The sequence below is a fragment of the Balaenoptera ricei genome, chromosome 5 (assembly GCF_028023285.1).
Source record: "Balaenoptera ricei isolate mBalRic1 chromosome 5, mBalRic1.hap2, whole genome shotgun sequence".
Classification (NCBI taxonomy): domain Eukaryota; kingdom Metazoa; phylum Chordata; class Mammalia; order Artiodactyla; family Balaenopteridae; genus Balaenoptera; species Balaenoptera ricei.
The window spans coordinates 84,938,891-85,010,979 of NC_082643.1; positions in this window are offsets into that span (position 1 = coordinate 84,938,891).

A 72,089-nucleotide genomic window follows, 5' to 3' on the forward strand; every position below is an offset into this window, starting at 1 on the left:
CACAGCAAGAGAAGCCACCACAATGAGAAGACTGTGCACCGCAACGAAGAGTGGACCCCGCTCACTGCAACTAGAGAAAGCCTGAACGCAGCAAAGAAGACCCAATACAGCCAAAAATAAATAGATTTATTTAAAAAATTAAAAAATAAAAAAACTATTAAATCATTCTTTTACCATAGTGATTTGACATACAACATTATCTATTTAAAATATATGCAAATAAACTCTTCCTTAACAGTAGGCAATTTTACATAATTTTTTTCTTTTTAAGCATATATTTCCATTTCACTTATGTCACAGAATTTTTCTAGTTTAATATATTTTTGTATAAGAAGAATTTTATTGATGATAGTCATAGTTTTTTGCAATGAAAATAGGCATATATATTGATATTTTCAACAATCTTATGATTATAGATAAATGAAATAAAGCCATAAATAGTAAAAACAAAAAATCATTTATATTGAATTATTAATATTGTAACTAATGTAATGAAACAAAAAGTGCACTATTGATAATTATTAGACAATAAATTCAACTTATTGAAACTCAATCTCTTAATGAGATTAATAAGGAATTTTTAAAAATCCATGGATTATTACCATTTTGTTAAAATGTGATGGGGTTTGTAATCAATTCCATTGCTGATTTTCGTTTTTATAAAGAGGTGGGGCTTGTTAAAGAAAAGTTGCTGAATTCTTTATACTCCTCCCAGATTATAATTCAGACAAAATAATGACATATTAAAATGATATAAAAACTGAAACCTCTATTAATTTTTCCTTCTTTATTAAAGACAGAAAATTAAAAATCAGTTGATCTAGAAAAGGATTTGTTTCTACTCAGTTCAGAACTATGAACTTGGTTAATTTTATATCATAAAGTCTTTAGCAAGAGTAATAGTTATGCCTGTAACTTTTGTTTTTGTTAAATTGAGCAAATTCCTTGCCCAATTTTATCAGAAAGAATTGTAGATATACTTTTTAAAAGTTAACTTCTTTTTTAAAAAAAAATTTTATTGGAGTATAGCTGATTTACAATGTTGTGTTAGTTTCTATTATATAGCAAAGTGAATCAGCTATAGGTATACATATATCCTCTCTTTTTGGATTTCCTTCCCATTTTGTCACCACAGAGCATTGAGTAGAGTTCCCTGTGCTATACAATAGGTTCTCATTAGTTCTCTGTTTTATACATATTATTAATAGTATATATATGTCAACCCCAATCTCCCAATTCATCCCACCCTCCTCTTCCCCCCTTGGTATCCATACCTTTGTTCTCTACATCTGTGTCTCTATTTCTGCTCTAAATAAGATCATTTATACCATTTTTTTTCAATTCCACATATATGTGTTAATATATGGTATTTGTTTTTGTCTTTCTGACTTACTTCACTCTGTATGACAGTCTCTAATTCCATCCACGTCTCTACAAATGACCCAATTTCATTCCTTTTTATGGCTGAGTAATATTCCATTGTATATATGTATCACATCTTCTTTATCCATTCCTCTGTTGATTGGCATTTAGATTGTTTCCATACCCTGGCTATTGTAAATAGTGCTGCAATGAACATTGGGGTGCATGTGTCTTTTTAAATTATGGTTTTCTCTGGGTACATGCTCAGTAGTGAGGTTGCAATATGTCTATGTCAACACTTTATTTTTGGACAAAATATTTTTATATTCCTTGGATTTTTATGTATTTTTGTCAGAATACCATATGTATATATTTACCTCATCCAGTGTATAGAATGAATATACCCATCATATGCTTACCACCTTAGCAAAATCAATGATCAATCTTGTACCAATTGGACAAATCTGATTTACTTTCTGTCAAACAAAGAGGGACTTCATTTGTGAATTGGATGAAACTGTTTATATACAGGCAGTAAAATGTTATAAATACAATGAAAAATACATTCCACATTATGTTTTATAAGCTGTATTACTAATAGCAGTCAAATCATGGTAGACACAGGTCTAACACAGAATAAGTTTTATTAATATGAATAAATGCTGTTTCTTAATACTAAATTTTCAAAAACATTGTAATGCATGGCTAAAATTGTAAAATATTTATGAAATAATAATTAAGATATAAGAAATATTACTTCAGTAATTACTTTAGGCATGAGTGTGTGGAAGTTTGGTAGCCTGCTTTAAAAATATTTAAAAGTCATGTGTAAATATTCACTTATAACTCCATTAATTTCATTAGACATCATGATCAAATTCTTTCTATGAAGTTAGTGAAAGCTGAAGGTCTATATTATTTTAAATGGATAGCTTTAGCAACTAACATTTGATTTTATAGCTTTGTTATTTATTTAGTTTTGTTATATATCAAACATTTAGAAATAAAGTGAGAATAAATTGCAATTAAAATAAATATTACATGATTTGTGCAAATTGTTTGGAAGTACCTTTGTAAATAATGGACATAGAACACATAAGAAAGTGTATAAAATCCTTAATCTTGAGTCATGGCCAATATAACTCTAAAAAATATGATAGTTTTGAAAACATTTAGTTACTTTTAATTTGGTCAGTGCCACTAGAATTTCTTTTGCACTTTGAAGGTACTTTCTATTTTAACATTTATAACTGAGAAGAGACTAGTTAAGAAGAATTTATTTATAAATCTGTGGAAGAAATAACACATGACTTTTTAAAAATCAGTTTAAATATCAATTTTTTAAAAAATTACTTGAAAGTATTTATGAAATGGAAGATCTAAAATCTCCCATTGCCCATTTTCTGTACAAAATCAAATTTAACAGTATACCAGCAAAGCAAAATACCCTATTTTAACACCATGCTTATATAGAGAAGTCCCAGAGTGGTTTACTGTGCCTCGATTAACCATAAAGAAAAATTCCCTTTGCAAATAATATTTTTCGTTGTACTTTTGTTTGCTTCCCTGAAAATTTTTATACATGGAGTAATATACCATAATAAGATTGATGTCAAGTGAGAAGAATGTCTTTGATTTATAAAGTGGGAGTAGTCATTCTGCAAAAGAGAAGGTAGTAAAGGAATGTTAGCACACAGTAAATATGGATATGAACTATTTAGATTGTGATTTCTTTAAGATCATCAGTGCACTCTGCACTCTTAAATTTAGAAAATTTTGGTGTAGCCCGCAGGACTATGCCTACCTGTCTGAAGACCAATGTCTTAAGTAACCTTTATTTAACTTGATAGTGGTAGGGCTTCTCTGTTTGTTTTGGTTTTTATTTAATAATTCATTAACTATTTAATGAATTTACTTATATAGATTATCTGATTAATTTTACCTAGTTCTACTTATTTTCACAAAGTAGAAAACAAGCTTCATCTATATTTGAGCTTACGACAAGGTAAATTGATCTTGGCAAGAGAATGGCTGGGGCAAAGAAGATGAGATAGTACTTTCTAGCACAAGATGGATTAGTTTAGCTATTTCCCATTTGAAAATTCATCAAACCGCCATTGGTTTTCTTAAATTTGGTTAAGGCAGGATGTCTTTTCTCTATGTGTGATAGGGAAGGAATAAAAAGAACAAAATGGGTGTGAAATGCATCAAAAAAGTATGCTGGAAAAGTAATTTTTCCCATTTCCTGCAGTTTTAAAAATCTTTAATGTCTTTACAAAGTTAGTGAGGTATTAGAGTCACTTGAAGACACAATCTTCAAAAGCCCTTTTCTTCATTGAAATAAGAATATTTAAAAATTTTTTAATTCTTTATTTATTTATTTTTGCACCATCCAGGGTAAAGATTGAAGTATAGGGAATATATATTGAAGTCTACATTTAATAACAATTATCAAAGTAAAAGATTCTGTTAAGTCTTCTCTACATAATATGTAATCTAGGAAAAAATATTTTAAATAATCAGCAACTTTTAAAATTGTGAATGATGATGGCATAAAATAATTCCATAAACATTGTCATATATTAATAAATATATATGTGTAGTTTTGGTATGGCTTACATGTTATTGACATGAAACATTTAAAACAGTACCTGTGCTTAATAGTCTACAAAGCCAAGCTAATTTCTTAAAAACTTGTGCCAAAGGGGTTATATCTTTAAAAACCCTTATTTAGGATGTGTGTGTGGGGTTCTCTCTAATGTAAAATGTTTAGAAATCAAGATCTTTTACCAAAATAAATAATTATCCCAATTTGTTCATTGAATTAGGCCAGCTAAAATCCATCTTCCCTTTGGATTGACATTGTACTGATTGATTATAATTCTAATTTAAGAACAGATTATTCATACAGGAACCACATGTTTGCCTAGCCTCATACAGTATTCATAGACCTCACTCAAAACTCAGGATACTAATATCTACTTGTTGAGTCTATACTGCACCACCTTTTTGATATCATGGCTTCATGTATGTCTATGCTTTTGAAATATGTACATACAGTTTTATTGTAAAATATCCTGACTATAAGGTGTGCTATGCTATCAATATGGTAATAAAAATATACAGGTGGCCTGACATAATGAACTGGACTAGATTGTCAAATCACATTTCACACTAGAAAGATTCACTGGTGGGACTCCCCTGGTGGAGCAGTGGTTGAGAATCCGCCTGCCAATGTAGGGGACACGGGTTCAAGACCTGGTCCGGGAAGATCCCACATGCCGAGGAGCAACTAAGCCTGTGTGCCCCAACTACTGAGCCTGCGCTCTAGAGCCCGGGAGCCACAACTACTGAACCTGTGTGCCACAACTACTGAAGCCCACTCGCCTAGAACCCGTGCTCCACAACAAGAGAAGCCACCGCAATGAGAAACCCACGTACCACAACGAAGAGTAGCCCCCGCTCGCTACAATACAGAAAGCCTGTGCACAGCAATGAAGACCCAACGCAGCCAAAAATAAATAAATAAATAAATAAATTTATTAAAAAAAAAGATTCAGTAGTAATTTAAAAAATAGCCAGCCAGTCTTATACTGAATGATAACTACAATTTAAAATTTATTTCCATAAATTAGGAGTCAGTATTATAGTAAATAAATGCTTTGGTCAGGTATGAATATGTTGTCATACAAAATATTTTCTTCTTTCAGCCATTTTAAATTATAAACCTAGACAAAAATAATTCAATAAAATGGTTTGCAATTTAATTTGACCTCTGAGTGAATTTGTTATGCAGACCAAGAGAAAAAAGAAATATAATAGACATGTTCAAAATACCTACGTAATAGCAAGGCCCTAAAATGTAAGCAGTATTATTGTTTATTTGCTATCAAAAAAGTAGGGTTATATGAAATATTGGAATTTTATTTCCAAGTCTAGAATTTGACGGTAGTTAAGTACACTTATGTTGTCAGCTGCCTCCTGTTGACAGTGTGATTTTATTTGCTCCATGAAATAACAGCACAAATTTATTATTGCTCCTTTTTTTAATGACACACATAGAAAAAAAATGACACATTTACTCAAGGCCAACCAGAATTATTTCAACCTATCAAAATTGATGGGAGGGCTTCACTGACAAAGTCACTACTGGGTTTTCACAATTCATTGCAGACAATCTGCCACCCCCATTATGATAAGAGGATAAAAGAGTCATAATCAGAGAAGAAAGCCAAATTAATTCTTGTAATTATCATTGAATTATTTATCCTGCTATAGGATTATTATTATTAGTGTCATTTGACAATTCTCTCTCATTTTATTAAACACAACTGTGAGTAATTTCTCTACATAATCTCTCTCTCTACCTAATATCAATCTGACTGACTAGCTGGAAATACTCATGGAAATATTCATTAGCCATACACATAAAATGCTGTATTATGGTGCTATTGATACAGTACATGCCACTACCAGATCCTTTAGTTCTTTGAGGATTAGAGAATAAATTAATTATAATTTCCTGGATTCTCTCCAGTACAACTTGAAAATTTATTATACTCTTAGAGTCCACAAGTATTATAATTTTTACCATATAAAACCAGCAATTGCACTTTGATTTTCACCACAAAGCTAAAAATGTAAGCACACATAAATCTGAATAATTTTTCTATTAGTCTGTCCAAACTCTGGAATCCTATTCTTTAGGTTAATATACATCAAAGTTTTGGGTTAAACAATGAACTATATTATACCTAGATACTTGGTTTAGTATTCCCAGAACCAATATACAACTCATTTCTTATATCGTTACATTGCCTTACACAGATCCATGCTTTAATGATCTTAACATTTTTAAATAATTAATGTTATTAATCCTGAGTAAAAAAAAGTGTCTCTAAGAGCACTTTCAGAACTTGATATCTCTTTTGGCTCAGTTTCCCCAGACAACAAAGATTCGGACAAGAATTTGAGTAGAGATAGTTTATTTGGACAATTAACCAAGGTAGAATACGTGAGAGAATGGGGGCAATGAGACAGAAGAGGCACATTCTTCATTAAGGTACCTGCTAACGTAATTGCTATGGACAATGAAGACTTGTTTCCATTGGAGTCTCCTGAGAAACCTCTCTAAATTGTCCTCAGGAAGATCTGGAAGCTAGCACCCTTATCAGTGGTTTATATATCCTCTGTGCTGTCCTCTGAGGATAGCAAATACTCTGCACTTTTGGGCAGTGCTTAAGTTCAGTCTGAGCAAACTCATGTGGGCTGTGCTTGAGAAACTCTAAGATGAAAGATAAAACAAAAGGTACTATCAGTGTTAAGTGTAGTTTTCCATGGAACTGTCCACCACAGGTGGAGCTAAATTCAGAGGTTTGGACTTGACGTCTGAAGTATTTGTGGTGGAATCGTTTTAAGTTAATCACTGTTATAAGAGATGAAACTTCTGTATAAATCTATAAATATAACAATGAAACACATTTTATTCAAATATTTTATAACAAATGTGCAGAAAATGCATTAATTGAGTTAGTATTTAAAATTAGAAAAATGTCAAACTGCGAGAATTCTTGCCAGTCTTTTGTAGCAAAGGAAATTATATTATCACTTAACAAACTGTAAGAAGTAGATCTCAGATTGAGACTTTCTTTAATGAGTATATGCCTGAATGTTTTTAAAGATTTGCTAAAGAATCATTGACGGTTATGCAGGAATTTTAAACTTTTTCTAACTAACTATTAGGTCTGATTACATAATCTCAGTAAGGAAAACAACATATAAATCCACAAGGACATAGAGTATGAGAGAAAACAATAATGGATAAGAGGAATCAATGCATTTGAGGAAAATGGGAATTGAGCTATGCAGTGGTTATTGAATTTTTAGACAGAGAAATACAAAACCTTAGCTCATAAGAAAGAGATAAACATAAGACAAACCATGATATGATACAGAATCTCGGAAAAGCCAGAAACTTGGGATGGAGGAGAGGGGAAAGTGAATCAGGTAATCTGGGATGAAGGGAGTCAGGAAGTCAGGAAGTCAGGAAAATATAGCTTGATAAATATCATGCAGTGCAATTAAATGCACAGATTTCTCTTCTTTAACTTACACAGGGAATAGAGTATTCTTCCTCTTGCCCTTCAGGACACCAGAGGTTTATTTCAGGGTAAAAGCCTGGAAAGCTCAGGAGTCATTGCTCAATCACAGTTGAGAGTAGGTATTTCACTTGGGATTTACATTTTGCAGCATGTAATGTAGACTGACCATAGCAGTTTAACCATATTTTCTCATTTAGCAAGAAGACTGGAGGTAATGATTTCTGGTGTTGGTTCAGAGGCTTAAAGAAGTCAAATATAATGTTGGAGATTTTCATGGCTCTTTACTTGTGGTTGCAAACATGGCTGCTGGAGTTTCTACTCTTAAGCCCACATTTCTGGCAAAATACTGGAAGATTATATTTTGTATTGACTAATATGTGTCATATGACTACACTCTAACCAGAAAGGATGCAGGAAAACATTTGGTGTTTTTTTAAGCTTGCCTATTGTCAATCCCCAATGGGTTCTGAGATTAAGGAAAAAGAGTGATAGATATTGGCTTGGCTACTATCAACACGTGCCAGCCTCTCTTTGGACAGCCAACATCTAAATTAGGAGATTGGGACTGACATATACACACTACTATATATAAAATAGATAACTAATAAGGCCCTACTGTATAGCACAGGGAACTCTACACAATACTCTGTAATAAGCTATATGGGAAAAGCATCTAAAAAGAGTGGGTATATGTATATGTATAACTGATTCACCTTACTGTACACCTGAAACTAACAAACACAACATTGTAAATCAACTATACTCCAATAAAAATTTTTTAAAAAAGAACATATTCACAACATACACAGTGCCATTTCAAGTTATCATACCAGGATAAAATTACAATGAATTCTAATTCCCTCCGTATGAACAAAATGCACTTCCTTGTGATCCTGTGACTTATAAAATAGGAGATAATTTACCTGCCACTAATACACCCAGGTATGATTGTGGAAGAAACACAGGAAAAAATATTACAATATTTATTCAGAAATTCCTATCAATTGCTGGTTGATAGTAGTTTTCAAATCATACTGATTTCTTTGCTCATTAACCAGAATATACGACAACCACAGCTCTTACTGCTGAGAGATTCTTTCTGTTACACTTGAATACTACAGCTCAAGTGTGTGTTAGAGAGGATGCCCTTCCTTGGAGTGACACTATTTTTACAAACACATTACTATTGAAAGGGGTTTCGGGGCACCAGATTGCTTTAAGAATTTGCTTATTGGGTGTCAGTGTTTAATTATGTTGGAGGAAGTTTTGATTTCTACAAAAATAGTAGAATTTCATCTTATTTTCCTTGGCTAATTTCCATGTGCTAACAATCAAAGCCAGTGATCTTGTCTGGCAGAACTCTTAAAATGTAAATGATTCTCCCCCTTCCCCTCCTTGCCCTCCCACTTTAAAAAAAGACTAAAAGCCTCATGTTCTACTCACGTTGCTTTAAGGCAATTGAAAAATTAAGCTATAATGGATCTGTAACACCCTTACGACCAGCTTATTTTAATGTGCAAGTACTATTTTATTTTCTTCCATGTCTGTCAATTCCAGTTCAAGTTCACTCTTTTCTTTTTAGATAGTGGAAAAAGTGGCAAGATATACCAAACACATGCCTAATATTCTACATTTTTCCTACCATTCCCCTACCCAAAGTGTTAGCAGCAGTATGTTATCTAGGCTGGCTTCTGTGAATGAACTTGGGAATGGCTGCAACTGCTTTTTTTTGGTTATGCTAAGGTATATTTTGTTCTCCAAAAAGTTAAATGCACAATTATTATGCAAATATAAAATACTCAAGTGTCAAGGATTTTTACTCAAAAATAAATTAATAAGAGAACCAGTTAGATGTTAAAACTAGTTCACATGAGAATTTGAATTACAGACATTATATTCTCTAGTGGAAAATAACTCACTTGCATTATTATTAATAGGAATCATCTGCATTACCGTCAATTTACTACATTTTAACTTTTTCCCCTACAGAGTTGTAAATAATTTTGTCAGTGGCGAGCCAATAAACAGCACAACTTGTATAGAATCAGATTATCACCAGAGATTCTGCTAGCAATTTCTTTTGCCCAAAGATTGGATTTTTTTCTCATAGTTCTTACGCATTTTCCAAAACTAGTCCTTTAGTTTATCCTTTAAGTCTATGAGCAACCTTCTGTCCCACTGATTTGTTAATTCTGTGAATGTTTCCCAGATTAATTTGCCGGAGCTTTTCCTCTTATTGATGTCTCAGAATCTTAACTGGTTAAGACAATTTTTTTAAACATCTTCAAGCCTCTCTGTTATCATCTCTATATTGTAAATAATTCATGAAGGCAGCCTTCTGACAAAAAGACACAGTAGCTGGCTACTAGTAAAAAAGCACATTTGAATATGTCAAACATGAAAATGGTAAAGGGGACTGAGAAAATATGGCAAAATATTGGAATCAGGTGTTAAAATATTAAATTATATATATAAATATACTTAATTTCTAATCATGGTTATGCTATATAATTGAGGTGCTTCTCATGAACCACACATTTCTCTAACTTCATTACCTCTGCCAATTAAATTAATTCTCATTAAAAAACTGTAAGTATATTATCTTGTGAGACTCTGATCAGCATTTTCCAGATGAGGAATCTGAAATTTAGAAAAATACCTCTGTTTAAGTCCCACGTACAATATCTGGCGTAAACAGAAGGATATACTATCACCACTGAGGCAGATAATTAAGATTACTTACAATGATATTCCTTACTGTTCAGAGTTTTTAAAAAGTTTGTCATAAATTCAGATTCTTTTAAAATATATACTTGATTTTTTTTGTGTATAAAGATAGAATGTACTGAAAAGTAAGAAGAAAGTGACATATCGGTGCTACCAGCTAGTGACTATAACATCATCACCTTATGTATGAACAATGAAACAACATGTATCATTGAGAAAAAATTTCAATAATGCTGAAGTCTAGAGAAAATTCTAGGATTTTGATTCTTGACAGTATTAATAAAAATTTGATACTGGTATTCCTAAATTAGGTTAGAATGTATTTATAATACTGAAAACTTATGGTCTCTCTTTCTGTGCTTGCCATATGATTGGTTGTTTAACTTCCCTGCATTTTCAACAAAATACACCCTGATTTACTATGTATATATTCAGGAGTGTTGGCTTATATTTTGGCTGATGTGTTTTTTTAAGCTTTTTAAATAAATTCCTCTAAAAACAGTATGATTTGCAGGCTTACTAGCAGAAAATTGTTTACTACATGGAGAGTGTGAGCTAAAATTTCACTTTCAGGAAGATAGAGTAATAGGAATATCTGTTTTTCTTCTCATTTGGTCAAAAGGATATTTAAAGTTAGTTCTACAATAAATTTAAATACAATACAGTTTGTAGCTATGTTTAAGTATTTAGTCTCTGGTGTCAACATCTTGGCTCAAGCTCTTATGAACATTGCTGTTTATTACAAGTTAGTAAACCTTTCTAAGTCTCAACATCTTCATCACTAAAATAAGGAAGAATGATAGTTTCTAAATCAGGGGATTGTTGTGAGAGTTAAGTAAGATGATGAATTCAAAGGACTAAGTATAATGTTTATTGTAAGCTCTCAATAAATGGTTACACCACCATTTTATAAACAATATTCCTAGCAGACAACATGGCTTTAAAATATTCACTTTGTAGCAATGCTGATTTCTTTCACCTAGCCAATACTTACATTGGTCTTTATCCCTCCTCTGCTTTATCCCTTTCTAATACTAGTAAAGGTGTTAGACTCCTTATAGGTTATGAGGATGAGCTTGTAATAAATCTTGTTAGTTTTCACCAGCAATGTGACCACCTAGAGCACAGAAAAACCCACTGATGTAGGCTTTATCCCATAAGTTGTAAATACATGGATAATTTTGAATGATCTATCTTGACGTCTTGTATGATGATAATAAATGTAGGGTGATTTATTGGAATAAATGTTATTATCACGCTCTAGTTCCAAGTACTTGGAATTGTAAATTACTGTAGATTACTGAATGTGGTATTACTGAGAACTCCCCTCAGTTTGAAATCATAGTGTACTGACCTGGGAGGCAAAGTAAATTTGGGATTATGAACATAAGAATTTAAGTCCCCTTATGAGGATGTTGCAATACAACTGAATGAGCTTCCTGAACCTGCACAGGACAATGGAAGCACCACAGAATCTCTTAAAGAATAAGAAACAAAGTGGACCAACTTGGCCTTATAGTACCTCCATGAGAATGTTCCCCCCATAGGAAACTGATGCCTGGCTCCTTGTTCATGGACAGGTTTTTTAAAAATACACAAATACAAAATGTTTTCTTTCGGTCTCCTAATTTGAATCTTTTAGTGATAGATCAACACTCAAAAATGTACCTCTACTTATTTTGTGGAAGCAAAATGAAATGTGAAAATACTCACCAGAATGAGAAGCTGATAGAGATTTCTTAGGAATGAAGAATATCTGGCTCTTTGAACCTAAAGTTCTTCATTGACTAGCTTGTGTTTGAACATGGTATATTAAACATTTGCCTTTAACTCTTAAAAAACAAAACAAAACAAAAAACACTGGGAGGTACAGTGCTCAGACTACTGGATAATTCCCTTCATTAAGACAGGGAAATGCCCTGATTGAGGTTTTAGGTACTTTGATTCCTGGGAGAGATCAAGGTGAATAATGAAGTGAGGAGATTTAGGAAGCCAGAAGTGAGTAATAATTTTGAGTGCCACAGGATATACGACCACAATTTATCTTCTTGCTTTGACACTGTGATTGCTCCTGGTCCCTCAGGAGGGGAAAATGAGGAAAAAATTACCGAACACTAGAAGAAAAATAAGGTAACCATTAGAGCCTAATATCAGTGCATTACTCAGTATCCACAACTTACAGCTCCCCCTAAAAGTCAGAAGGTGCTATTATCACTCCTTAAAATATGAATACATTATGACGCATGCATCTTTAGAAAGAACAAAACACTTTGCGAGATCATCAACTTTATTTTCTTACTTCTACAAATTTCCAGCACAAGCGAGACAACTTCTCTGCATTTTAACACAGTAACAGTTACAGAGAAATGGAAGTGATTAGAGTCATTAATACGGGAGATGTTAAAAACTATGTCAGGGCAGTGGATATTACCAGGAGTCAATTCTTGGATCAGGCAGCTGTGTAGGGGAAGCAATGGAATAAATAATCCACGAGGAAAAAGAAAAGACAGGCATAGCAGTTCTATAACATATCTACAGCACCCAATGACCTGCTTGATCCAAAGACAAGGATTTACAATTAAGGTCCCACTTATGATTTGACTGGTAGGGTCTGAATCATATATTCATTATTGTTCTGACTATTACTGGAAGACTGTAGTTGTATTTGAGATATGGATATTCTGTGAGAATGTGTTATTTTTGGATTATATATTTCGCCTCTTGGCCCCCTAATTTTTTGTTTGTTACTTGCTTTTGCTTATTTGTTTTGATGTTTAATAAACTGATATATCTGAAAAACTGTAAAGCCGCTATTAAAATAAGTCATTATTACATATTGTATTTACTTGTGCATTCCTCTTTTGAATCCAGTTTAGTCTCTCCATGTTTTTATCAATTTGGAAAAAATGTGTTATCATTTTTCTTTATAAAATTTCTCCTGTCAGGCTGTTATGGTTGTCATCAGCAGTAGTTCCTCTGAAGGCTTTGTCAAAATTTGAAAAATTAGAAAGCTGTAAGTGAAGCTGTTTGCCAAATATAAATGAAAAAACATTGAAGCCCAGTTCACACTCTTACTTCCACTTCTAAGCTTTTAGATGTTTGACCTTTGAAACTTTTGCTTCTACCAGAGTTGCCTGTGTAATTCTTACCTTAAGGAATAATTTATTTTTATAATTTTCTACCTCTGTACTGCACAGATATGCAATTTCAGTTAAATTCTAATATCATTTAAAAAATGGAAATTGCAGTCAACCTTCAATTTCTGAGCAGCACCAATTTTAGAAAGTTGCATAATATATGGCTTTTCTGTAGTGTTAACCCTTTGTTTCTATTATTTTTGTCATCAGTAACATGAATGACTATGAAATATTTGGCATCAAGAATAAAGAAGGACCAGATAGTCATAAGCCTTATCTAGTAAGTTAAGAATCTAGTAAAAGAGTCAAACACGTCACTCATTTAGCAACGATGTATTGCATGCCTGGTCTGAGCTGAGAACTATTCTAGATATTTGGGATAAAATCCACGATGAGACAAACTAAATCCCAGCCCTGGTGTAGAATCATTTTAGTGGGAGCGGCAGATGAATGGGAGAAGCCAACTATAAACTTGCAGTGTGTGTTTGTCTAATAGTGATGTATATTTTGAAATAAACAAAGCAGATTAAAGGGATAGCAGTGACTGAGAAGGCATCTTTTAACTGAGTGGTCAAAAAAGACCTCTCTCAGGAAGTAAGCTTTAAAGAGATTTCTGAATGACAGCAGATAAAGAGGCCACACAAATATCTCAGGAAGGGGTTATTATTCCAAGCATAAAAAATTGTAAAGGCTCTGAAGTCACAGTACAGGCTGAAAGTTTTTATAATAAGGAAAGTTCTAATTAAGAACAAACAGAAATAAGCAACAAGGGTTCGAGAGAAAAGGGAAGGACTCCTTGTGGAATTGATGCTTAATGAAAACGCTAAAGGGTAAGTAGGACTTAGTTTATAGTCCCTGAAGTCAAGAACCTCACATTTCACAAGACAAACACATAAACAAATGCACGGGCAACAAACATTAACAAAAAATACAGTATAGAATGATTGCTATGATAATGATACACATAGGGAATGGCAGACCATAAAAAAAGTGCCATCAACTTTTAGATTGTGTGGGAGTGTTGGTAAGAAGACTAAAGAAAAGTAATACCCAAATATGTCTTAAATGAAGAAATTTTTATGATATAAAGGGTAAATAGGAGTTTGCCTCACTATTTAAGGAGAAGGATGCCTCAGCTACAGGAGGTACAAAGTCATAGAGGTGTGAAAAAAAATACTGCAAATATTTTGATGTTTATTTGCTGTTGCTTCCAAGAATGGCAAACTAAATACTTAGAACCAAATCTCCTACTAAAGACAACTAAAAATCCATACAAAATCTTTTTAATGTTAAAAACATCTGAATGACTATGAAAATAAGTGAGGAATTGCTGGGTCAAGACATAGAATGTAACGGGAACCTAGAGATATATGCATTAAAAGCCAAATTTTGCTATCGGGACATTTGTAACAGCTAAAATGCACTGTGCTGTGCTTTTAACAGACTCTTGATGCTAGAGAGGCAAATTCAAAACCCAGCAGCAATCAAATTTGAGGACTTTGATACAATCCAAATTGAAGTTGAGATTCTAAAGCAGAAGGAGAAAGAAGTAAAACAGTATAGCCAGCCTAGCTTGTCTTCTGTGTAAGCTAGGAAAGTGAAGCACTGAACTTGGAATATGATTGCCAGGTAGGGTCTCAGGTGCAAGAGAAAATACTGTCACGAGGATGATTCCATTATTATAGGTCATAATTATCCCCACCCCCAAAAAGTTGTAAGTATAATGTCTTGTACACAGCAAAAGGAAACAAAACACACGAGGAAAGATGATACCATTAGCAATATACAGCAGAAACAACAGAATGAAGATACTATAGTGATCAGACACAGATTATAAAATAGACTATGATTACTGTGCTCAAAGAAAAGAAAGGTAGAATAAATTTAATGGAAAACTGGAAATTAAAAATGGTGTCACAGGGCTTCCCTGGTGGCGCAGTGGTTGAGAATCTGCCTGCCAATGCAGGGGACACGGGTTCGAGCCCTGGTCTGGGAAGATCCCACATGCCGCGGAGCAACTAGGCCCGTGAGCCACAATTACTGAGCCTGCGCGTCTGGAGTCTGTGGTCCGCAACAAGAGAGGCCGCAATAATGAAAGGCCCGCGCACCGCGATGAAGAGTGGCCCCCACTTGCCGCAACTGGAGAAAGCCCTCGCACAGAAACGAAGACCCAACACAGCCATAAATAAATAAATAAATAAATTTTTAAAATTGGAAAAAAAAAAAATGGTGTCACAGAAAAAAAAATTGTAAATTGACCAAATGGATATTCTAGAACTTAAAGATATGACAGCTGAATTTGACAAAACAAAACCAAAACCAAAGCAAACCATAAAAATAGATGCAAAAATTTTGGAACAAAAAACAAACATAAAAATAAAATAGAGTAGACCTAACAGAACTAAAAGTACACTCATAAACTATGAGGATCTCCTACAATTAAAAAAATACATACAACACAATGTTAAAATGTCAAAAGATTTGAATATGTGCTTTACAGAAAGAGTAATCCAAATGGCCCCTTGTATACAAAAATTGCTTATCTTTATTATGAATCTGGAATACAAATGAAAACCTACAATGAGATACCACTACACATTCACCATGCTGTCCAAAAGTATTTTCTGGTAGGAATATACATAATACAAACATTTTCTGGTAGGAATTCACATAATATAAACATGTTAAATAAGGTTGTGAATATTTAGAAAGCTTGAAGATAATCATAACTTTTGGTTCACTCCTAGAAATATAGCATAAAACTAAATGCACTTTTACACCAGGAGTTACATAAAGATGATTACAGTAGCTGTGTTCATAATAGTCAACAAATTGTGGTATATTTATACGATGGTGTATTACACAGCAATGAATATTAACAAACTAAGAGTAGGGGTAGGGTGTTATCCAAAAGAGGTCTTCTGTGGAGCTGGCTATGTTCTATTTCTCAAGATGTGCCAGTCATATGAGTTTTTGATTTATGTTGAATATATATATATATATATTTTTTTTTTTTTTGGTGTGCCTGGAGGCTGAAAACATTAGCTGAGTTCAACTTATATAGGGCTTTCTATACTCTGCCAAGTTCTTTGAATATCCATCATGTCAAACCTCAGTGTTCAAGTCTTCATTTGTTTCCTGAGTTTCCTAACATTTCCTTAGGGTGAATTGACCTGCAACTTTGGTCACTTTTGTCTAGATACTTCCATTTTACCAAAGTCCTTTTTAAAACACAGTACCTAAAACTTAGAAAAATGTTCTGGTTGCTATCTCACCAGAGTAGAGTGAAGTTGTATCTATCAACTAATGATATCAATGTCTACATTAGACTCGTCACTTTTATTGATAATTCTTGTGGAATTCTTGGTTAAATTCATTTTCCAAGATTCCTTTAAATAAAATTTTAAGCCATCAGCACATGAATATAATTAAATAACTAAATGAAAAGAGGTCAAGGATTTACAAAAAATAGAATGTGTAGTGGATAGGGTATAGTTATGCAATCATAAAGCCTAGATTTGTATGATGCTTCTTTATTAGCCATGCAATCATAAACCAGTTATCTAAATATTGTTAGCCGCAGTTTTCTCACCCATGGAAGAGTGATAATGATACTTTTGCAGGATTGCTGTGTTAATTTAATGAACCATAGAACATGAGAGATTCATATCTAAGGCTAAAATGGTAGTTATTTTCATACTTATAACAATTAACTTTAAAAAGTAGTAATTAAATTGTTTAAAATAATAATATTAATTTATATGGTGAGGTACTGTGTTGATTATTCATAGGCATATATTTACCAAAATATATTTCATTCTAGTCTACCCACTCTAAGAATGTTTCAATACATTCTGTAATCCAATAGGTCACTTTATGAATAATATGGGTATAATGAATACCCAAACTGATTTTTCTTATATTCATTTATAGGGCAATATCCTTCACTGTTGAACATAAAGAAGCTTAAACAATCTGTCTTGTACCAAATTTGTATGGCAATTTCTTATGAAATTAGATTATAGAATTGTATAAAATAAGTTCATGCAGTTAATACATTTATATTACAAAAAAACAGATAGTCAGTTTAGTAATTTAAAAGAAAACTTTAAATTTAAATCTTAATATCAAGTTCTTTCAGCAGTTTTTATAGTCTATCCTCCATGCTCCATAAGTATCGCTTCAATCTAAACTAAGTAATGTTTTGGTCACAGTATGGATAACTAAAATGGATTTTATATTCTATTATTTCACTGTTAGTTACAGTTTCTACTTTTTTACTTCCTTTTTGAAAAAAAAGACTAATTCTAGAAAAAGTATTTTTTCCTGCTTTATTGAGAAACAGTTGACATAGAACATTGTGTAAGTTTAAGGTGTACAATGTGATGATAAGATATACATATATATTTTGAAATAATTAACATATAATAAGGTTAGTTAATACATATATCACCTAGCAACTTCCAAGTGTGCAATACAGTATTGTTAACTACGGTCACCATGGTTTGTATTAGATCCCCAGAACTTATTCATTTTATAACTATAAGTTTGTTGTCTTTGACCATCTGCACCCACCCCACTCCCAATCCTGGCAAACACTAATCTACTCTCTGTTTCCATGAGTTTGACTTTTTAATTTTTGTTTTAAATTTCACGTACATGTCAGATCATATATCTTTTCTCTGCCTGATTTATTTCACTTGGCTTAATGCCCTCAAGGTCCATCCATGTTGCTGCAAATGGCAGGATTTCCTTCTTTTTAATGGCTGAGTAGTGTTTCTGTGTGTGTATACTTTGTATATACTGTTTTCTTTATTCATTCACCTCTCAATGGACACTTAAGTTGTTTCCATATCTTTGTTATAGTAAATAATGCTGCAATGAGCATTAGAGTGCATATATCTCTTTAAGATAGTGATTTTATTTCCTTCAGATATATATCCAGAAGTGGGATTACTGAATTGCACTGTAGTTCTATTTTTAACTTTTTGAGGAATCGCCATACTGTTTTCCATAGTGTCTGTCCAAATTAATATTCCTACCACAGTGACCAAGAGTTCTCATTTCTCTACGTCTTTACCAATACTTGTTATTTCTTATCTTTTTGATAGTAGCCATTCTAACAGATATTAGCCATTCTAACAGACGTGAGATAATAGCTCACTGTTGTTTTGATTTACCTTTCTGTCATGATTATTGATGCTGAGCAACTTTTCATGTACCTCTGGGGCATCTGCATGTTTTCTTTGGAAAAAGATCTATTCAGATCCTCTGCCCATTTTTAAATTGGATTATTTGTCTTTTTACTATTGAATTGTAAGAGTTCCTTATATAAGTTGGTTGTCAACCCCTTATCAGATATAAGATTTGCAGATATCTTCTGCTATTAAGTCTTATTTAAATGTTCTGTGGAATTCACTGGAAAGATTATCTGGTCCTAGGCTTTTTTTGCTAGGAGGCTTTTGATTACTGATTTAATCCTTAATCATTATTTGTCTGTTCAGACTTTTTATTTCTTCATCAGTCAGTCTTTTTTTTTTTAATAGATCTTTATTAGAGTATAATTGCTTCACAATACTGTCTTGCTTTCTTTTGTACAACAAAGTGAATCAGCCATATGCATACATATATCCCCATATTCCCTCCCTCTTGAGCCTCCCTCCTACCCTCCCTATCCCACACCTCTAGGTGGTGACAAAGCACCAAGCTGATCTCCCTGTGCTATGCTGCTGCTTCCCACTAGCTAACTATTTTACATTTGGTAGTGTATACATGTTGCTGCTACTCTCACTTGGCCCCAGCTTCCCCCTCCCCTACCATGTCAAGTCCATTCTCTATGTCTATGTCTTTATTCCTGCCCTGCCACTAGGTTCATCAGTACCATTCTTTTTTTTTTAGATTCCATATATATGCATTAGCATATGGTATTTGTTTTTCTCTTTCTGACTTCACTCTGTATGACAGACTCTAGGTCAATCCACCTCACTACAAATAACTCAATTTTGTTTCTTGTTATGGCTGAGTAATATTCCATTGTATATAAGTGCCACATCTTCTTTATCGATTTGTCTGTCAATGGACATTTAGGTTGCTTCCATGTCCTGGCTATTGTAAAATAGTGCTTCAATGAACATTGTGATACATGTCTCTTTTTGAATTATGGTTTTCTCGGAGTCTTGATAAGTTGAATGTGTCTAGGAATTTGCCCATTTCTTCTAGGTTGTTCGATACTGAGATGCATAATTGTTCTTTTTTGATCCTTTGTGTCTCTGTGGTATTTGTTGTAATGTCTCATTTTTCATTTCTGGTTTTATTTGAGTTCTTTCTCTGTTTTTCTGAGTTAGTCTAGCTATCTTTCAAAAAACCATCTCTTAAATTTTTTTTTTTTATAAATTTATTTATTTATTTATTTATTTTTGGCTGTGTTGGGTCTTCGTTTCTGCGCAAGGGCTTTCTCCAGTTGCGGCGAGCAGGGGCCACTCTTCATCGCGGTGCACGGGCGTCTCACTGTCGTGGCCTCTCCAGTTGCGGAGCACAGGCTCCAGACACGCAGGCTCAGTAATTGTGGCTCACGGGCCCAGCCGCTCCGCAGCATGTGGGATCTTCCCAGACCAGGGCTTGAACCCGTGTCCCCTGCATTGGCAGGCAGATTCTCAACCGCTGTGCCACCAGGGAAGCCCCCATCTCTTAATTTTGTTAAGAGATTTTTATACTATTTTCCTATCCTTTAGTTCATTTATTTTTACTATAATCTTTATTTTACATCCTTCTGCTAACTTTGGGCTTAGTTCTATTTTTTCTAGTTTCATGATGTGTAATATCAGGTTGTTTATCTGAGGTTTTTCTTTTTAATATATGCATTTATAGTTATAAACTTTCTTTCTAGAACTGCTTTTGCTACCTCCCTTAAGTTTTGGTATATTTTGCTTCCATTTTTGTTTGTCTCAATATATTTTTTGTTTCCATTTTTATTTCTTTTTTGATTCACTGGTTGTTTAGGAATGTGTTATGTATTTCCATTTATTTATAAATTTTTCAGAATTCATCCTGTCATTGGTTTTTAGTTTCATATCATTGTGGCTGGAAAAGATACTTGACATACTTTCTATGATCTTGAACTTTTTGAGGTTTTTTTTTTTTTTTTTTTGTGGTCTAACTTGTGATCTATCCTAGCAAATGTTATACGCACACTTGAGAAGAAGTATTCTGATGCTGTTGGATGGGATGCTCTGTGTATATCTGTTAGGTTCATTTGGTTTAACATTGTTCAAATCTGCTGTTTCCTTCTTGTTTCCTGTTTGGGTGATCTACCTATTGTTGAGAATGGGGTATTAAATTTCCCCACTATTATTATATTGCTGTTTATTTCTCCTTTTAGTTTTGTTAGTATTTGCTTGAATTATTTATGTGTTCTGATGTTGGATGCATAAATATTTGCAATTATTATATTTCTTGACAAATTGATGATCACTTTATTATTATCCAATGACCTTGTCTCTTGTGACCATTTTTAGCTGCAAATTTATTTTATATTATATATGTATTACTACCGCTGCTTTCCTTTGATTATCGTTTGCTTGAAATATCTTTTTCCATCCTTTCATTCTCTGCCTGTGTGTGTCCGTAAACCTAAAGTGAGTCTCTTCTATGTAATATATTGCTGGATCTTGGTTTCTTATCCATTCAGCTATTCTATGTCTTTTGATTGGAAAATTTAATCCACCTACATTTAAAGTAATTTTTGATAGTTAAGGACCTACTATTGTGCTTCTGTTGTTTTCTGACTGTTTTGTAGCTCTTTTGTTTCTTATTTCTTCTCTAGCTATATTCATTTGTGATTCAATGACTTATTGTAGCAGCATGCTATGACTCCTTTATCAAGATCTTTTGTGTAGCTATAAGATATTTTTCTTTGTGGTTACCATGAAGCTTATATAAAATATCTTATAGTTGTAATATCCTATTTTAAGCTGATAACAACTTAACTTCCATAGTATACAAAAACTTTAGCTTCCATAGTATACAGAAACTTTATACTTCTTCCCCCCATTACATTAGGTTATTGATGTTACAATTTAGATTTTTTTATATTGTGTATCCAGTGACAAATTATTGTATCAATATAGATATTTTAATAGGTTTGTTTCTTTTAACTTTTAAAGTTGTAAATTATTTACATACTACCATTATAATATTAGAGAATCTGACTTTGACTATATATTTACCTTTACCAATCTCTTTTATACATTCGTATATTTTTACAGTGTCATCACACTTTCATTTCAGCTTGTAGAATTTCCTTTAGCTTTTCTTGTAAGACAGGTCTAGTGTCAATTAACTCTCTCAGTTTTTATTTGTTTGGAAAAGTCTTTATCTCTAATTTCTGAAAAATAGCTTTACTAGGTATAGTAATCCTGTTTGGCAATTGTTTTTTTCAATTTTTTGATTTTTTTAAAATTCCATTTTCTCCTTGCCTGCAAAGTTTCTGCTATGAAAGCCAATGATAGTCTTATGGGGGCTCCCTTGTATGTGAAGAGTATCTCTTCTCTTGCTGCTTTCAAAATTCTTTGTCTTTGACTTTTGACATTCAATTATAATGTATCTGCGTATAACCGTTTTTGAGTTTAACCTATTTTAGATCCTTTGAGCCTCATTAGATGTCCAAATTTATTTTCTTTTCCTTCTGGGATTTCCATAATGCATATGTAATTTCTTCTGATGATTCCTATGAATCCCCTAGGCTTTCTTCACTCCTTTTTGTTCTTTTTTCTTTTACTCCTCTGACTGGAAAAATCTCAAAAATTTGTCTACAAGTTCACTGATTCTTCTGCTTGTTCACATCTACTGCTGAAGTTCTTCACTGAATTCTTTAGTTCAGTTATTGTATTCTTCATCTCTAGCATTTCCTTTTTTATACATAGTTTCTTTATCCTTATTAAAATTCTCCTTTTGTCCATGCATTGATTTCCTAATTTTGTCTAGTTGTTTGTCTGTGTTCTCGTATTTTACTGAGCTTCTTTAAAAGGATTATTCTAAATTCTTCATCAGAGAGCTCATAGATCTCCATATCTTTAGGATCAGTTATCAGAGCTTTAATAGTTTCTTTTGGCAATGTCATATTTACCTGATTCTTCATGACCTTTGTATCCTTTCTTTGGTATCTGTTTATTTGAGTATGTGGTCTCCTCTTCCAAATTCTACAGGTTTGTTTTAGCAGGAAAAGATCTTCACTGGTCAGATCATTTTGGGATACTGGATAGGTTAGCAGATAGCATTCATGGGCAAGTGGGGCTTTCTTTCTACTGGGTTTTCTAGTTGGACAGGGTCACTGCCTATTCTCTGAGGTTGCCTTGACTGGGCTATGTGTTCAAAAAGGGCCAATGGATGAATTCCATGGTGAGGTGGGGGTCCTCGCTGTGTTCTGAAGCTGAGTGGGACAACTAGCTGGTCTCTGAAATCACCTCTGATCAGGTCAGATCTCAAGCTAGCTGTGTTCTTTTGAAAGGTGGTGCCACTGGTTGGATTCCATGATAAGGCAGGGGTATGGGACATACTACGTTATTGCAACCAGTAGGGTGAAGCCTCATATTGTGCTCCCTGACTGGATGATGCAGCTGACTGAATTCAGCATTCAGGTGGGGCCACAAGCTATGCTTTGTGATCAGATGGGTTTTCAGGCTATGCTTTGCCACCAGTTTGGCCTGCAGGCTGTAACTGTAACTCAACATTGGAAGGAGTTGTGATTTGGGCTTTGTGATCAGATAAACTATTGACTATCCTCTGCTTTTGGGTGAGGTTGCTGGTTGGGCTCAACTGTCAGGTGGGGCCTCCATATATACTTCACTGTTGGGTGGAGCTAGAGACCACTCTGCAGTTGGATGAGGTCACTGTCCAGGCTCTCTGGTTGGACTGGGCCACAGGCTATGCTCTGCAATTGGACAAGGTCAATGGCTGGACTCCCTGCCTGCATAAGGCTGAAGGGTGTGTTTGGCTCTCAGGCAGGGCTGTAGCCTGGTCTCTTCTGCTGGGTGGGTCTGTAGGTTGTGTTCAGCCATTCTGGGAAGACCATATGCCGGATTTTGCTGTTGGGTGGGGTGGTAAACTCTGCTCCATGGCTAGGCAGTACCATAGGCCTGGCTCTGAGGTTGCTCTGTGTCACTCTTCAGGTTCCTTGGTTACCCAAGGCAAGAGGCTATGCTCAATATTTGAGCAGGGCTGCTGGATTGGCTCCCTTCCTGGGTGGGCTGTAAAATGTGTTCCATGGCTAGTACAACCCATGGCTGGGGTCCAAAGAAGGCAGAACTGTCAACTGAGCTCCCTGACCAGATGGAACCACCAGTTTTACTTTGCAGACAGGTAGAGATGCTGGTTGGAATCTTTGCTTTGTTGCTGCAATTAGGATCATGACCCACCAAGATCTGGGTACTGGTTACTGTAAGCCTCACCCCAATTCTCTACCTTTATCTGATCTCTACTGGTCATGCTCTGCATATTTTTCCAGTTAATCCCATGAGGTATGACCTGAGTGAGCCTCCCAGGAAGCGTTCCACTATGTGGAAAAGCTGGAGTCTACCTTGGGTTCTCTTTGTCCCACTGGGGAAACTGTAGGCCTAGGGAGGCACTCTAGGTGCAGCTCAGTGTTGTCCTGGTGGAAGAGCAATATGGTAATATTGTAACTGCTCCTCTTACCTTTATAATGTGGTCCTTTCTTGTTCTCTACTGCCTAGGGCATTTCTTTTAGCCTTATCTCTGCATTCTGGAATTTTCACAATGGTTTCTTGTCTGTGGGTATTTGTTAGTTGGTCTACTTGTGAGGGGAACTGAAGTCAGCAACAACGTATGTTGACATCTTGATGACAGCACGGTGCCCACAAATCTTTATGAAACTTTGTTTTAGCTGATATTTAACTATATCATATTGTATTTCTTCAAATTGGCATGCCAGTGTTACTGGTTTTAATTTTTAAGATTTTATTTCTCTTTAACATAATTATTATCTACTTTCTTTTCAACTTTATATGCTTTTAATGCTGCTACATTTGTGGTTTCAAGTACAGAAATAAGTTTTAAAATCTAGATAATATGCTCCATGATGGCAGGGATTTGTCTTGTTCATCACACACACAAAACTGGCACTAAGTGGACCTTTGTTGACTGAATGAATGAATTATGTGTTCTGACACCAGCAGATCTTACAGAAGCAGAGATGAAGCAGAAAACATAATGACTGTCAAATGGGTGAGCTTGAAGATGAAAAGGCGCTTTTAGCTTAGTTACTCTGATATGCACTCTGGATAACACTCCAATTTTGCATGAATTTTTGGAATGGAAACAGCTCCACTCCTAAATAATAAATTTATTAATTGCACTCCTTATGAGTCCTGACAGCAGTCAGCTTTGTGGGTTTCTGATTCCATTCCAAGGGGTTGAATGTCTCTGTGATTTATGTAATAGGCAGGAGTGTCATGAGGAAAGACTTGTAGTATAAAACTTAAAGACAGGAACACAGATGGCTGCCTGTGGAATGTGTGTTGGGTGTTAAAGAAAATGCATTGAACAGTGAGAGAAGGGCAGCAAACAACCACAGGAAAGGTGCCCTGAGTTTTGGGTTTTGCTTTTTAAAGATAGATACTATTTTTTTCTTCCTTGTGGAAATTTTCTTATTTATTTTACTCTAACAGCCACGAACACTTGGGACATTATGAACACAATATGGACATTAAAGAATAAGAACAAACAAAAAGTTGCGTAAATGCTTAGGGTTCATCATACATTTCAGTCATGTTTCTCTATGCTTAACTGCTCATTATCAAAATTATGTAGTCTCGTTTCTAAAAGGTATATTCTGAGATTGGATTGTTAAACTAACTCAAAGGAAAGGCCTTATATAATTTTGTATATTGCCATCTAGATTTTCTATACTGGCTGTCTCTACTGAAAATTCATAATGTCCATGCATTGAATCACCATATATTTAGTATAATCATACTCACTAGATAATTATAGGTATACCTTGGACATATTGTGAGTACGGTTCCAAACCACTGCAGTAAAGCAGATATCACAATAAAGCAAGCTACACTAATTTGGGGGTTTCCCAGTGCATGTAAAATTTCTGTTTACACTATATCATAGTCTGTTAAGTGTGCAAGAGCATTGTCTAAAACACAATGCATGTACCTTAATAAAAAATACTCTATTGCTAAAAAATTGCTAACCGTCATCTAACAAAACAGGGTTGCCACAAAACTTCAATTTGTAAAAAATGCAATATCTACAGACTGAAATAAAGTGAAGCACAATAAAATGAGGTATGCCTGTATTTCATTTACTACTCTATTTTGATCCTACCTAATTGTTCTATTTTTTCCATGTTTTTACCCTTTTCCCACAAATACCAATTCATCACACATTAGGTAAAGTAATACAAATAGTAATGGCCGTTAGTAGAAAGAATTCATAGGTGATTTGGTAAGATTTTTTTGTGAGACATTATTATTTACTAGGCAAGGTATTTCCATAACATCATTCTAAAATCTTCATGTAATACTGCATAATTGTTCAGCTTTAATCAAAACTTCAGAAAGTCTTTCTTTATACTTTGTTTTCTTCTAATTCAGAAGTCAGCCCTTCATGTTCCATCCAAAGCCCACTAATTTTATGTAATAATTGGCTTATCTTCTCAATACAATCGTCATTTATTGCTCTGGGAGTATAAGTGGATATAAAAGGAATATTTCATAATATGGTGCTTTGTCCTCTCTACACTACAGAATCTATGTAGGTACTCTTTGATTGGAGATCTAATCAGGAGGTCCAAACTGATGAAAAACAAACCAATAAAATATTTGCTCTAAGCTTTTTTTGTAGTATCATTTGCAGGAACCACAAAAGCAAAGCCATATGAAGTTTTTTTGTTTTTTTTTTTTTAACTTTCAATGTTTAATTTGTTATTGGATTATGCTCCTTTAACCTTGTCTAGTGCCAGGGACATAAATCCAAAAACATGCACGCTTCTGACAGCAATTCAAGATGCTACCCTCTGGAAATTTCACTGGTTTCACTGGTAGATACTCTCAGTCCATAGCATAAGTGAGTCTTGGATTCATAAGTGTTTTTGTAGGCTTTGCTAATTGTTAAGGCAGTCATCTCAAATAGACCCAGCCCTATAAGATATTTGAATTCCCATACCTACCCAGCTCATGTATCTGATTTTTCTGTGTCCATAGCTTACAGTCCATAAGCTCTGTATTCCATTCATCCAGCAAATCTGCCTTTAGGAACATGTTTTTAAAGTATCTATGTAACCCCAAATTCTTAGTGTCTAGAAACACAGCAATTTCCACAAGTCCTTCTGCCATATTGCAGTATCTCTGCCTCCCTGTGTTTGTCTCCATAACCACATGGCTACAACTGGTGAGTCAGTGCATTCTTTTGCAATTAATTCTTGTGGTAGACCCTTGGTCACAACATCCAGAGAGCTGTTTTTCCGTTGATAGGTTGTTAGGCAACAGCTTTCCAAAATTGTTTTTAGCCATTTTAGCACTTGTATCTGTTAACCAATGTCTCTGTTGATTACATTTGCTGCATTCTGTCAGGGCAAAGTGTCAGAAGAAGATGGGCATGACCCTCAGAGCCTGTAGCCATTTGTTCAAGTGTTTCATGGATGGGATGTTTTCCTTTCCACAACGTTTGACATGTTCCCCAGTTATAGCATGTCCTTGAGAAATTCTAGAGTACGAACTATATCACCAATTATTTTTTTTCAAAGCAAAAAAAAAAGCCAAAAAACCTGATGCAATTGTTTTATACCTAGTGTAGTTTAAAACCCTAGTGTTTTCTACTCTACCGTGCAGTGAATTTGGATAAAGAAAACATTGCATGAACTCTATGTCAATTATTTGGTAGTTAGAACCAATTAATATCTTTAACTGAGAGATGTGATTTCTCCAAAATTCAAAAAGGCCCAACAAATATTGACCTTCTTACTCAATTTTTTGTAGGACCAAGGCAAGTAATACATATTCACTGGAAGGAGTGATTCCATGGTGGTTGCAAGCCGAGAAAGAGCCTGAATTCACATTTGGAGTCAGGCCTTGCACTTTGCAACAATTATATTACTTTTGATATTAAATGTTTTAGTTTTATAATATTTTTATAAAAAGGAAACTTTAATTTCCATATCAATAATAATACTCCTGTCTTTTGCAACAAACTGCCCTTTTCTTATGGATTAAACTGTACTGGCATTGCAAAACCAATAGAGAGAACCACTTTTTTCAGATCTTAATAAGCCTCTGTCAGTCTCGATGAGCCATCTGCTTTTCAAACCTGCCAAATGAGACCCTTTTAGAAAGAATTGGTTAATTATTAATTCAATTTTCTCTTTTCTAAAATCACTTTAAGTGTTCACTGAAATATGCCTTCAGATGTACTTTATATTGATCGATTCTTAAATGGTATCTGATACTAACTCTGTCATCATCTAGAGTCCTAGAAAATAGAATTGTTTGGTGACATAATCACCATATAACAGTATTATATTGTCCATTTGTTTTTTTATCTACCTTATGCTCATTGATTAAAAATATATATTTTGAGTGAATTTTATATAAATATATACATATATATGCATTATAATTATAAAAACAGGTTAAAGTTTTATTTTGAAAATTTGGGAAAGCTACTGATATTGAAACGTTGAAGTAGGTCCAGATTCTAAGAACTGGATTGAGAATCATTATTATACAATTTGTTCTGAACATCATAAAACCTGGTAAGATTGATAAATTCAGTTCATGGAAGTAGCTTACTTTAAAAAATATAGGACATTTGAACTTTTCATAATTTAAATTGCAACTGGGGATGAAATACTACCTATAATTACTTTAATTGATGATAAGATGGGAGCACAGGTTAAGGTTAATCAAAGCACTGCCACACCTTTATCTTTAAAAATTCTCCCAGTTATTTAGTGAGGTAGCTTATTAACATGTCAGTTTTGTAGATGAGATTGAACTCAAAGATTGGTTTTCTAATACATGCAAACACTTTATTATCTGTAGCACTTTAAGTTATTCTCAAATTATGTGGTAAAATTTTCAGATATGCAATCACATCTTACAGAACAACTTTTACTCAGATTTCTAGAACAGGACAATGGAAGGATTCAAAGATGACTGTTCTCCACCCTCAAATATAAAAAGCACAGGAAGCTACTCAAAAGACTCCACAAGAGCAAATCAGCAAGGGCCAGAGGTTTTACTATGCACTGAATAACGGTTTTACTATGCACTGAATAACATAGTGACTACAGAACATGCTGTGTAGCTGAATGCAGGATGCTATCAGTTACTATTGCTGTGATCGAACAGTGTAATGTAAGCAGAGTCTCATTGACCTGTAGGTTTAGATGGTAGTTTCATAAACATCAGCATCAGAATATTATGGGAAGAGTAGTTTAGTAAAAACAATTCTCTTTATTACCCATATTTTAACTAAAAGCTGTAGGTTTTAACTCTACATGTGAATTATCCTGACATGTAAGCTACACTGAGGTCAACAATTTTCACTTTCTTTGTTCATTACTGAAATTTAAGTATCAGGCTTTTCCAGGGAGTTCAACTATATTTGTTGGTTGAATTAATGATTTTGTGCTTAATCAACTATCTTGTTTTCCTTGAATGCTTACCTACGTGTCCAACAACACCAGACATTCTGTGGAGTTAGAACAAAATATAAAATTTAGCCCTCAGTATTCTAGAAATTAGGTCTTTGTGATTATTTTGAAAGAATAATTCTTTTTAAAAAAAGATGAAAAAATGTTTATAATCTATGTGATACTTGTGGACAATGCTGTGGAAATTCAACCCAATCATCAGAGTAATCATTTTAAATAAAGTGAGATCATGTTATTCCGCAAAACACTGGGATCCCCCATTCATTCAGTTTAAGAGCCAAAGTCCTTTTATGGTATCAAGTGCCTGCATGATCTGAATTCCTTATTAGGTTTCTGATCTCATCTACTACTTGTCCCCCATAACTCCCATAGAAACCTACTGAGTTGTTTTCTATTCCTTGAACATGAAAGATATTCTCAATCTTCAGAACTTTTGCACCAATGTTCTCCCTTCCTAGAACACAGTTCCCCTAGATATCCACATGGCTGACTGTTTCACTTCATTCAAGCATTTGCACAGATGTCAAGTTCTCAGTGAGACACAGCCTGACCATTCAACATTAAATTGCTTATCACCTCCCATACAGTAACTTCCACAGAGTCATGTTCCTTCTTTCTCTGGTCTCTTTCTCCTTATCCTTCTAATAACAATCATAGGTCATGTCACCTTTTAATGTACTATACAATTTCCTTAGTAATTATATACATTGTTTACTCTCTGTCTCTTCTTCCACTAGAATGTAAGCTCCATAAATTTAGGGATCTTTTGTTTAATGAGGTATTCTAAGCATCTGGAACCAAGTCTGACTTTTAAATGGCACTTAAAAATAAAAATGATTTTTAATTTGATTATTATCTGTGATAAAATGCTGGCAAATGGCAACAAATGTTTGAAAGTACATTGTTTCTGAAGTTAAAAATGTGTGTTAACACACTACAATACCCAGAATGTGTAATTCAGCCCTGCCTATTGGGGACCTTCTATTTCTTTGGGAACGTTTCACTGTGTGCATTACTATCTGCCTAGTAATTGTTCACAAAATACATGTCACATTCACTGAATAAATATGAGCATTATGTTTCTAACAACTACAATAAAACAAGCATATTGTAAAATGTCTGGTCTGATTGAGCCAGTCTTTCCTCATACTCCCAACCAGTACACGGACAGTGAATCAAAGCACTTGGTAATAGACAGATGATTTAAGTTTCCTAGATCTTAGCTGCATTGCTAATTATGTTTACTCAAATCTTCACACATTTTCAGATAATATTACAACTCCAAGAGCTTGACCTAAAGTATTAGAACCAACTCACAAAATTATGGATGGAATTTTGATAGGTTTATGAGAGTTTTTCTGGGGGCATCCTACTTTAAAACAAAAATCTCCGCTTATCATAATCCACAGAGGATGGGAAGGAATCTTCAATGACCAAGAGAGCTCTAGGGTTTCCTGGCAAATCCTAACATTTTGACTTCAAAATGCCATGCTCTAAGAAATCTTCAAAAAGGCACATGCATTAGCAGTGGATCCATAGACCATGAATTTAAACCTAGGGAGAGGATGAGGTAAGGAGTAGGATGAAACTGATTGAGTTAATAAAAGAAGAGCACTATTTACATTTGGCAAATATTTATAGACTACACATATTATTTACTAGGTACTATTCTCCGTAGTGGATATACTGCAGTAACTACAACAAATTCCTTGATCTAACCGTATAGTTTTTCTAAGAATCTTCAATTTCTAAAAATCTTGACATATGTCTTAAATGAGTCCTTGTAAGTAGCAAACTGAAAGAAATTTAGGTACAGATGATATGGACAAATGCAGCATAATATGAAGATTTCAAATCTTTCGTTGTAGTACTCAATTTATGAAGTAAAAGAAGACAGAATACTTGTTCTGTCATTCTATAATCTATGCCATGAAGGGTAATTTGCAATCTTTGCTGCCATCATATATAAAATTTTTATGCACAAAAATATTTTTGTATTAATTTACATATGCATAACTAATATGCATACATATATATTGGTTTTTTTCTCGACTAATACCACACATACCATAGGAAGTTTTATTTAACTAAAATGAACTTTTATTTCCCTCAATTTCATCTATATGACAGTTAAAAAACAAAAAACCCACACCTAGATTATTTCTATTAGGTAAAATAATAGGCATTTGTCTTCTTACAAGATTACTTGGAAAGCACAAAAACAAAATTTGAAGTAAAAATTCCAGTGTTTAAACATTGTTTTCATCAGAAATATCATTATCATCATCAACATTAGGCATTTACTATTCCTTCACTCCTCCTCCTGCTGTTATTAACAATGTGACTTGAGATAGTAATTAACAAGGATGAAGCCCAACAAATCACTAAGTGTGCTCAGAACTCTACATTGAATATTCCAGTTAGTAGTCACTGATCATACGAAGAGGGAATTTTAAAAATCCCAGTTGGGTAGATATGAAAACTGAGTACTAGAGTGGTTAGGCTACCTGTGGTCACATAACTAAATTGTCCTGTAACACAGATGTATACCATCTTTCTGATTCCAGAACCCATGATTTAAATGGTCCACTAGACCGCTACTCATTGTGCCTTGTGCCATGCTAACTAAGCCTTTACAAACTATTATTTATTAAAAATGTCATGATAACCCTATCGAGGAGTCAATACCATTTGCCTTTACAAATAAGGAGAACAGGTGAACAAGGTTAAATACATTCTCTGAGGTCCATGGCCGTTTGGTTTGACTCTAAAATCTATACTATTAGCCATCAAACTACAGATGTTCTCATAGGATAAGGTTAGTTGTCCAAATCTCTTACGTTTGTATTACAAATGTATCTCTTACATTTGCACCACAGATGATGATGGAGCAGAAACATCATTTTCTGAAAAGTAAATTCATTCACCAGCAAATAGCTAAAGTATATATATATATATATATACTTTAAGACTAAGAATGTACTTCTTTATTTTGTTTTTCTAGATGGAGAAAATCTGCCATACACAGTTGAATGTTACATTTATCACACAATATTTTCCTTTTTATTTCAGAGAATTGTTGCATATTTAGTCAAAATGAGGTAAAAAATTAATAAAAATATTAGTTTTCATCCTGATAGATTTCTATAAGAAAGGTCACTGTAAATTTACAAGACCACGTTTATTTTATATTGTAAAGATTCCAGAGTGCTTGCTATATTTAGTTTATCTACTTGAAAGAAAGCTAAACATTGTTCCTCTGGCTCTTCTAAATCATAACTAAATCTTCTGGTTTTGAAAGCAATGGAATTATATATCATAGACTACATTACAAATTACTGCACCAAATCCCAGAGACACCTTATTAATAAAAGAGTTAAACATTTTTCAGTTTTTTTATGTTTGAACAGAGTACAATATATTAAAAGGAGAAAGAATCCCAGAATATTATCACATTATTTTTTAATGTGATATTTCTCTTAGGAAATTACTTCTTATTTTGACTTATCTCCAAAATTTGGTTTCTTTGATTTAATTGACAAAGATCTTTCCTGTGATAAGATAGTAAAGGAGGGAGTATGCCTACTTTGATCAGATCACTATCAGATCATGTTTTAGAAATGGAACAAATATATGACCATTTTAAATTGTACGAGCCATTAAATCTTCAAAAATTGAGGAAAAGTTTAGCAATAGAAAATTAATTGTATTCAGTTATTTTCTTACCCCCTCTTAATATTACTTAATATTAAATATCACCATATAACAGGTTTTTTTGAACATCATATGCAAAATAGACTCCCTCTTTCCTCCTTACCATGCTTTATTTTTTCAAGGCATTTATAAGCACATAAGATATTATTTTGCCCATTTTGTAATCATCTGCACTTTTCTCTTCCCCACTCTTTCCTAAATGTTCACTCCATGAGAACACACACTTTTGTTTTGTTTAAGACAATGTACCTGACCTGTAGGATTTTGTGAGGCCTGTAGAAGATAAACAAATATCTGTTGAATAAGACAAATGTGCAAATACCAAACAGTAATATGGAATCAATATTAATTTGTTGCTCATTTTTTAAAAGATTTAGTAAATTGTTCTTTTATAGCAGTATTGTAATATAGTGAGTTCCCATTATAGGAAAAAATAGTAATAGTTACATTATCATTGTTTAAAATTTTGTTATAAAGAATTGAAATCAACATTAAGTGACAATGTAAGTGGATATGTGATACTATGTGAAAATGTTTTTTTGAGTGATTCTTATTTATAAAATGCAGGCTTAAGAAATTTCAATAGGGAGAAATTGCTTTCATAAATGAAAGATTACTTCAAATATATACATGTTTTTATTTGACAATTTACAATATGTATAAAGAGAACCATATCATTTACCACAGCAATTTTCTACTGTACTATAACAAATATTGAGAGGACATACCTTCCTTCATATAGTAAGCACTTATAAAAGTTTGCATTTGTTCTTGGCTTATATTCTGACTTCTGCATTACACAGAAGTGTCATAAGCATTGATTGAATGGTCAGACAAACTTGACTTGATTCCTTGCTTTGCCATGTATTAGCTAATTTGGGTATATTACTTAAACTATCTAAATCATGGACTCTCCACTTATAAAATTATGCTGGTCTGTCTTTATGGGATTGTAATAAGAATTAAAAAATAATACATGCACATACGTTAGCTCAGTGCCTTATGGAAAGATATGCATATGGAAATATTTGTGTAAATAAATAAGCTTTTTTCTATAACCCTTTTTATGTTTATAAATAAAAGTGTGTGTAGGTAATCACTACCCAATTAATGTATGGTTTATCCATGTATGATTATCTTCCTTGGATCTATTTCTTGGCCATGGCCATTATATATACCTTTTTTGTCTCAAAGAAGTTAAGAACAATTTGTGTTCTTATCAAAAGATTCTTATTTTTGATACTTTTACTACAATACAGCTTAACCTGTTTCCAGCTCTTCTTCATTCAAACATTGAATCTATTATCCATTTTCAAAGACATTTAGGATAAATGTGTTAGTTGCGCATGATTTATGTTGGAACAAGGCAGAGTCTTTATCTACATAGTTTATTTTATTCTTTGTTGAACAATGATAACCATTTCGTGTTGGTAAAAGCACAGCATCTTGCTCCTCTTTCTTAATGTAATTATCTTACATTCATTGGAGACAAGAAACATAACTATTTGAAAGCTCCATTATTTTCTCTTGCTTTGTGCCTAAAGCATATAATGTAATCCATACAATGGAAAGGAATTTCAGAAGTGACTATTAAATATGCTTAACTGTAGATCAGGGAATGTGTAAAAATGAGGAGAAATTACATATCCATATAAACAATAAAAACATTAAATGACTATATTCCTATAAACATCTGATTAAACATCAAAAATTAAAAAGTCTATTACCATACCATGAAGTGTTATTTGGATTCTGCACACCAAATTATACAGTTATTATTGCAATGATTGGATACATATAAAATAGATATGATTAGCAGCCCTGTCACTCTTAAGTCATTATCCAAATGATGACTTGATTGTACTTTTCAAGGGCCTTGAAAAGAAGGAGCTTTTACATCTGCTGAACAATATGGTATTTGGTAACAAAACATCTACACTGTATTGCTTTTGATTTAATTAGTGAAGAATATAATCAAAAGAAAGAACTTAAATATTTCATTTCAAGACAGCAATTGGATTTATTCTGTAGTGCTACCAGGTTTCATTATTAATTTTAATAATTATATTTAATAGTAGAATGAAAGGTGAGCCATGAAAAAGCTTAATTACAATAAATATATGCTGTATTTGTGATCCAGATGGTGTGAGAAACCATGACTTGTGCATCTGTCACCTCTGTTATGCACCCTGTTACAAAACTATAGCATTGACAGATAAAATAACTGTTTAAATTTAATGCTAAAACATTATCATGCACAAAACCATTTCCTAGAAAAAATTATACGTAATGGTAAGTGGTGTGGAATCTATGGTTTTTTGGGGTTTTAGGTTCATAAGGAGTTAGATATGACCTGAAGACCTACTCTAGCTGGCTAACAAGACTAAAAGTGTCTCAAGTTAATTACAACAATGAAGCCAGATCACCACACAATACAAGACATATAATTTGGAGGACCCACTGCCTATCTATCTATCTAAATAAATAAATAAATAAATAAAACAGAGGTTTTAAATATATATACCGAGATCTTATGACATGGCTTAAATACATCAGCATACCCTTCAAAATCAGTTCCTGTACTAGATCTTAAAACACCTTAGTGGTTGTATTTGCAGTATCCCCAATATTTCTGAAAAAACATTTTTTGTGGTAGATGAAAGCAAACACTACTCAAATCTTCTATAAAGAATGATTGAAAAATTGGATGTGTGTTTGTGTGTGTGTGTCTTATTTTTAAACACCTCCCACAAAGAGCCTTCAAATAAATTTACAAAATACATGTATTAATCATATTTTCCACAATACAAAACTTTTAAAGTTTACACTGGGGTTTATTCTGGGATTTATAATTCCAGTCATAAAAATGGGGAAAAAAGCATGGTAGAATGGGTATTGAAAGCTTTTGTGGAAATAGTGTCAGTTACTTCCACTCACAATCCATTAGCAACAATATAGCAACAAATAACAGAAGACAGAGAAAAATAATCTAGCTCTATTAAAAAAAAAAAAAAAAGAATGTGGACTTCAGGGATTAGTTAGAAGTCTCAGTAGTAAACAGCTAAAAAATGACCACTGACAAAACTATGTACAAAAATCAATTCAAATCACCTGAACTGAATCCAGATGAAATGAAAATGATGGAGTGTCCTAAAATATGGCCCTAAATTAAAAAAACCAGACATCTTACATTTTATCTTGAAAATTAGATGTTCTACACAAAAAATGCAATTGAGAGGTTTTTTACATCTTAAATGGAAAAAAGTGTAATATATTATATGTCAACCTGAACACTTAAGCAATTTTCTAAAACCTGACTGGAACACAATAAAATCATTTATGTAAATAATAAATTATAATGTTAAGAAGTAATCTTTAAATGATTGTTTTTGATTACCAGACAATGAATAAAATTCTACTTAGCATACTTTTCAAAATATCTGCCAAATATTCTATTATTTGAACAGTTGTTATTTAAATGTATCCTGATACTATTTTTGCACAACATTTTGCTAAATTTTTCTACATAATGAATGTCATTATTATTTCTTTATGACATAAATTATCTTCTATGTAGAACTGATTATTAAGATAGATAAAATACTCAATTTCATAAATTAAAGATAATCCTAGAATCACAGATTAGAATATTATACTTTAGAATATGATTACTTAATATTAACTTTTTTTTAATTTATAGGTTTTAAATTGCATGTATAACCCAGAAAGTCTTAATCCATCACTTAGAAAGACCTGAGAAAACAATCAAAAAACAATCAAATGAGGATTATTAAATTGCCATCATATTTAAGAGGATAGACAAAAATCCAAATAAGTTTCTTGAAAAGATTCAAAATGAAGATTTACACTATTTTTCACAAGGATATTTTAGACCTAAAAATATTTACAGAGGATAAGAAAATTTTCCAGATCAGGAATATCATCATTTAAAAATAAATGAATCTTTGATTGCAGTACAAGAAACAGCTTTTACAACTCATCAAAGAGCTTGAAACCACAAGGTAACAAAATTGCATGGTACCATAAAATATTTAAAATTCATTTCATTTGTGAGGTTTTTTTGCTTTAATAATTTATCAGAGATTCACCCGTTAGGTTTAGTGGGATCTGTACTATAAAGACATCTCCATAAAGCAGTGAGAAATCTTCCCAGAAATGTGCATGAAACTTGAGTTATTTTTATTAAAATTTTTAAAACAGCTTAAAGTACCAAACACACATGTGCATACCAACCAGGTATTAAAATGTTAATATGTTGCCATGCTTCTTTAAGATTTATTTTAATAAATAAAAAATTAAATATAGGCTTTTATCCTCAGTATATCCCTAGCCAACTTCATTATCTAATTGTTCTACTTCTCTCACTAGAAGGCAGTGGTTATTTTTGCTGCCCATGGTTTTAGAGTTATTATAGCTCCATATTTGTAAATAGTTTTTATGTTTCTATTTATTTATTTATAATTTATTTTATTGATTGACTTTTGGCTGTGATGGTCTTCACTGCTGTGCGCGGGCTTTCTCTAGTTGTGGCGAGCGGGTGCTACTCTTCCCTGTGGTGAGCGGGCTTCTCATTGCAGTGGCTTCTCTTGTTGTGGAGCATGGGCTCTAGGTGCACAGGCTTCAGTTTGTGGGCTCTAGAGCACAGGCTCAGTAGTGCACGGGCTTAGTTGCTCCGCAGCATGTGGTATCTTCCCTGACCAGGGCTCAAACCCATGTTCCCTGCATTGGCAGGTGGATTCTTAACCATTGTGCCACCAGGGAAGCCCTATGTTTCTATTTTTGTATTTACATAAATGTGTTACACTCTTTGTATGATTTATCTTCCTTTCTTTTACAATAGCATATTTTAAGATGCTTTTATGTCAATATATATATTTATGCTTAGTTTATTCTAATCCATCATGTATAGTATTCTAATACATGAGTATCCAAAATATACACCCATATGATTACTGATAGGAACTAAATTTTTGTCACTCCTACACTCTTAATAAACAATTCTGTAATGTATGGTCACGTGTTTGTATACTCAAAAGCTAACTTAAGAGTGTGCCTTAAAATGTACTAAATTTTTTCCAATTTTTCTCCAAATATTGTTTCTATTTTACCCACCTGCCATTATCCTATGAGGTTTCTTGTTGATAGTACTTTATATTTGAGAACTTTAAGTTTGGGACAGTATGATGTTTGTGAAATACCTTTTCAAATTTTTTATTCTTGACTAACTTGAAGGTTTTTGTTTTTTCCCCCATATATTTGCTTGTTATTAAGAGTGGCTCTTCTTCACTTTGTCTTTCTGGCTATTTTTACATAGGATTGGCTTTTGGTCATCAACGTTTTGACTATTGTTTCGTAGGTTGTGGCTTGCCTTTGTACCTTATTGATGTTTCATTTGCTACACAAATTCATTTGTAATATAGTCAAAATAATAAAAAATATTTCCATTAATTTTTCCAGTGTGGTTCATTCTACTAATTATAATATACAATTATGTTGAATTGTTTTGGTTTGATTTCAATGTTTGAGTGGGATTTTTGTTTTAATATGTAGAATGTTTACAAGTTTTAAAATTGGCCAACATTCATTTTAGTTTGTTTGTCAGTCATATTTCAGGGTAGTAAAATTTATACTCCTGTTATAAGTATGATTGAATATTTTTTAGCTGATTTACTTTTATGTCCAGTTTTTGTTTTATTTTCAAGTTTTCTTTATTTTTTCCTCTTTATTTGAAAAGTTCTTCATGTTTTATGATTAGTCCTTTTGTTTTGCTACATGTTGCAAATATTAATCCCAGTTTATTTATTTTTCTATTTTTCAATGGAGTTTTTGTCATGAAACTATTTTAAATTTATTTATTTACTTATTTTTGACTGTGTTGGGTCTTCGTTTCTGTGCGAAGGCTTTCTCTAGTTGTGGCGAGCGGGGGCCACTCTTCATCACGGTGTGCGGGCCTCTCACTATCGCGGCCTCTCTTGTTGCGGAGCACAGGCTCCAGACGTGCAGGCTCAGTAGTTGTGGCTCACGGGCCTAGTTGCTCCGCAGCATGTGGGATCTTCCCAGACCAGGGCTCAAACCTGTGTGCCCTGCATCGGCAGGCAGACTCCCAACCACTGTGCCACCAGGGAAGCCCTGTCATGAAACTATTAATATTTATTTAAATGTAGTTAAAGTGATCAGCTTTTTAAAATTAGATTGCCTTTTCTTTATTAGTTTTTTTTTTCTTTTACAATATAAAATAAACAGTTTTATTTCTGATGTGTCTCTAGACATCGATCAATGGCCACTTTCAGAGTCCTATTTAGTGTAATTACCACTGAAGGAAGAACAAGATTTGTCATGGGACTGGTACGTTTCTTTTTGCTGATCCAATTTTCCATTGTTTCCTTTTCATATGAATAGCCATATATATGGTCAAATGATCTTCAACAAGGGAGTCAACATTACACAATGGGGAAAGACTACACATTTTTCCATGTCATGAAGCTTTCCCCTATGCTTTCTTCTTAGATATTTATAGTTTCAAGTCTTGTACTTAGTTCTTTAATCCATTTTGAGTTGATTTTTATATATGGTTAAAGTAAGGATCCAATTTCATTCTTCTGTATGTGGATATCTAGTTTTCCCAGCAACATTTGTTGAAGAGAATATACATTGAATTTGGCAATGATTTCTTGGCTATGACACCAAAGGCACAGGCAACAAAAGCAAAAACTGACAAATGGGACTACTGTGGTCCCTAAGTATCCAAAGGGGTTTGGCTCCAGGACCCCCTGTGCATAACAAAATCCACAGGTACTCAAGTCCTTATATAAAATGGCATAGTATTTTCATATAACCTATGCACATACTCCCATAAATTTTATTTTTTTGAATTTTATTTTATTTTTTTAATGCAGCAGGTTCTTATAAGTTATCTATTTTATACATATTAGTGTATACATGTCAATCCCAATCTCCCAATTCATCCCACCACCACCCCCCACCACTTTCCCCCTTGGTGTCAATACATTTGTTCTCTACATCTGTGTCTCTATTCCCGCCTTGCAAACTGGCTCATCTGTACCATTTTTCTAGATTCCACATACATGCATTAATGTAACATATTTATTTTTCTCTTTCTGACATACTTCACACTGTATGACAGTCTCTAGGTCAATCTACATCTCTACAAATGACCCAATTTTGTTCCTTTTTGTGGCTGAGTAATATTCTATTGTATATATGTAACATTATCCATTCATCTATCAATGAACATTTAGGTTGCTTCCATGACCTGGCTATTGTAAATAGTGTTGCAGTGAATATTGGGGTGCATGTGTCTTTGTGAATTATGGTTTTCTCTGAGTATATGGCCAGTAGTGGGATTGCTGGGTCATAAGGTAATTCTATTTGTAGGTTTTTAAGGAACCTCCATAGTGGTTGTATCAATTTACATTCTCACCAACAGTGCAAGAGGGTTCCCTTTTCTCCACACCCTCTCCAGCATTTGTTCTTTGTAGATTTTCTTATGATGGCCATTCTGACTGGTGTTAGGTGATACCTCATTGTAGTTTTGATTTGCATTTCTCTAATAATTAATGATGTTAAGAAGCTTTTCATGTGCCTCTTGGCCACCTGTATGTATTCTTTGGAGAAAGATCTGTTTAGGTCTTCTCCCCATTTTTTGTTTGGGTGGTTTGTTTTTTTAATATTGAGCTGCATAAGCTGTTTATATATTTTGGAGATTAATCCTTTGTTAATTCATTTGCAAATATTTTCTCCCATTCTGAGGGTTGTCTTATCGTCTTGTTTATAGTTTCCTTTGCTGTGCAAAAGCTTTGAAGTTTCATTAGGTCCCATTTGTTTATTTTTGTTTTTATTTCCATTATTCTAGGAGGTGGGTCAGAAAAGATCTTGCTGTGATTTGTGTCAAAGTGTGATCTTCCTATGTTTTCCTCTAAGAGTTTTATGGTGTCTGGTCTTATATTTAGGTCTTTAATACATTTTGAGTTTATTTTTGTGTATGGTGTTTGGGAGTGTTCTAATTTCATTCTTTTACATGTAGCTGTCAGTTTTCCCAGCTCCATTTATGGAAGAGACTGTCTTTTCTCCATTGTATGTCTTTGCCTTCTTTGTCATAGATTAGTTGACCATAGGTGCATGGGTTTATCTCTGGGTTTTCTATTCTGTTCCATTGATCTATATTTCTTTTTTTGTGCCAGTACCATATTGTCTTGATTACTGTAGCTTTGCAGTATAGTATGAAGTCAGGGAGTCTGCTTCCTCCAGCTCTGTTTTTTTCCCTCAAGATTGCTTTGATTATTTGGGATCTTTTGTGTCTCCATACAAATTTTAAGATTTTTTTTGTTCTAGTTCTGTAAGAAATGCCATTGGTAATTTGATAGGGATTGCATTGACTCTGTAGATTGCTTTGGGTAGTATAGTCATTTTCACAATATTGATTCTTCCAATCCAAGAACATGGTATATCTCTCCATATGTTTGTGTCATCTTTGATTTGTTTCATCAGTGTCTTATAGTTTTATGCATACTGGTCTTTTGTCTCCTTAGGTAGGTTTATTCCTAGGTATTTTATTCTTTTTGTTGCAATGGTGAATGGGATTGTTTTCTTAATTTCTCTTTTTTATCTTTCATTGTTAGTGTACAGGAATGCAAGAGATTTCTGTGCATTAATGTTGTATCCTGATACTTTACCAAATTCATTGATTAGCTCTAGTAGTTTTCTGGTGGCATCTTTAGGATTCTCCATGTATAGTATCATGTCATCTGCAAACAGTGACAGGTTTACTTCTTCTCAAATTTGTATTCCTTTTATTTTTCTTCTCTGATTGCTGTGGCTAGGACTTCCAAAACTATGTTGAATAGTAGTGTCAAGAGTGGACATCCCTTTCTTGCTCCTGATCTTAGAGGAAATGCTTTCAGTTTTTCACCATTGAGAATGATGCTTGCTGTGGGTTTTTCATATACGACCTTTATTATGTTGAGGTATGTTCCCTCTGTGCCCACTTTCTGGAGAGTTTTTATCATAAATGTGTGTTGAATTTTGTCAAAAGCTTTTTTTGCATCTACTGAGATGATCATATGGTTTTTATTCTTCAATATGTTAATATGGTGTATCACATTGTGTGATTTGCATATACTGGAGAATCCTTGCATCCCTGGGAAAAGTCCCACTTGATCATGGTGTATGATCCTTTTAATGTGCTGTTGGATTCTGTTTGCTAGTATTTTGTTGAGGATATTTGCATCTATATTCATCAGTGATATTGGTCTGTAATTTTCTTTTTTTGTAGTATCTTTGTCTGGTTTTGGTATTAGGGTGATGGTGGCCTCATAGAATGAGTTTGGGAGTGTTCCTTCCTCTGCAATTTTTTTGGAAGACTTTGAGAGGATTGGTGTTAGCTCTTCTCTAAATATTAGATAGAATTCACCTGTGAAGCCATCCTGGACTTTGTTTGGTGGAAGATTTTTAATCACAGTTTCAATTTCATTACTTGTGATTGGTTTGTTTATATTTTTTATTTCTTCCTGGTTCAGTATTTGAAGGTTATACCTTTCTAAGAAGTTTTCCATTTCTTCCAGGTTTTCCATTTTATTGGCATATAGTTGCTTGTAGTAGTCTCTTATAATGCTTTGTACTTCTGCAGTGTCCATTGTAACGTCTCCTTTTTCATTCCTAATTTTATTTATTTTAGTCCTCTCCCTCTTTTTCTTGATGAGTCTGGCTAAAGTTTTATCAATTTTGTTTGTCTTCTCAAAGAATGAGCTTTTAGTGTTACTCATCTTTGCTATAGTTTTCTTCATTTCTATTTCATTTAGTCTGCTCTGATCTTTATGATTTCTTTCCTTCTACTAACTTTGGGGTTTTTTGTTTTTCTTCTTCTTTCTCTAGTTCCTTTAGGTGTAAGGTTAGATTTTTTATTTGAGATTTTTCTTGTTTCTTGAGGTAGGATTTTATTGCTATAAACTTCCCTCTTAAAACTGGTTTTGCTGTATCCCATAGGTTTTGGATCATCATGTTTCCTTATCATTTGTCTCTAGGTATTTTTAGAGTCAGTAAGTTAATCTATAAACAAACTCTGAATGCCTGCTATGTTATAGGCATTATAATAAGCACTGGGGATATAATAACCAAAGTAGACAAGTCCTCATGGTAATTGCATAAATTAAAAATATCAAAAGCAGGATATGAGCTATGAGGAAAAATATGAGGTTGTTGTAAGATACCATTAAAAACAAAAACTCTTCACCACAGGAATGTGGGGTGAAGAAAACTAATTTTTTCTAAGCACTAACACATGAGAAGGTATGCACCAGGTTTAAAGTTCTTTATTGAGATTCAGATTGCATTTTCAGATATAAATTAAAATACAACATTATATAGATTATAGTTTAGACAGGTAGATATCTGTTTACTAACTTGTATACTTAGCACTTTATTTCAAGTTCTTTATGCAAACAAATTCAATTTATCAACATATCAATGTATGGTTGTATGCAACCGTGACTATATTTGTCCTGCCCCAAAGTTTAAGGTAAGAAGGAAGGACACATATATTTATATAGGCATGTATATTTCATATATATAATTATAATAATGACTAATATTAATAAAGCACTTAAAATATTGGATTGTAATGAGGGCTTTAACACAGTTGATTCATTGATGCAGTTAAGCCTAATATTTAAAAGTGTATAACTGAAATCAGACTACTCATCTCCTCTGAGACAGGATTTCTTCATCTACAAAATGATAAATACTTCATGATTTTGTTATGAATTTTAAATAGTGTTTAGTGAATCAGCATTTGTTATAATGCCTACTGCATAAAAAAGTCAATAAAATTTAATTGGTATTAGAATTCATGCTTGTGTTAGTATAATTTTTAAAATTCAAGACATGGTAGAATCATAGAAGGGGAGTATAAAAAGTGTAATCACATTCACAGATAGATTCACAGAATTCTAAAAATAATAGAGATATACTGCGAGATTGCCCAATGATGTCAGTGACCTAAAAATCCAGAAAGTTTGCAGGAAGCTAAGTTATGAGTGGGTAGAGATGACTCAAGTCAAAACAACTTCCAGAAAAGTTGTTTCAAGTTGTCCATTTTATGTAAAGTTTAGGTTGTTGTGGTTAGGGGTGTCTAAAGATGCCATGAAAAAATGAACACCTAATACAAGTTCTTGTATGGATCTACACACACACACACACAAAACCTCACCAGGAAGAATTCTTCTCTCAAGTAGACATAAGAGCACAAACTCAAAAGAAATAAAACGTTAATTGGTCACATATTGGAGCTAAGACCATTCTGTTCCTGAAAGGTTAAGCCCAATTTTATTCTGGTTTCGAACATACTAAGCTAGACTTGTTTTCAAATATTTGTAATCATGTTTTTTTTTATTAAGTATCTTTAAGGTCTAAAACTTTCAGATCCTTGAATCAAGATAATTAGTTAGAGGATCTTAATTTACATTGAAGAGAGTTTTGTTTTGTTTTGTTTTGTCCCTCTGCTTTTTATCTTTAGGACTATAAAAATAAAAAAAGAAAAAAACAAAACTTGAACTAGAGATGATTGGCAGTGGGTATTTGGGGCAAAATGGAAGGAAGAGTTCTCTTCTTTCTTCTGGACCACTAGCAATTCTCCATTTCCATCTCTTGAGTGTTTCATTTTTTGAAATGTGTGTCCTTTCTGAATAAAGAATGCATCCACCTTCAAATTCCCACCTTGTTACTTGTGATACATGGTCTAGTTTTGATCACTCATCATACACAGACCGCTTTTTTTTTTCATTTAAAATAAACAAGGAGTTAGATTCTTAATTCATCTTTCAAATCCAAAACTGTGATTATAAATCAGACATTAAAAATATTGTATATTTACAACAAACAGTTTATCTCAATATATGGAATCTCTCTCTGTCTCTGTCTCTCTCTCTCTCCACTACCTCAAACAAAAAGTGCCCTACTTTATAAATTTGTCCATTGTGGGAGAAATAAATAGATTAATCTATATTATTATTTTTGAAATTAGTAACATAACTCTTCTTTATTTAGGAAAAAAATTCTTCCCATTTTTAATAATCTCCCTATTTTGTAAAGTAGATGTATTTGAGGAGTGACCATTTCACTTTAAATTATTCCATAGAAAATAAGATTACCAAACTAGGAACAATGGGCTATTTATCAATTAGTTTTACTATATTATTTCATATTTGTAAGAAAAAAATGAACAAGAATATTACCAGAAGCAGAAAACTGATTTATTCTCTCATTCAGAGAAAAATACCTTTTTATGAATGTTGAACTTGCATTTTATAGTCATATCCTTGAAACTAAAGAGCTTTAAAAATTATGAACTACTGAATCAAATCAATTTATTAAATGCAATTATTTATTGCCTTTCTTTGTCTTATCTCTGATTCTAAGCAATTAAACATCAGTAATATTATGTTATTTTATAATAAAAAAGATACATTGTTATCTAATTTTGTATCAGTTTACTATGGAAGAGTGATATGGGAATGCATTCATCAACAATAAATTGAGTTTTTTTTGATTGAATGGGTATATAAATTATGCTACAAGAAAGAATTTTAAAGGACATTTGGTACAACCATCCATTTGATACTTTAATACCATCAAAAATAATACATTAGAAACTCTCTTAAGTATTCATCAATTAAGTAGTCAGCAAACAAATCTCATTTTTTCTTAGGAAAATATCCTGGAAAAGATTGTCGCTTGCCAACCACTAAGAGCAAGTATTGGCTAAACTTCCATATACTCAACATATGTCTGCTCCCAACAGGTAAGTTGTAAACTCACCAATTTTGATCAGTATTTGTTCCCAAGCATATTTATGTCAGTTGTAACTACTATTCTAATTATTTAGTTAGATAATTATTTGTTACTTTAATTACCTGATTTTATTTACCAACATCAAAATTGTTAAATGTTGATCTAAAATGGATGAATTTCCAATGGAAACTAAGTTGAATATTTGCAAAGCCCTGTTAAAGATGAATTGTTTAAAATATTCTCTTAAATTACTTGTAACAGTGTATGTAACTATTTGAGGAAAAAACTTAAAAGCTAGAAGTGTTTTTAATTAGATTGCTGTGCAAATATATTTCAGATGGAAAGAAGGAAACTGAAATCTAAATATGATTATGGGTGTGGCTTCTGCAAGAAAGATGGATTAGAACTTAATCAGATGAAAAGAAAGAAAGAAAGAAAGAAAGAAAGAAAGAAAGAAAGGGAAAGAAAGAAAGAGAAAGGAAGGAAGGAAGAAGGAAAGAAAAAGAAAGAAAGGAAGAAAGAAAGGGAGGGAGGAAGGAAGGAAGGGAGAGAAAGAGAAGAATCACATATATGATTATATTATAATTGTTACTTATATATTATGTATTACAATAATTATATTTTATTCATTATCTATTATTTGATAAAATATATTATGCATTATATATTAAACATATTATCTAATGTGTATTATATTTTATGTTTGTTTAAAATTATCTACATGTGCTAGTATATTACTCTAGGATGCACATCAAAATACAGATACAAAAATAGAAGCTACATGTGAGTAAAGTGGAAAAAAAAAGTCAATATAGAAGTTGTACTATTTCCTTCCTGTTTCCCAATTAATCATCTTAAGCCTAATCCACTCGAGACTGCTGTTCAAGTGTACTTCCAGGGAGATGCTCACACTCAGTTCCAGTTTCCTTCTCTCTCTGGCTTTGGGATGAACCAGAGCACACGTACTGTTTACCTGGTACTCATTTAAACCCAGATGTAGAATTAAAAATTCCTCTCAGCATTGAAGGGATTCGGTAATTAGTGTCCCCTCATTTTTTCCCTGATTTATCTCGTAAGAGATTTATCAATTTTATTTATCCTTTCAGAGAACCATATTTTGTTTTCATTGATTTTCTCTATTATTTTTGTAATAATAAAATAAATGATAATAAATAAAATATTTTAAAAATTTGATTATTTCTGCTCCACTCTTTATTATTTTTCTTAGCCTACTTTGTTTTTCATTTTCTCCTCTTTCTCTAGTTTCTTAAAGTAGAAGCTGAGATCACTCATTTGGAAAGTCTCCTCTTTTACAGTATCAGTGTCTAATATAAGTGCCTCAAGTTTACATCTAAGTATTTCATTAACTGAATCACATAAATTTTAACATGCTGGGTTTTCATTTTTGTTCACATCAAAATACTTTCCAAGTTTTCTTTTGAACTGTCCTTTGACCTACATGTGATTTAGAACTATATTACTTGGCTTTCAAATATTTGGAGATTTTCAAAATACATTTCTGTTATTGATTTTAAATTTAATTCAACTTTGTTCCGAGAAAATACATTGTATGATTTAAATAGTTTTGAAATGATTTGTAACTATTTTGCTGGACAGAGTACTCTGTAAATGTCACTTATAGAAGTATGTCTGGTTGATAGTATCATTCAAAACATCTATATTCTTAATAATTTTCTTCCTATTTGTTCTATCAATCATTGAGAGATGGGTGTTGAAATCTCAAACTATAAGTATGTATTTGTCATATTCCTGCTTAATTTCTATTAGTTTTTGATTCACATATTTAAAGTGCTGCTATATAAGAAGATAAGTATTGTGTGTTTATATCCTCTTCATAAATTGAAATTTTTATCAATATAAATGACTTTCTTTTTACCTAGTATTATTCATTGTTCTTAAGTTTACTTTGTCTGACATTAATATAGCTCCTTCAGTTTCCTTTTATTAGCTTTAGCATGGTATATATTTATTCATCTATTTAATACTAACCTATTTGTGTGTTTATGTTAAAATTAGTTTCCCATAGGAACCCAGAGTTCTACCTTGTTTTTTAACAACTATAACAAGCTCTTAATTGTGATGTTTAAACAATTTACATTACTGTGATTACATGATTAGTTTTAAGTTTACCAGCTTGCTGTCTGTTTTCTATTTTGTACTTTGTTTTTTTTTTTCCTTCATTTTTGTCTACTTTTGTGTTGGGTATTTTTTAAGATTTAATTTTACCTCCTTTGTTGGCTTATTAACTTTTTAAAAGGTACTTGCTTTAGTGTTAATTACTTGGAGCTTTAGCTAATCACAGGCTACCTTTAAATAACAATATATTGCCTTGTGTAAATTATAATCATTTACAACAGAACAATTCCATTTGCCCCCCTGTGCTTTGTGTTAATGTTACTTTATATGCTACCTCTACATATGTTAAAACCATGCAGTACTTATTGTTATTTTTGCCTTAAAAAGTAAACCACCTTTTAAAAGAATTATTTTATATTTGACCAGTTTAATGCTCTTCATTACTTTCTATTGGTCCAGATTTTCAAGTAATATCATTTTTCTACTCACTTAAATACAAATTTTAATATTTCTGCATTTCATGGTCTACTGGTGATGATTCTTTTATCTTTTGTATATCTAAAAAAAGTTTATTTTGCCTTCATTTAGAAAGACTTTTTTCCACTGGGTATAGAACCTTGGGTTAATGGTTTTGGTTCTTGTTTTGTTTTCAATGCGCTGTGAAACTAATGCCCCTCTGTCTTCTCTCGCATTGTTTCCAATGAGAAATCTGCTGTAAGTCTTATCTTTGTTCCTCTGTGTGTATTATCTAATTTTTTGAAGAGCTTTAAAAAACTTCATCTCTGATTTTAAGAAATATCATTTTCATCTGATTAGTGCACTTTTGTTCAGTTTAGTATGTTTGGATCCTGTTGAACTTCTTGGAGTTCTAGGCTTATACTTTTTATTTGGACAAGTTTCAGTCATATTTCTTCCAATATATTTCTGTTTTCTCCCTCTCTGTTCTCCTTCAGGTACTCCAATTACATAAATATTAGGTTGCCTAAAATTGTCCTAGCTTGCTGATGGTTTGTTTACTTTTTATCAGTCTCTATTTCCTCTGTTTTGCTCTGAATAATTTTTATTTCTATGTTTTAAATTAAACTCTCTGCCTACAGTGTCTAATTTTTTTTCATTTTTTATTTATTTTTATTTTTTATTGAAGTATAATTGATACACAGTATTATATAAGTTACAGGTGTACAATATAGTGATTCACAATTTTTAAAGGCTATACTTGATTTATAGTTATTATACAGTATTGGCTATATTCCCTGTGTTGTACAGTATATAATTGTAGCCTATTTTATACCTAGTTGTTTATACCTCTTACTCTTTACCCCCATATTACCCCTCCTCACTTCCATCTCCTCACTGTTAACCACTTGTTTGCTCTCTATATCTGTGAGCCTGCTTCTTTTTTGTTATACTCACTAGTTTGTTGTATTTTCTAGATTCCACATATAAGTGATATCATACAGTATTTGTCTTTCTCTGACTTATTTCACTTAGCATAATACCCTCCAAGTCCATCCATATTATTACAAATAGCAAAATTTTCAATCTTTTTATGAATGAATAATATTCCATTGTGTATATATTCCACATTTTCTTTATCCATTCATCTGTTGATGGACACTTAGGTTGCTTCTATATCTTGGCAATTTTTTAATAATGCTGTTATGAACATTGAGGTGCATATATATTTTCAAATTAGTGTTTTGGGTTTTTTTTTTTTTTTGATATATACCCAGGATTGGAATTGCTGAGTCATATGGTAATTCTATTTTTAGTTTTTTGAGAAACCTCCATACTGTTTTCCACAGTGGCTGCACCAAATTACATTCCCACCAACAGTGTAGGAGGGTTCCCTTTTCTCCACATCCTTGCCAACATTTGTTATTTGTGTTCTTTTTGATGACAGCCATTCTGACAGGTGTGAGGTGATATCTCATTATGGCTTTGATTTGCATTTCTCTGTTGATTTGCAATGTTGAACATCTTTTCATGTGCCTGTTGGCCATCTGCATTTCTTCTTTGGAAAAATCTCTATTAAGGAAAGGGAGAAAATATTTGCAAATGATATGACAGGTAAGGGGTAATATCCAAAATATATACACAGCTCATACAACTCAACATCAAAAAAAAAAAAAATCCTGATTATAAAATGGGCAGAACACCTGTTTAATCTGTTTTTAATCTTATTCAGTGAATTTTTATTTCTGACATTATAATTTTCATGTTTAGAAATGGGTCTTCTTTGTACCTTCCATATTTCTACTTGCCAGGATAAATCTTTTCTCTGTCTCCTTGGATTTAATATGGCTATAATAACCTTTATAATGTTCTTGCCTCCGCTTCTATTATCTGTATCATTATCATGTCTGTTTCTATTGATTTGTGTTTCTTTTTATTAGGAATCATATTTTCCTGCTCCTTTGCATGCCTGGAATTTTCTATTGGATTACAGGCATTGTGGATAATACCTAGTAGGGTGCTAGATTTGTTTTTTTTTAATTCCTTTGAATATAATTGACCTTTAAGTTACCTGAAAATTGTTTGATCCTTTGAGACTAACTATTAAGTTTTATTAGGTACAATCAGAACAGCCTTTAGTCTAGGACTAAGTTTTCACCACCAAAGCAAAACTCATCTGATTTCCTAACCCAACATACTTCACATTATGAGGTTTTGCCACTGTTGATCAGCTGTCCCAATTTGCCTGGAATGGATGGGTTTCCTAGAATACAGAGACTTCAGCTCTAAACCCAAGACAATCTCAGATAAACTGGGACTATTAATTATATTTTGGGGAACACATATTATTTTGCCTCTGTGTAAGTTTGGAGGATCATTTGCTCTGATCCTTCTGTGTGGTTCTTTTTCCTGAGCAAAAGGCTCTAGGGGAACCCCTGCAGGTCTCTGGAACTCCCTATTGCAGCTATCCCTCTCTAGTATTCTGCCCTGAAATCCTTAGGCTTTTGAACCTTGCCAGACTCCAAAACCGTCTTTTCAACTCACGCAGACTAATAAACTCTCCTGAGGTCCCCTTCCTGTCATTCAGTCTGTAAACTGAAACAATCTTAGGGCTCACCTTGTTGGCTTCTCCTTCCTCAGGATTCCTGTCCTATGTTTTCTGACATCCAACGACTAAAAACCATTGTCTAAAGTATTTTGTCCAGATTTTTATCTGTTTCAGGGAAGAGAGTAATGCTAGTCCCTGTTATTCCATCTTGGTTGCAATTAGAAGTCTTCAGTGCATTTAGACAAGTATTTTAATATTTGTGGTATATTTATTGAAAGTCAGCTAATAATACCATTTGGGTACATATACATTTTTTACAGAAGTGGAAAAGGAAACTGACTGGCTTGTTTAAATAGCTGTAGCTCTCATTTTAAGTAAAGAAGTAAATATAAGATAATATTAAAGTAGATTATGAAATAAGCAGCATGGCCTCATAAAAATAAAATTCAGTTGTAAAGTTTTATACATGTTTAAAATAATGGGATATGTAAAAGGCATAAAACACAACAAATATAAATTGGTGTGAATATTAAAACATAAAACTACTTTATTTGATATTTACTGAAGTAATTATATGTGTAGTGACATGGTGTCTTGCACTTTTGTTAAACTATTCCTGGAAAGACAAAAGCAAAACCAAAAAATCAGACACAGCAAAATAAGTGAGTGTTATTTATGAAATAAGATAGACAAAATGTTGTTAATAGACAAAATAAGTGAGTGTTATTTATGAAATAAGATAGACAAAATGTTATAGGCTGTTGAAGCCTATAGGTGGACATAGAGTAATATATTCTACTGTTCTGTTTTTATGTGTTCTCTAACAATTATTTATGATAATTTTTCTAAACTGAAATAGAGCTAAGAATAAAATCTATAAATTGCAGTGGAGAATGATCAGGCAGCTTGAATCTGACTAGAACATGTTTGAAATTGGGAGGTTTGTGGCAACATTTGACCAGGAAGACAATGTTACCAACAACAACTGATAATTTCAGCTCACTATCAAAGAGATTCATGGCGAAATGAAGACAAATGATTTAGACAGTAGGAATACAAGTGTAGTTTAAAGTAAGATATTTATATGGTGGTATGCAGGAGACATTTAGAAATGTGGAAAATGAGGAGAGATGGACAATGGAGTTCTCAAGGTCTACTTAACTTCTCAGATAAAAAATAGGAAAATAGATTCAACAGTTGAATTTTAGATGATATAGGTAATGCTTAAGGAATAGAAGAAGTTTCATGATTGACTAATGAAATAAATTGAATCATTGCAAAATTACAGTTCACACCTGAGCTGAGGGAGAGCTTTAAAGACTGAATTATTCACTGGAATTTTGATTGGAATGGTAGACAGAGAACTGGGAAAATCCCTAGAGCACAGACCAAGCATGAAAGTAAGGACAGAGAGTTATAAACCAAATGAAGTATAATTACTATGCATAATGAAAAGTTAGGTGATGTCAGTAAATCTGGAACTTAAAAGATGTTTCCTTGCTTTAAGCATTTAATGTTTATTGGATTTCAAACCATCATGTAGAGGGATTAAAAGGGAATGATTGTGAGGAATTGGGAATAGCACTTGTAATTCATTATTTTGAGACATTAAACCCTGACAAGGAGTAAATATGATGGTCTAAAGGAGGATAAGTTTTGATTGATTTCCACCCCCAACCCATCTGATCAAAAGGGATTCTAGAACAGATTTGCAAAGGTCAAGATCTAGGGAGGAAGGAAAGAATTGAAGTTTTTGATGAAATATTTGCTCCAGATGCTTGAAAGAAAATGATGTGATAGAATTAATGATGGAACAGAAGGAAAATTTCATTTTGGAAGATGGACAAAGATGAGAAGAATTTTTAAGCCTATAATTGAGAGGGTTCACATGAGATAAATTTGCTAGAAGTAAAGTTAAAATATACCTATGAAAAGTGAAAGGTTTTATGTAGTTAGTTTTAAGGTTGTGGGATATGGATTTGCATTAGGATAGAAACTGACCAATATTAGGGAAAGCCTAAAAGGTGGAGGTAAATATATCTATATATAGATACATACATGTATACATATATGAGAGATCTGCTGAGACTTACTGTCTATAGCTGCCCAAAAGAACTGTATCTGGTGTGGAAGTAGGGAATATCTTTATTGCCTAGTGTATTTAATTTTTAGAGAATATTGTTGCCCACACCATTTGTTATTTTTATTTAGCACTTATATTTGAGCATATCATCAAAATAATGGCTTATTCAAACTGATAGAATACAAACAATTCAATAATTTGATGTAGTATGGCTGCATGTCACATAATAATAGCCTTTAAAAAAGATCCATGTTTTCAAAATGTCCCTGGAGGTCCTCATGGAATTTAAATTACTAAGTATTGTGAGCCAGAAGATATAAACTACAGTTTGATAGCAAGACTCAGTGGCACTAGGAGGCCTAAAAGAGAAGAATTGGTGTTGTTTCAGCGTAATACATGCCCATGAGTGCTATTATTGATTTTATGATATGAGTTTTGTAACTAAGATAAAAGCAATGGTAAAGCCTCCAGGTTTTTTTTTTTTTTTCTTCCTCCCTTCCTTCCTTCCTTCCTCCCTTCCCTATTATACCATAATACAAGAAAATAAACCATTTTAAAAGATATATAAATACTTTTAAAATAATTTGTTAACGGTGGAGTGGGTGGTCAGTTTTATAATTCGCTTTCAACAAACAAATGGAAAGAAGTAACCAGATTATCACTCTTCAGAAAGTCAGAAACAGGAAAAAGTACATTTTAAAAGGGCATGCTTAATAATGTGTCTAGGGCAACTGTATGATCATATGTTATGCTTTACGTTTTATTTAAGATTTTATATATATATCTTTTCTCCACAATATTAGAAAATGCTAAATTCTAATTATTGTTTAATTGAAATCAATTAGTTAAATAAAATTCATTAAATGAAGGTGATAAGGCTGGTAAAAATGTGAACTACCTTATAAAAACTGTCTCAAATTTTCTGAAACTGAATTCTAAAATGCTTAGTAAAAACTATTTTAAAACTTGATTTAAAAGCTAGTTTAAAGCACAACCACCTTGACTGGGAAATTACAAAAAGAAAATAAAAACACTTTCTTTCCCTTAGGAGAGTAGGAATAAATATGTATAATGAATAGTTTACCACAGCATAGAGATGTTCAGGAAATCTTGCATGAAACAAGAACCCTGTAATTCAGTTTCAAAATACTTTTCTTAATGTGTGATTATACCAGTGTGACTTTATTTTAAAACTGGAATTCATAATCTGATGGCCATTTTAAAAATCTATGTCAGCCTTTCTTTTATTATTTGACACTATTGTGTCTCTTCTGATCTTGTATGTTTTTGACTTTTTTCCTCTGGGTTTTATTAATTCCTTTTCTACTTTCTGGTCTCTATCTCTAGGAGTCTATAAGTCTGTCTTTTGCCCTATTTTCTTTCCCTTGGCTACTCTTTATCCCAAAAAGCATCTGCTTCCTTGGCTTCTACTATAACCTGGACTCAGATAACTCTCAATTTTCATGCCTCTGTTACTTTCTTGCCTTTAACTTTTCAGTGACTCTCCATTTTCATTTAGGATAGCATCCCAATTTTAACCAAGTTCTACCAAATCCTTTCAGACAGCACTTGGCAGATGCTACTCCCTCTGGTAAGAAAACTCTTCTTCTGGTCTTTTGCCAAGCTAAATCCTATTCATCCTTCAAGTTTTAAAATAAATATCATGGCCTTCAGAGGCCTTCTCAGACATCCACAGTACAAATTAAGTCCTTCTCATTCTTATTTCATCATGCCCTGTTCTTTGTCCTCAAGGACTATATCACAGCTTGCAGTCATATGTTTATTTGTATGATTATGTATGTTATATCTGTCACTGATCCTATGCTGCAAACATCTGAAGACAGGCACCATACCAAATTTACTCCTCGTTCTATACTCAGAAACAAATAGAGTGGCTCAAAACATGCGATAAGAGGGTAAACCAATCATATGCTTTTTTAACTTATAAGCTAGAGTTATATTTCCAATTGTTTTGGGGATTTATACAGATAGGTAATTGTCACTTCCCCAAACTCATCATGTCAAAAACTACATTCATCTTTTCTTGAGACTCCCCACTCAAGGCTACATTTTATAAACCGGGAATCATCTTGATTTTATTTCATTTTTTCTTCCCCATTATTATTTTATTCATGAAATAGGTTTATTTCTTCATTCATAATTTCTCTCAGATTCTCCATTTTTTTCCTCCTTCCTGCAACCACAAAATTTCTCCATACAAACATCTAACTGAAAATACAAATTCAACTTTTATATGTATTTTCTTCTGAGCTGCAGGGTGTTTAGAAGAATGCTTTCTGTTCATGCAGACATAATTCCACACGTCTCTTTTGACAAACACATAGTCATTCTTCAGGTCTCTGCTTAGGTGTCACGTTTTTGTAGGAAAAACCTTGTTGATCATTGTCATAGGTTGCTTCCTCAGACACTGAGATGGGGTTTAGTGATCTGAATGTTACTTAAGGTTTTAACTGGAATTTATACCTTTAGAAGGGAGAGGAAGAAAGCATGATGGGCTAAGGAAGAAGCTCATCTATGATGGTAGTCTGATGACTGCATTAGCCAACTGCAGGGGCTCTGGAGCTAAAATGGTCCATCAGAGTTGTACCATGTTAGTTCAAAATGTCACAGCATTTTTATGTTCACCTCCATCAGTCATTGGATATGGGCCATCCTGGGAGGAGACTGACCTTGTATAAAATCATGTACCTGTCCAACGATAAAGCAATCACTGAAACAGCTGACAATGGCAATCCCATCAGCATGCACATTTCTTACTTGGTGGAGCTGAGTGACATGTCATGACATGTCACCACAATCATTAAAGGTTGAATTAGTGCAAGTGTTTTGCACACCCCTTTCCAATTCCAAGGGGACTTTGGGTTTACCCATACATTTTAATTTATTTTATTAAAAAGAAAATACAATCTAAGGAAATTTGAAAAAAATTATACAAATCTAGTATTTGTTAATTTAGGATTCCAGATAATGTTTGTTATATTATTCAGTGGATTTTTCTGTGCTTCACAATATTTTTGAATAAAAAATAAACGCAAGCTACAGTTGCCTTTTTCATACTTCCAGTATCATGCTGTGTTTATCCAGATCATGGCATCAGTCAACCTTATTGCAATTTTCTATTTAGTTATGTATTAATCATTATTCTCCAAATTTCCACAAAGACAAGTTCTCCCTCAAGTTAATCCTAGAAAAATGCCAGGAATACATGAGCACATCTACCAAATATGCTTTTGAATGAATAAGGATTGCTGTATATTAGAGTTCAAAGATGTAGTTCAAGTGGAAACTTGCCACATGATTCCTCCGTGTGTCCTATCTATAAATCATGAACCTTATAAATTCAGAAAGTACAAGACCACAGGCTCATGAATGGACCTGAGGCACAAAATTCCATTAGAGTAGTCAAATTGGACTCTTGGTCCCAACAAGGAGAATCACTTTATCCAGTTTCTCACTCTAAGAACTTCTTTTTGATCCTGTAATTAACTTGGCATTTGCATAGTGGTATATTTAACTCCTAAATTTACAAACCTCTCTTCAAAAACTTTTACTAAGACTGGAACTGGGCTCTCTCATGGTACGTACTTCCTGCAAGCCAGTCCACAGAATGTACTCTGAAAGCCAGTCCACTTCACACAGACCACATCCCAATACCTGAATGTAACCATTACAAACTCATTAATGAGCAAGTGCCAAGAGTGACCCGAGGAAGAGGGGAACATGTTGACAGCTGATAGTGGGTCCTGACAAACTTCATTTCTATACTGACCTATCACACATGCCCAGCTTAGATCTTGTATTGAAAGAACTTAGGGTTAATTTGATGGAATCAACTTATTTTTTCCTGGAGTTTCTATGGTCCCATGTTTGAGTAAGCATATCATTAAATGTCCAAAGGAAAACCTCTGCATTGTAATAGCTAAGTCTTAAAGCTGTATTTGCGAACTCAAGCTTTTTATGTACCATAGTCACATACAACCCTTCCAATTATTATCTAATCTTTTATATAAATCTACTTTTGTTACCTATGGAAAAGTTTTTAAGAAAATATTAAATCACTGTCTTAAATTTTAAAAAAACTATCATTCTCACTGATAGAAATCATCCAATACTTAAATATTATTATATTTGATTCAGATTTCCATGAAAAGTTACTTTATGTATTATCAAGAGAATATGCCCTACACAGTGAAAAGTACTCTCCTAAAGATTAGTTTAGTTATTCCTCTTTCCTTGCCCATTCACATCCTGCATAGTTTCAAACTAGAGATCTGGCAAGTTTGAGAAGAGCAGCCCTGAAACTATCAACATGTTGTGAAATCATGTTGTTCCTGAACCTTAAATATAAGGTCCACAGAATTTTTTTTAAAAGATTTAATCATAATCTTACATAGCTTTAATGAGCAGAATTTGTATTCCCTAGTGAGGTTCATTAGTGAAATTATTAAAAAGTATTGGACTTAAAGTTAACCATAAGAATATTTTATCATCCTAGAGTATATTCAAATCTGTCAATTTGCTTTGAATAAGATTTAGAATGGGGAAGTTAGAAAGCTGAAAACTCTTCTTTTCTATGAAATCATAGTGGAAAGGTCATGTAACTCCATCATCTAACTTTAAAGTTGGATTCATCTAAACTACTCCAAACAGATGAAATTCTGTTCTATTTTAAGATATCACTATCCAAGGAAATTTTAACTTTATTTTTAGGGATATTTCTTCAGTACTGTATTAATAACTTTAACACAGTGGGAACTCTAAGCATTTAAGGCAGAGCTGAGAGTACTCAATATTTGTTGACCTATTAAATGTCTCATTTACTCTGAAATAATGAAATAAACAAATTGTAAATCATCTTTTAAAGAGAATGCTTAAATCTATGTTTGCCTTCTCTTTTTTAAACTAAAGATCTCAGGGTTTTTTTTTTTCTTTTTATAACTCAGAAAATTCTGAAAGTTTGTAAGGACTTCATAGTCTTTAAAATGCGGACTTCTGAAATGGAAATAATTTTCATATATTGAAATAATTTTCTATTACAGCAAGAAGCTTTCAAATATCCAATTTTCCACACTCTAATTTCCATACTATTATTTTACTTATATTATTCTGTTCCATAAGCTATCATCAGAAAAAAAATTGGCCAATAATGTATTTCCCAAGTTTATGGCTTTGTCATTACTTATCAGATATCCTAAGGATAAATATTCCCATTTAGGGTAGGAACATATCCTTTTTTAATATTTCCCCTTATGTTTTACTAAGCCACTTTCATTGACCTATTTAAAACTTTACATTAGCAAATAAAAATGGCTATGGGGAAAATGGTTAATGACATTATAGTATAGAGACAAACCATAATATTCTAACATGAAATGCTGGTAATACTAAAAAGAAAGGTTTCAGAAATTTCGGATCAAAGAAGTTTTTAAATTTATTTTGTTTTATTGAAATGGATAGTTCCAATATGTACATTGTTCATGTAGTTAACTTTTTTTAAAGGGACAAAATCAGTGTAATGACTAAAGCTTTTTAACCATTGAAAATATCAAGTGGAATAGCCAATCTAAGGATGAGAAGGGTTGTTTCTTCAGGTTTTATTTCCCCTATCTTAGAGAGAAATAATTCAGCCTTTCTCCACTAAGTAGGAGGTTAGTTGTAGGTCTTTGTTTGAAGCTCTTTCTTAGTTTGATGAGAGTATTTATTATAATTGGATGTTGTACTTTATTAAACTCTTTGATGCATTATTGGAATGATGATATGGTTTTCTTCTTTAATCTGTTGACATAGTAAATTAATGACTGGTTTTTGAATGTTAAATCAACCTTGTAATCGTAGGATAAACTGATTTGGTTCGGATATGTTATACATTTAGCATATTGATAGATTTAATTTGCTATGTGTTGATGACAACAATAGCAAAAAGAATAAGATGAAATGATTTGGAATTCTTCTTGTAAGTGTCTACTGGAAAGAAGTTGCCATTTGATATCATTTCAAACAATATTGAGGTAAATTAAAATGTATATTGTAATCCTTAGGGCAACCACTTTAAAAAATAGAGTTATAATTAATAAGCCAATGTGTTGCTTCCCTATGAATATTTGCTTTTAAATAGGGGACAACTTTCTTGTTTATTGGAAAGCAAACAACTTAATCTCTAAATGTACAAAATAAGTAATGTTGGCCAAAATTTACAAAAATATGCTAAGAAAGCTAGACCTTGTTCCATAGCTACCTTGTCTTTTAAATGCAAAGTCAGACAAAGCCTTTTTTTCACTCTTCTTTGAGAAGAAGTCCAGTGTATATTCTAATATTTAAACCGGGCCCCTTTCTGGATAACGGAGAGGACTATGGCTTCTTAAGAGTGAAAGATTAAATAATACCATTTGCGTAATTTTATTTTCTGCTGTCATTGATTCAGTAGTCCCTCTTACACACTACCCTTGAAGTATTTATTCTCAGAAACTGGAGTTTTCATAAAGCAAATTGATAATGCAGTAATTCACTTTAGTCTTGTCATTGATATAACATTGTTTTCTCAGAGTTTTAGGTCTGAGAACTTGTTTTTGCATATTTCAAACATATTGCACACTTCATCAGACACTCTTAAGTCTTAGAAAGCATGAGTCATGCACTACTAAAGTCATGCATTTTGTGTACACAACACAGGATAAAGCAAAGCACTGGTGAATAAGGTGTAAATACGGGGAGCTTTTGTTTATTGTTTTATTATCAGTCTACAGTTTAAAGATTTGTAAAACAATGCAAATAGTCTCTATTCACATTTAAAAATCTAGGATAAGTGAAGTAATAATAGTTGTATGCACGTAGGATATCTTTTAAAAGATGAATTAATGTCAAGAATTTAATAAAGATATCAGGAAAAAAAACTTGAAGGTTAACCAAAATACAAAAACGGCTAGGAAAGTTATAAATTGTGTATTAGCTATGTTCTTTGAAATTAGAACAGTTGCTGGCACATCATAGACATCTAATACATTCAAGAAATATTATTTAAATGAATGGTTGAATGGCATGCTTGAGCAATTTTTAAAAATAAAACATGGGTATACCTGTGTATTGTATTAACAAGGCAAATATCCTGCGTTTTGATTCATAAGAACTATTTTTCTATGTTAAACTGATGTTGTCTACTTAAGATATACTTAAAAGATAAAACACAAATATGCACATACACACTCACTCATGCACCCACAAAACAAAGGGCTTTGTATAAGACACTGTATGAATATCTAAACAACATGGCACAGCATATCAGCAGCCAAGGTGTATGTCAAAGGGACACAGCTTTGCATTGTGCTGTAAGCAGTATCATACCTGACCTTGGTCACCTGGTGGAATTCCAGAAATAGCTGATGGCAAGGATTTTAACTAATGTTCGCTGGACAGGTTAAACACTGTTATTTAAAAACTAATGTGTATGTCTGTTTTCTAAAAATATGTTAGGGAATTCCCTGGTGGTCCAGTGGTTAGGACTCTGTACTCTCACTGCCAAGGGCCCTGGGTTCAATCCCTGGCCAGGGAACTAAGATCCCATATATCATGCAGTGTGGCCAAAATAATAATAATAATAAAATAAAAATACTGTATGTTAATTTATTTTATTGATTTATTCCAAAACCAAATAATTTCCTCTTATTTAAATGGACAGGTGAAGAGAGTTCTTTTTAATTTAAACCAAATAATTTTTTAGGAAAAATACACTGCAAGTACTGAAACTTCCCACTCCTGGGCATACAGTATATCTTGAAAAGATGAAAATTCTAATTTAAAAAAAGATACATGAACCTCAATGTTCATAGCAGTGCTATTTACAATAGCCAAGACATGGAAGCAACCTAAGTGTCCATCAACAGATGAACAGGTAAAGAAGATGCAGGGTATACATACAATGGAATATTAGCCACAAAAAAAAGAATGAAATAATGCTATTTGTAGCAAATGGATAGACCTAGAGATCATCATACTAAGTGAAGTTAAGTCAGAAAAAGAAAGACAAATATTATACCACATCACTTATATGTGGAACCTAAAGATAATACAAATAACATTTGCAAAGCAGAGCCAGACTCACACATAGAAACTCAGACATGGAAAACAAACTTATGGTTACCAAAGGGGAAGGCAGAGGGATAAATTAGGAGCATGGGGTTAACAGATACACACTACCATGTATAAAATAGATAAACAAGAATTTACTGTATAGTACAGGGAAATATGTTCAGTATCTTATAATAACCGATAATGGAAAGAATCGAAAAAAAAGAATATATGTCTATGTACACATATATATGTATATATGAATCACTTGGCTGTACCCCTGAAACTAACACAATATTGTAAATCAACTATACTTCAAGAAAAGAAAAAGAAAGTACTGAAGCTTATGTTACTTATGAATCCTTTAGAAGAATCACTATCAACTTGCCTTTTTTCACAGTTTTTCCTAAGTAATCTTCAATAGGTTAGAAATATTTTTTGCACCTTACTGAAGGCTATTAACGCACCATTTCACTTTAAGTATGGTCCTAAAGTTTCAACCAAAATGTTGTGTAATTTTTTTCCACCACCACATCTTTCATGTACTGAGTGGATATCTTTCCCCTGCTATCACATAAACACCATCTTCTGCCTTGTCTTTGGGATAAGTGAGGGCCATCTTTTTCACCTAATACTATGTCTTATATGCATCTGAACTTGTTGACTTTTAATACAGTCACAACATGAGAATGAAATATTTGATTCTCCTTTAAATAATGAACAGTGAACAATCAAAAAGCCAATATTCCAAGCTACTGATATATTTATTCCTATATACTATTTTTATATTTGTATAAATAAACATGATTGAATTGCAGAACAAAGGTTTTAGGTGTTAGCTATTATTATTTTTACCAAAATTATCTTTATCAGACTGTTTTTTGCCCCCATATGTGTAGAGTATTTTTCTCAGGTTTATTTTTCAGATATGTTTATACAGTGAATATTTGACACTAATTTATGTCATAAAATTATCATAATTTCTTTGGAAAGATTGTGTACTTTGGTCAATATCTATTTCTTGAATTTCTTGAAGTTATTTTTCACTTGTTTGTTTCCAATGCTTTCTTCTAAACAATGACTGTGAAGTAGTTTGAAATTCAATATTACTGGCACTTTCCCTTTAAATGATGGAAATAATGAATGTAGTCCACAGTAAGCTATCTCAAAATAATCCTATATTTTATTCCTATTAAAATGAAGTTTGAGGTATAGGCAGCTAACTTAAGTAATATTTTAGTGGTTGCTATGTGGATAGCACTGTGTGCTAGCATAAAGATAAGAATAGTTAAAGCAAAGATATTCTATGCATTTAAAAAATAATCAAATAATAGCAATAAGTTCTTCTATTTATAGAATATCAACTTATAAACTTTTCTACATGTGAACTGTGTCAAATACCAGAATAAGAGTCATCTAATACAAATAAGGAATAGCATTAAAGGATTCTCAGGAACCATTTTATCTTGTGAAGTGGCACTCTTTTTGCTGATTTGTGCTTTGCAATTACATGATAACTGATAAGTGCAGAAATAATGAATACTAAATGAGATAGTAAGAAATGGTATATATTTAGGATATTTTTTGAATTACAGATAAGTACAAATTTATACATACAATACAGATCTTCTTTAACTTACAATGGGGTTATGTCCTGATAAACCCATCGTAAGTGGAAAATATCATAAGTCAAAAATTCATTTAATACACCTAACCTACTGGACATCATAGCTTAACCTAACCTACCTTCAATGTACTCAGAACACTTACATTAGCCTACCATTGGGCAAAATCATGTAATACAAAGCCTATTTTTATAATAAAGTGTTAAATATCACCTGTAATTTTTTTTAATACTATGCTGAAAGTGAAAAACTGAATGGTTATCTAGGTACAGAGTGGTTGTAAGTGTGTGAGTTGTTTACTCTCATGATGGCATGGCTGAGTGGGAGCTGCAGCTCACTGCCCTGGTCACAATCATGAGAGAGTATTGTACATCACTAGTCTGGGAAAAGATCAATATTCAAAACTCAAAGTATGGTTTCTATTAAATGAGTATTGCTTTTGCACTATCATAAAGTTGAAAACTCATGAGTTGAACCATGGTAATTTGGGAACTGTCTGTATTATAAGGAAGTAAAAATAAAGAAACTATAGTTATACATTATAATATGGATACATTTTAGAACCTTAATAGTGAGGGAAAGTAAAACAAGGAAAGGGCATACAGTGTGATGTATTTTTATAAAATTAAAACAAACACTATTAAACTCTAGATGATTTAGGGATATTGTTACGTAGCAAATGTTACAAAAATCAAAGCAAGGAAATGGCAAACACAAATGACTAAGACCTACAAACCTGGGTTGCTACAACAGGTGTGGTCACGTTCCATTTCATAAAAGATGAGTTCATAGATAAATAAAAGTAACCAGACTTTTTAAAGGTTAGTGTAACTTCAGCTTGTTATTTCTTAGCAATATAAAATATATATTAATTTCTAACAAAAATGTTTATCTAGAAAAAAACTTAACAATTAATTTCAGGCTAATCATAAGGTTTACAATCGAAGTTCCTTTAAAGAAAAAGCCTGATTTTTTGTATTATTTTTCTGATAGTTCCCATGTTTATAATGTGGAATGAGGAATGTGAGACTGAAAAAGCAAATTGCTTTACAGACAAAAATTATTACCTGAATCACCCTCCAGATATAATGGATGGAACTATTGAAGACATGCTTTGTTGCTTTAAGGAGAAGCAATAGTCTTGTTCACTTCTGGAACCCTTACAGACTTCTGGGCTTCCTTGCACCATGGTGAAAGGTGAAGCCTTTCAATATTTGCAATTATATTTTCATAGCCATGGATCTGGCTCCAAAGAGCAATGTTAATGTCTTAACAGGTATATTAATGAAGCCAAGAGTTGCCTGATGGTTTAAAAATAGTAAAAAGACAAAAAGCGTGAATAAAGCATTAATGATAGATATGATTTTTTCCTATATATTCCTGGAATTTCAGGCATGACATATCTTGTGTTAGATATATTTTGCAGTAAGAAAAATAGCTCAACTGCTTTTTAATCTTATTTTACAGTTAATTTTCTTGTCCTGATTTTAAATTTTATTTTTTAAAATATTTTACTCTTCAATATACTTCTAGTAATATAAAAATTACTTCAAATTTTAAGAAGTTTACTACTTAAAAAAACAAAACAACAAGTAGTCATTTTTTATTGTATTATCACACCATGGTGTTTTATTTTGAATAAAAAAGTAACAATAAGCATGACAACTGATGCCTTCCTTGTGTTGGTCCCTTTGTTGGTCATATTGCATATGAACCAGGCAATAGTTTTGCAAGATTTATCGACGTTTGTTGGAATTTTTTCTCGTAGCTAATTTTTCTTCCTTTATCCAGATTCTCCAGGATTAAAGCAGCTAAACATGTCAATGAGCCTTGCCCAAGGGGATGTGTATAATACCTGTTAGGCAACCTTACAGATCCTTGAGGTTGTACTTCTCTTGGGGTCTTTGCAATTTACTTCACCATAGACACCAGAGTGACAACTGACACTGCATGGTCTCTACCATGTAAAGCTCAAGATGTCATGTCTTCCCAATGAGATGTATAAATTCAATACAATCCCAAACAAAACTCCAGCAAGTTATGTTTTGAATATGACAACGTAACCTTAACATTTCTATGAAAAGGCAAAAGACTCAGAATAGCCAATACAATAGTGAAGAAGAAGAACAAATTTAGAAGATTGACACTACTCTACTTCAAGACTTACTATAAAGCTATAGTAATCAAGACTGTGTAATACTGGAGAAAAAATAAAGGGATTGATGGAGCAGAAGAAAAAGCCCAGAAATAGATCCATTATTTATAGCTAGTCTTTGACAAAAAGGCAAAGGCAATACAATGGAGTGAAAAAAACAAATGGTTCTGGAAAAACTGGACAGTTATATGCAAAAAAATAAATCTAGACACACATCTTACACCCTTCACAAAAATTGACTCAAACTGGATCACAAACCTAAATATAAATCTCCTAGAAAATACCGTTGGAGAAAACCTAGATGACCTTGGGTTTGGAAATAACTTTTTAGATAAAACACCAAAGGCACTACACATGAATGAAAGAATCAATAAGATGTATTTCATTGCAATTAAAAACCTCTACTTTGTAAAAGACACAGCCAAGAAAATAAAAAGATAAGCCAAGATTGGGAGAAAATATTTTCCAAAGACTCATCTGATGAAAGATTGTTATCCAAAATATACAAAGATCACTTAAAACTCAACAATAAGAAAACAAACAACCCAATTAAAAAGTAGGACAGGGGCTTCCCTGGTGGCGCAGTGGTTGAGAATCTGCCTGCCAATGCAGGGGACATGGGTTCGAGCCCTGGTCTGGGAAGATCCCACATGCCGCGGAGCAACTAGGCCCGTGAGCCACAATTACTGAGCCTGCGCGTCTGGAGCCTGTGCTCCGCAACAAGAGAGGCCGCGATAATGAGAGGCCCGCGCACCGCGATGAAGAGTGGCCCCCGCTTGCCGCGGCTAGAGAAAGCCCTCGCACAGAGACGAAGACCCAACACAGCCATAAATAAATAAATAAATAAATAAATAAATAAATAAAAATTGTATAACTTTAAAAAAAAAAAAAAAAAGTAGGACAAAGATCCCAGCAGACATCCAACCAAAGAAGATAATCAGATGGCAGATAAGCATAGGAAAAGATGTTTCACACCATATGTCATCAGGAAAATGCAAATTAAAATGAGATATCCTACACATCCATTAGAATGGCCAAATCCAGAACAACAACAGAACACTAAATGCTGGTGAGGATGTGGATCAACAGGAATGGGCGTTTCTTTCTGATGGGAATGTAAAATGGTACAACCACTTTGAAAGACAGTTTGGCAGTTTCTTACAAAACAGAACAAACTGTTATCATATAGACCCAGCATTCGTTCTCCTTGATATTTATCCAAATGAGTTGAAAACTTATGTTTATACAAAACCTGCACACGTTTGTTTATAGCAACTTTACTCAAGTTTCCAAAACTTGGAATCAACCAAAATTACCTTCATTGGTGAATTATTAAATAAACTGTGGTACAACCAAGCAATGAAATATTATTCAGCTCTAAGATGAAATAAATTATCAAGCCTTGAAAATATATAGGGGAACCTTCATTTCATTACTAAATGAAAGAAGCCAATATGTATGAATGGGCCAGAAACAGTATGACTCCATCTATATGGCATTCTGTTAAAGGCAAAACTATGGAGATAGTAAAAAAATCAGTGGTTTCCAATGGTTAGGGGGAGGAAGAAATGAATAGGCAGAACACAGGATTTTTTAGGGCAGTGAAACTACCCTGTATGATACTCTAATGGCAGATTATATCATTATACATTTGTCTAAACCCATAGACTGTATAACGCCAAGAGTGAACCATAATGTAAACTATGGTGTTTTAGTGATAATATTGTGTCAATGTAGGTTCATCAACTATAACAAATGTACCACTCTGGAAGAGGATATTGATGATGGGGGAGGCTATGTATGTATGAGGGCAGAGGGTATGTGAAAAATTTTCCTCTCTATTTTGCTGTGAATTAAAACTGCTCAAAAAAATAAAGTTTATTTTTAAAAAAAGAGAAAGCTCTGGTTCCCTCTTATCATCGTTTTCCTCCTTCCCCGACTTATACCTCATTTTGCTCACTTTTGCATTCCTAGGCTGACACATATCAATAATATATTACCACACATGATTTAGCATTGGGGTTTGTTTCCTAAAGAGCATGGGCTAAGACAAGGAGGAAACTGTTTAAACAGGAAAACAGATGGAGAATCTTTTTATGTCCTTGGCTTTCAAAACCTAAAATCTCTAGAGGAATGGAGAAGAGTACCAAGACAGATATTTGAGAACAGAATATAAAGAAAGGAAAAAAGAGAAGAGACTGGAAAAAGTAAGGAATCTATGGGATTTGGGGGTTCCAAATAAAGACTGCAAGAGCTTATCATGAGATTCATGTACAGACAGCAAATTTCAAAATAGTTTTGTAGAAGTTGAAAGCAATTAAGGTTGCGTTCTGATCCCCAAACAGAGTCTCCGTGGAAGCTGTAACATCTGAAAGAAGAGATTCTCAATCAAAAATTTTAAGCAGAAAGGGCTGTAGAAACCAAATACAGCTAGAAGGCTCTTGTCATCCAAAATCTTGGTATATGTAGTCTGTCAGTAGATACTTCCATAAAATGTGCATAATGTATTTAACTTTGGGTTTATATTTTGGGGCTCAAGCCAGGCCAATCAGTATGCTTCAATGGCATATTGATTATTTGAATTAAAGTTACTTAAGAAATGGTCAGTTAGAGAGGGACACAACTTCCTTTCTGTCTCCCTGAAAACAGGAAATAAGCCTCTCATGTGAAAGGTGCACTCTCTGCATAAGGAGGTATCCTTATTATCAGAGATAAGGAATGTACGCCGAGAAACCTATATAAACAATCGTCACTTCTTCATTTTTCTACCTCAGTCCCAAACGCTGTTTAGATTCTTCACTAAATGAGCACCCACAGCCTGAATTTCTTTGTCCTGTAAATTCCTCACACATGTATTGTTTCTTTATCTAAAAAGTATAAAAGCTGCCGGCTTGGCCACTTCTTAGGTCCCATTTCTATGAGACCTCCATGCACCTGAATTGAAATTTGTTTCTTTTTTTCCTCTTGTCTGTCTGTATCAATCTTATTATTAGTTTAGCCATAAAAACTCAAAAGGAGTAGAAGGGGAATTTTCCTTCTCTCTTACTGTACCAATCTACTGATAATATTAGTGTTGCTTCAACAGTGAATGCTCAGCAGAATACCTAATCAAATATTTTAGGTTCAATATTTTAAATACTCAACTTCTATGATTATCTTACTAATATGTTACAATGATAATTTTGGAAAAAGTGAATCCATTTTTTATAACTTGTTTCTTATTGCAGAAGGGGTTCAATGTAATTGTAGAAAATGTAAATTTACAAAATAAAAAAAATTCACATAATATATGATTGACAAGTAACTCTTAAAGCATTATATTTCATTGAAAACATACTTTTTTCTAAACTGATTTACACAACAGTAAAACCAAAAACTTTTAGTCATGCTAGATTCTGTAACATATGACGTGTTAGGAAGTCACCTGGCAATGATTTGCCTGAGATGGAGTTAATAAGATGGGTGCTGTCACTCTGCAAGATAAAAACATAGATAGGAAAACAATTGAGTGTTACATAACATTTGTGCTTTGTGTAAAAGTATTTCTCTATGAAGAGGCTTTTATCAGTGACAGATTTGGAAATTTAACAAAACTGTACAACTAACGTAATGTAATTTATTCCTGGAGTTGGGGGTGTCTTTTTAGATGAAAACACAAGACAGTTTCTCCATTTGAATAGAAGAGGTAGCAACCCGAAAAGGTTTATTGAACATGAAAACTTGAAATGCTATAATACTCTAAGGAATTAAATGATTCAGTCATGAATCACAAAGAGGATATAAATTACCAAAAGTGTTTGCATAATTGTAATGTACAAGTGCCCATTATAGTACATTACTGTAGGATACTAAAGAAATTCTATAAAAGAATTCCACTACTAAATTGTAGAAATTATGCTTCCTTTTCCTCCTTGTATTAGTATTAGGCCATTCATTTAGCTTTCAAAATTTGCCATTTAATACAAGCTTTTACTCATTTGAACTTGTGCCATGATTCTATTTCTACTGCTCGCGTATGAAGGGTAGACTACTAAAATAAGTGGTAGAGCCTACAAAGGAGCCCAACAACAACAAAATGCATTTAACAAATATTAATTGATCCCTTACAATCTGCCGGTTGCCCTTCTAGGAATACAGATATTAAGAAGACATATGAAATACCTGACAGCAAAGAGCTTACATTCTATTGAAGTATAATAGCAAAATAAACAGTTAATAGATTAATAAACATATGGCTGATGGTGATAGGCATTACAAAAAAAAAATAAATGAAGGTAAAAGTTGATAGATAATGCTAGGGTGGAGGTTAATTTTATTTTATATGAGGTAGTCATGTCTCACTTATGAAATGTTATTTGAGCAGAAAAACACAGGAAGTGAAGGAGGATGTCATGCAAATATAAAGAAAAAGCATGTTCTATGCAGAGGAAACAACAAGTACACAGACCTTGAGTGAACAGCTTGTCTGTTGCATTTGAGGAATAGCAAGGAAGCAACTAAGGAGGTCACAGAGATGGGAAAGGAAGAAAGTAATGATGTGTGAACTTCTAGCCCATAGAAAGGCTTTGGATTTTCATTTAGTGTGAAAGGGAAGATACCAAAAGATTTTTTAGCAGCAGAATGCAACCATCATATTTTATTTTTAGGTTGTCGTGCCAAAAACAGACTGGGGAGGAGGAAGAAGTGGAGCAAGTTTGGAAGCAGGGAAACCAATCAGGTCAATAATTCAAGAACATATGATGGTGTTTTTACCAAGTTGATGGTAATGGAAGTGGTGAGACATGGTTTATTCGGCATTTATTTTGGTAGTTGATGAACATGATTTGCTGATGAATGGGAAGGTATATGTGCAAGACAGGATATGTCAACATTTATTTTATCCACAGAAAGAGAAGGTTGGAGTCTTCCTTTCCTGATATGAAGAGAACTTTGGGTGGAGATGTCTTTTTTGTTTGCATAACACAAAGATTATTGGGACTTAGTCATACAGTGAGTGGCAATAGTAAGTGCAAAGCCTAAGAGGTAAAACATTCGGAACGGATGTCATCAAAGAAGCATTGTGATGGATCTTCTGTTATGTGAATGAATAAATGAGTGAAGCCACTTGGGGTTCAGGTAGGATTTAGGGTGAAGACAACTACTAAAAATCCGATCTTACAAGTTCTCAGTGAAGGAGAATGTGTAATCAGACATGTGTTATTGAAGTTACCAAATGTAATGAAGGTAGAAAATTAGAATAATAGGAAGTATAAAAAAGCAGAAGTTTTAAAAAGAAGTGCAGGGATTTGAAAAGAGAATTTCAAAGAGTAAAAATGAGGTGAGACATACTCCTGATCCTAAGGACAACAGCATTTGGAAGATTATTCCCTACTTTGAAAAAAACAAAAGATTCAGAGAAGAACTGGTTTTTACTAAGGCAAAGAGATGTGATAAATTTTCGACAAAGAATTTTCTGATAGGCAGGATAATTATTCCCTATGAAACAGGGCATACAGAGGGAAAGGCTTGGAAGTAAAATAGATCATACTGAAAATAAGAATAAGGAAAAAGATAAAAGACAAATGATAAGGTTGAAAACCTATACCTTTGACAGAGACCTAGTGTAACAGGAGTTTTCAGCTTGTGGTTTACTGATTTTAGGATAATACAGGATGATGCTTCTAGAGCAAAAAATGGCTTCTTTATTAATTTTTATTAATTAAATTTAATTTTAATTAGCTTAATTATTAATTTGTTAATTAAGGATTAAATATTGAAGTATCTTAAAAGTAAAAGAAAAACATATGTTGTATTAACACTAATCAAAAGAAAGCTTTGATGGTTATATTAACTTGATGCAAAATGGATTTTAGAGCAAAATACATTGCTAGACCTAAAGAAGGTCATTTCAAAATTATAAAGGAGTAAAAGGGTCAATTCATCAGAGGAGTATAACAATTCTTGACTTTTAGACACCTAATAAAAGATCTTTGGGACACATGAAACAGAAGCTTATATGTTGGAGGAGAAATAGAAAAATTGGCAATTATGTTAGAAAATTTCAACACTCCTCTTTTAATATTTCATACAAAGATTCTGCAAATCTAGAAGATATAGAAGACTTGAACAAAATTATCAACTAATTAGAAATGACTGATACTATAGAAAACTGCCCAACAATAGCAGAATTCACATACATTAATCAATGACTTTCTTTGAGAAGGTCAAAAATTGATAATGTTCTAGTTATTAATTCTTACTGCTATCAGGAATGAGAGAAGTAGCATATTCCTTGAAAGACACAAATTATTGACACTCACTCAAGAAGAAACATAAAATATGAATAGACTTACAAAAAGTGTATTTCACATTAAAATTATGCCCACAAATAAAGTCCAGGAAGAAGCAGTACCAATTCTATACAAATTCTTCAAAAGACTGAGGAGTAAAGAATACTCTCTAACTCAGTCTTCAAGGCCAGCATAACTCTGATATCAAAACCAGAAATAAAATTATAACAACACAATATCATTCATGAACATAGATTCAAAGGTCTTTCAGACGTTTTACTAAAATAAACCCAAAACATACAAAAAGGTTAATACACGTTGACAAAGTGAGTTTTATTTCAGAAATGAAAGTATAATAACTTACCAAAGGACATCCATATGATACTTTTAATACGTTTAGAAAAATCTTTAGGTAAAAGCCAACATCCACTATGGATAAAACTCATTGAACTGTGAATAGAAAAACAAACAAAAAACAAACAAAATAACCCAGAACTCATTATGATAAAGGGCATCTACAAAAGGAAAAAAACAAAAAAAACAATCAAACATCATGTTTAATGGTGAAACCCTGAATATTTGCTCTCTAAAATAAAGAAGAATAGCAAGGATGTCCTCTCTCACCATTTCAAACAACACTGAACTGAGATTTCAGCTAGTGCAATAAGGCAAGAAAGAAAAGTAATAGTCTTGTTTGGAAAGAGAGAAGTAAAATGTATTCACAAAAGGCATAATTGTCTATGTCTGTGATGGGAATTGGCAAGGTTTCAAAAATCAACAACAAGATAAACAGTTGTGTACTTCTACATTCTAGCTGTAAACAAAATTAAAAATACCATTTACAGTAGCAAAAAACATATGAAAAACTTAATCTGATAAAAAATGTGCAAGACCTACACTGAAGACAAAAAAAGATTAGTGAGATAAAATAAAAAGGAAAATAGATTGAAAGCTATAGACTATTCATGGATCTGAAGATTTAATATTGTCAGATGTCAATTTTCCCAACAGATAAAATGCTATGCCAATTAAAAATTTCAGCAAACTTTTATTTTTATTGTGAGAAATTGGCAAGCTAATTCTAAATTCAAATGAAAAATAAAAGGACTTAGAACAGCAAAATAAAAAAAAAAAAGGAGAGAACATATAGATACTGACTTCAAGAGGTTTTACAAAACTGCAAAAATAAGACAATGAGGTAATGACGTCATAATAGACAAATCAGTGTA